We start from the raw sequence: 72,089 nt of genomic DNA on the forward strand, positions 1-72,089 counted from the left end.
ATTTTATAGTTGAAAATATTTTATTATGATTTAATTTATGTTTATTTTGTAGGGAAGTTGTTGCAATTTTGGGCTTTGAAAAGTAAGGAAAAGAAGGAAGAAAGGTGGCATTTTTGAGAAAAAAGAAATGAAAAGTTGGTATTTTTGAAGACCATTCAGCCAAGGCCCATTTCTCCTCCACCCATATGCAGCCTCTTTATTCAGCCATCCCCATCACACTCCAGCCATTCACCGTGACTCCAAGCTGCTCCAAACATCACGCCTGGCTCCTTCAATAAACCAACAGGTGCTGCCAGCAACAAGGCCCACGCCAGTAGCTGCCCCAGCCACCTGCCATAAGCCACCAAAGTCATGCATGCCACTTACTGAGCCCAACAAAAATGCTTTTGTACCTTTGTCCCTTTTGCCAAAAATACCACATTTTTACCCTACTTTCTACACATTTTATCCCAAAACATCATAATTACACCCTATAATTTACCATATTTTCCTTATTATTATTAAGTTAATTAATTTAATCAATTTAATTAATTTAAATTGAGTATTTTAATTTACTCATTTTGGCTATAAATAGGAAGTTTTGAAGACCATTTTGGGTGGCCATTTTTAGGGGAGGTTACTATAATTTCTACACATTCAAAACCTCTCAATTCTCTTCATCTTTTTCTTCTTTTTGGTTATTTTTCTATGTATTTTTAGAGGAATATTTGGGGGTTTCTCTTCCAAATTTTCCTATTTATGTTTGTAATTTTTAGTATCTATTTGCTATTCTAGTTATGAGTTTCTAATCTTTTTAAGATTATTAAGGTGATGATGAAACAATTTGTAACTAGATAGTATTTATTTTGTATGTTGATTTCCCATTTTGTGCAACAAAGTTTATGGAATTTTCTTCTTCAAATATCTTCTTTCATCTTAAATATCATGTATTTTGGATTGTTAGGACATATTTGCACTTTGTTCTTCATTAGTGCAAAAACATAATATTCTTTATGTAAGATGTGTTATTAAATTGTACACATTCATGCTTATAACAAAAATATTATGTTTTGCCATATAAATAATGTTGATTGATTTATTTGTTATTTTATTAGATTGATTTACACTAAATGCTTTGAAATTATAATTTTGAAAAGTGAAGAAAAATCACATCTTTTTAGAAATAAGTTGTGCTTAAAATTATAAATCTATTTAAAAAATAATAGTTTGATTTATCTAAACTATCACTAAAACTTGGGAATCAATGTACATATAAATATTATTGAACTTATATTATGTGGATTCTAACCCTTAATAATCTTATTTTACTATCTTGATTTCTAATATTAATTTATTTTTATATATTGTCTTAAATTTCTTTATTATTGTCTCTTATTAGATTTTATTGTCACAAATTCTCATCAATCTTTGGAACTAGACCATATATTTTCTAAAATAGTTCAAATAGACCCCTAAACCCGATTTTGATCAATATTTTTTGAACTAAAATCACAAATAATTCATCAAACTAACAACTCAGAAAAAAATACAGTCAGTCATTCTGCCTAAGAACTATATTGTTATATTCAATTTTTTTTTCATTAAAATTAGGATTATGAGTCTATTTGAACCATTTTACAAAACACGGGCTTTAGAAAATAATTTGTCAAAATACACGGTCAAAACAGGTAATAAGGCAAAATACATTATCTAAAAAGATATAAATACATATTAAAATATAAATATATTAATCTATAGATAATATTAAATAATATATAAACTAAATAATATTAAGTATATAATAAATGACGGTAGAGATTTTTTCTTCTTATATCTTACAACTTTCAAATAAAAGAGAGAGAAAAAATGATCCTTATCACTAAATGCCGCATTATATTTATGACTATATTTAATATCATATTGTTGAGAAGTAAGAAAAAGGTAATAAGTGATTGAGAGAAGAGAAAGAAGAGGAGAGAAGAGAAAGAAGAGAAGAGAAGAGTAGAAGATGAGCAACAACACAGAATCATACCCAATGAACGGTGGAGATGGAACTTACAGCTACACCAAAAACTCCTACTTACAGGTTTCTTTCTTTCTTTGTTTCTTTTTTTTAAAAAAAAAAATATACATTTTGTATTTGTATCATATATAATTTCATCCTTAAAGCAGAGTGGAACGCCTGAAACTATTTCATCACTAATTAATTGTTTTCAAATATGCTTAATTATTTATTTTCTTTGCAAATTTTCCCACAAGTTTATCGTTTTACTGTGTTGACAGGGGAATTCTTTCCGCATTATTTTATCTCCTTAGATTAAGATTTAATGTAATCTAAATTTGGTTTGATATACTTAAGTTTCCAATGATTAATATATGTCCTGTCAAATCTAACTATATTATATATTGAGCTGAAAATACATCCTCTAAATGGACAAAATCAGATGCCAAATTTATATAATGCTATTACTTCTTAATGAAAAATGAGATCATAAACTCAAATATGGCATAATCATGTGAATACACTATGATTCATATTAATTAGTAGTAGAATAGAATATATGTGTAACACAATTAATATGAAACATATAGTATTTTGTTGATAGATTCTTCTTCTTGTTTTTTTTTTTTTCTTTTAATAGAAAGCAGGTGTAAATGCTGCAAAAACTACTATCCATGATGCAATTGTAGATAAGCTCGACATAAAAGAATTGTTCTTTTCTGCATCGACAAACAACAGAACCATATTTCGCATAGCTGATTTGGGGTGTTCAGTTGGACCAAACACCATCTCTACTACGGAAGGCATACTAGAAGTTGTTCAACACAAGTACCAACAATCTCAGCAACACCTCCATTTCTCTTCTTCTAAAACGCTTGAATTTCAAGTATTCTTTAACGATCAAGTCACCAATGATTTCAACACCCTTTTCACCTCTCTACCCGCCGAAAGGCCCTACTTTGCAGCTGGTGTCCCGGGGTCCTTCCATGGCCGGCTGTTCCCCAACTCGTCTCTCCACCTTGTCCATTCTTCATATGGACTCCAATGGCTCTCCAAACTTCCGGAGGAGTTGCTTGATGAGAACTCTGCAGCATTTAACCGCGGGAGAATTCACTACTTAAATGCCTCAGATGAGGTTTGCAATGCTTATAAAGCTCAGTTTGCTAAGGACATGGCTAAGTTTTTGGATGCCAGAGCGAAGGAGCTTGTGGTTGGAGGTTTAATGGTGTTAACCGTGCCTTCTGTCCAAGATGGTGTCCCTTGTTCTCGATCGGTTATGTATGTATTGTTTCATCTTCTTGGCTCTTCTCTCATGGATTTGGCAAAAGAAGTAAGTCACCTACAAATATAAGAAGCACTTAAAAATCAATCTCATTACTTAAAATTCACTTATTTTGCTTATACTGTAGGGTCTTATCAGTGAAGATCAAGTGGACTCATTCAACATACCTGTATACGCTGTCTCTCCAAATGAGATGACAGAATTGATAGAAGGAAATGAGTGTTTTAGCATTGAGAGAATGGAGTTAACGAAGGCCAAGTCTAGTAATGACTATGGTCAAGGGTTTCAATTCACTGGACAGGCACTTAGCATGCACCTAAGAGCAGGAATGGAGATCCTTGTCGCCAAACATTTTGGAACTGCGATTATTGATGAACTCTTTGATAGAGTATATAAGAAAATTGAAGAGCTTTCAGATCAAATTCAACCATTAATCTACGAGGGAGGATCTCAACTCACTCTTGTGCTAAAACGCAAATAGAGGAATCTGAATCAACCTTGGCATTAATAAGAGAGTTTCTCAGATATATGTGTTTTTTTTATGTAATGTGGAATCTTTATCCAAAGATCATGTAATAATGCTTAGCCTTATAAAGGATGCTTTAAAAACTATAACAATTTCAAATGAGAAAAATGATCATCATATGGAAAAATGACGATGACAGTTGCTCAAGCAGTTCATTGGGTGGTAATGAAGAGATATATTTATGCTATGAATAGGATAGAGAAGAAAAGATATATATTAGCACTTTAATTAAAGAAGATTAGCCAAGTTCTACATAATCAAATCAAATGAATGGCACTTGAGAAAGGAAGATAATTCGAATGTTGTAATATATAAATTAATTAACTATTAGTCAAGAAGTGGTGATACATATTTATAATTCATTTTAATACATATTATGCATGTATTGTGAGAGAATGTCCCCCTTTTAACATAAATTAATAAAATAATAATAATAATTGTTATCCTCAAAATTTGAAAACGATGACGTGGCAATAGAAGTGACAAATGGCAAGGAATAGCTGGGTAATCTGGCTTAGGAGTGACCCGGTAGACCAGTCAAGTGTTATGACCGACCAGTCATGACCTTGGCCGACCAGTCATGTGCTTGTCCGCCCAGTCAATGCCCTTGGCCGACTAGTCATGTCCTTGGCCGACCAGACATGTGCTTGTCCGCCCACTCAGGTGCTTGTCCGACCAGTCATGTCCTTGGCCGACCAGTGAAGGTTTGGCCTGCCAGTGAGGAGTTTTGGCCCTTCAGTTCTCCTCCTGAGTGTGATGTTGTAACGACTCGAATTTGCTAATCGGGCTTAGGGCCTTGATTAGTGTGCTTGGAGGGCAATAAATGATTTAATATGCTTCAATATGTTAATGGGTGAATTAATGTGAATATATGATAGTGATGCATGTTTAGTGAGTTAAATGTGCATGTGGGCCCCGTCTGGATATTAGGGGCATGAATATGATGTATGTTATGTATATATGTGAAATGTCTGTGCGGCACGATCCGAGACAGTCCTGGGGAGCAGTTAGCCAGAGGGTCACAACGGGGTTGAGACTCGGACTCGGGATGAGTCGAGGGGTAATTTGGGTACTAGGTGTGTTATGAGATTATCGGGACATGAAAATAATTATTTGGAGATATATTTGAGGATAGAATGTCTAGGCGGGAATATTGGGGAAATTTACCATTTTGCCCTCAGGGACGTTTTGGTACCCCGAGCCTTGAGATAACCCTTTAGACTTAAGTCAAATAAAACAAAAAGGGAAAATATTTAGAAGCTATAGGAACCGACCTACTCTCTTTTCTTTCAGCTAAGGATAGTTTTATCTCTTCCTCCCTCATTCACTCTCTAAGATAAACACAAGGAAAACTAAGGGAATCAACTTGAAGGTCTAGGGGAATTCAGCTGTGATATTATAGGAGCTTGAAGCTTAAAGCTTGAGGATCAACTGCAGGGATTGAATTCAGCAAGGTAAGCTTTAATTATTGGGATTATGTTGAGAATTGTTACTGGTTTGCTAGAATATGCATGCTAGTTAAGTTTGACATGTTCTTGAGTATTTTAGTTGGGTTTTGGAGCATATTTTGATGGGGTTTTAGTGTTGATATTGAGCTGGTATGTATGTGTTAAATATCTGGGTTTGATAGGTGAGTTTTGGGTGAATTAGCTTGAGGAAAGGTGTGGAAAAATGGTGGAAAATCTGGGTTCGGTGGGGAGCGCCGCGGCCCGTGTGCGCGCGCGGCCATGGGAGGCCGAGAAGGTTCATGCGCACCGCGGTGCTTGGTGGGCGCGCTGCGGCCCGTGTGGGGGTCAGTGTGGTGCTAGTCTCTGTTTTGAGGCTAGCCGCGGCTCTTGAGGGTGGGGTCACGACCCTTAGTGCCAGTTTGCATTTTTAAGGGTGTTTAGGCTTGGGAATTCAATGGTTAAGGCTCGGGATGGATTTTATCACCCGGATTGATAGAATTCAAGGTTCCGGAGGTTAGGGTTGTGGCTTGAAGTTATTCATTGGATTAGAACTTGATGACTAGATATTGGTGATGTGTTGTGACTAGGGATTTCGGCGAGGCTCCAGTTAGAGGACTATGCTTGGGACATTGGTGCTCGGAGAGCTCGGGACTCAGGTAAGAAAACCCTTGTTCCCATAGAGCTTATGTGCAGGGCTGAGCCCAATGTGTTCGAGTGGATTGATATGCAGGGCTGAGCCCAATGTGTTTGAATGGATTGATGTGCAGGGCCGAGCCCAATATGTTAGAACTGCTGAGCGAGCTCTTTATCTGCTTATGCTAGAATTATGTACTTGTTGTTATATCATGTATGATATTATGTGAGTGATCGGCAAGAGCCGAGAACGGTGTAGACCGAGGACGGCGAGGGGCCGGGAACGGCGTCAGGCACGTTGAGTGCAAGGCCGAGAACGGCAAGGGGCCGGAAGCAGCGTTGAGCACGTGGGGTGCGAGTTGCCAGGGCGAGTCCCTAGAAGGATACCTGGGATATCCTCACGGCGTGGTCCGTGAATCCAGAGCTTGGTAAACGCCTGGGACGGCTAGGCCGTATGTGTTTAGCCAATTGGTGGCCTATTTATATGCCTGATATATGTGTTGCATATGTTATCTGTTTGTGGGTTTTCTTGCTGGGCTTCGGCTCACAGATGCTCTGTGGTGCAGGTAAGGGTAAAGAGAAGATCAACCGACCATAAGTATAGCAGGCATGGGGCGGCATGTACATGTTTGGCCAGCCTGGCTGCCACGACCAGAGGATTTTGAGAGATGCTTGTAAATAAACTCTGATTTTGTCGTCTAGTCGACTTGGTTTAATTAATATGTTGTAAACATTTCTAAACTGTATTTTGGGATCTCAAGTGTAAACCTTTTATGATTTTCTATGGAAACTACTATTTCTAAGGTTTTTCCTCTGTTTATAGCTTAATTGCATTGTTTGATCTAAAACCTCAATTAGTGAGATGAAAGCACATTTTTAAACTCACTTAGTAACGACTCTAAGGAAGTAGGGCGTTACAGATGTGGACCGACTAGACAGAACAGTGCTACGCAAAGGATCCCAGTAACTGTTTCAACAAGAATCGGTCATACCTGTGCGAGGATCTCTCAGATTATCCCACAAAAATAGTGTATTGTTGTATTTTGAATATTATTATTAATTGAATATAGTGAGAATAGCGAAATATTCCGATTATGGGGGACATCACTTGTACAATCCTGAGCCTATAAATACAAGGCTCATGGCAAACTCACTAGGTTGGGTAATTTTGTCTTCCCTAAATTTGTGTATCTATTTTTTTTTTTTTTAAATCTAATTATTTAAGAATTATTCCCTAAATAAAAAAACTTATTTTCTCTAATTTAAGAGAGAATGGAGTTAATGTAAAGTAATGACAATGGTCATCTAACTCAAGTCCATTGGATAGGCACGAGAATCAACGGACGTCGTAATTAGAAAAATATTTGGAACTGAAATTATTGATGTACTCTTTGATAGATTTATAAAAAAAAAAAAAGCTGAAATTTTTTTGGATCAACTTCAACCAATCAAAAAGGAGGGAAGATTTCAACTCATCGTTGTGCTAAAACGCAAATAGTGGAATCTGAATTAACCCTGCCATTAATAAGAGAGTTCCCCAGAGATACCAAGCATAATGCTTTGAATATTAATGCAATTTTGAACAAGGAAAATAACCATATTGTACAATGATGATAACAGTTGCTTAAGCAGTTCATTGGGTAGTAAGAAGTGGTGGCTTGGTGCACTCACTATAACAGGACAGAGAAGAAAAGATGTATGTTCAACACTTTGATTGAATAATGAATATACATAGTAAGAAGATGAGCCAAATTCTACATAATCAAATCAATGGCACATGAGAAGTAAGATCATTTGAATATGGTAAGAAAGAAAATCATTTAAAGAAAGAAAACTGACCAAAAAACACAAATCATTTAAAGAAAGCACTTGTAGCATTCTGATATATACTTACTCGTCAACATTGGACAATCAACACACACTTGACTTGATGATCTAATTATCACTCATCGGTACCATATATGTATACATAAAATGATAGAAGAAACACCCACTTATTGATTAAAAGGTTTTACTTAAGTTTACCCTGATATTTACACACTTCAGAGGAATTAACACAAGACAAATTTCGCCCATTCTCGGCGACTGATTGGGTTGTTCTTGTGGGCTCTGCACCCGCTTGCGCAGGTGCTTTGCAACGAACCGCCTATTGTTCCCCAGCCCCTTGATGAAGACGAGTTGGAGAAGATGGAAGAGGGCCTTGGGATTCTTCCCTGACGTGTTGCGTGCTTCTCGCAGGGGAGTCGATCCGGACGATTGGAGCTCCAGTCCTATCAAGGTCGAGATTCTCTTTTTCTTGGGCCCTGCGTGTAGTTTCATTGGTTTTTCGTAATTCGACGATCTCAGCTTCGAGCCTGGCCTGAGCTTCGGTCAGCGCCCTGATGGCTGCGTCGGATCTCTGCTGGCTGGCTTCCAGCAGGCGACACATCCTGTCGATTTGGTCGCCCACATCTGTTGGTGGGCGACGGTACCCGGCGCTCCGTTGTTCTTCGGCGACATGGCTTTTGTGTCCGAGTGAATCTTGATTGCAAGGAAAGGGTTCTTGATTTGACGATGTGGTTAAAGAGGGAACATGGGTTCCCACAGACGACGCCAATTTGTTGATGCAACAACTTTGCCTTTCTATATCTGGAGGTATTTGCCGACGAATACTAATTCTCCAATCCTTCTTCGATGATGATGATCACTTTGACAATTGTTGAACTATCGGGGGTACCTGGAAGAAAGACACTCCGATACCTAAGTCAGATTTCTGATCCCTTCATTTGAATAAGAGTTCAGTATTTATAAAACAAAAAATGCAAGGAGGTTAGTTGGTTAAACTGGTTCCTTGATTGGTGGAGGAAATAATTGAATTTCCCCCCAAAACGTATTTGATTCAGTTAAATGTACAGAGGTCAGAAGCGCAGATCGCCTCTGACCTGCGGCTTCTGTCTTTGGAGCCTCTGCCATATCAAAACGACCCATTTCAGCATACTTAAAATGGTGACAGTTTTTGGGCGGAACATTTTGGGCCCAACAATTTCTAAAATGGGATTGGTGATGTTAAATTGGTTTAGGAAATTGATTTTGGAATTATTTAAGTGTGTGTCTTTCAATTGTATGCATTTGGATCTGATTTGGGGTGTACTTAAAAAGTGAGAATTTGAGATGATAATGAAGAAAAAATTTAGTGGAAGGAGGAAAACAAAATAAAAACAATATTTTTAGCTTTATTAAATTATTGTAAAATATATAATATGGTTTAATTTTTAAATTTAATTATATTAATTTTTATAATTTAAAACATATTTTTAATTATTTTTTCTGATTTTAAATAATGTTGAAATTAATTTTTTAAAATTAATATAAAATTAATGGACTAATAATATCATGGCATCTGACATCCTAATCAGTCATAATAGTATTTAATATAGTTGACAGTAACAGATGCAACAAATTAGTAATATTTTGTATTTTTGCCGTTAAAAAAATTAGGTATATAAGTGTATAAAAAATAAACTCTTACCACATATTCAAACTTCAAACCCAATATATCTCTTTGTAGTCTAAAATGCTTCTTCCTTCAGCAATAAAATTAACATGGAGCCAAATAATACTTCTAAAGTTTCATAAACATGCTACTAATTCCTATGGTATTTGTCAGGTGTGGGAAAAAAACATTATCATAGTGTAATAAATTTCAAATCAAACAAATCGAGACTATAAAACCAATTTCATCGAAAGTTGACATCTTCTTTTTTTGTCATCTAAAGGCTCTAGCTTATTAAATATTCACATAGAAACCCACCATCTAAATTTTTTTCTTCTTGTATTGGAGAGCAGATCAAACACGCACAAATCAATATTGACATACATATAGAACAGATCTTACATATATATTCAGACTAGATTTTAATAATACCTTATGCATGGCTATGGTAGAAAAGAGTAAATCTGGAGTTGTAGTTGACTGAGCGTGTAGTTAGGAGGAGCGACAACTTGGAGTCGACCGTTGACACAAGATGGATGGTCTACTTCAGTTGAAAGTTGGAGGAGAGCAGAGAGAAAAAAAGAAAATGACTTGATTTTAGGTTTTTTGAAAAGAAATTTCCCAAATGGCAGAAAACGTCATTTTTTAGTTTTCTATTTTACAACATAAAATTTGAATACATATGAGAATTTAGTTTTCATAAATACTCAACCAATCAATTATTATCGTAGGCCGCACACATTTTAAAATTTTCAAATCATAAAATTAGATCCAAATATGATACCTATCAGACCTTTAGGTATATATATATTACTAGTTCAATGGTTTTGACCAATATATATTTTACATTCAAAAATTAGAAAATCTTTTACAATATTTCATGACATAGTTTCTCTAGATGAAAGTTGGCATTTGAAAGAGTAACCATGAAGTTTAATTTATGTTTGACGTTGTTTGAAGTTTAATTTATATATGTTTATGTGTATGAGCTTGATCATACATCGATATTTATTTATGTATTCAAGTTAACAAGAGTATCATTAATTTGGTATTAAAAAAAACAGTCCAACTCCAACTGCGGCAAATCTGGATTTTGATTGCACAATAGCGTGGAAGGGCTGACTCTCAACTTTTCTACTTTAGGAAGCCAAATAATTATATAAGAAGCCATATATATATTATATATATACCAGATACAAACAAAGTTAGTTTCATTTATAAAAATTTTTAATTATTTTTATTAAATTTATATTATTGTCATATAAATTTTAAATAAATAAACAATATTATATATAAAGCATTGACATAACATATTAAATAAAAAATTAAACCAAAACATTGTTTATGATTTTTTAAACATAATTGATAATTTTTTTTAATAAACATTAAGATTATTATATATTATTATAATAATATCTAATCTTGTATTATATAATTATTATAATAATGATACATAACATTTTTAAATTTGAATTTATATTAATATAATTATTATATATGTATTTTTATATTAAATATTATTATAATAATAATATTTTATAATATTTGAATTTATATTGATATAATTAATAAATATCTATTTTTAATTAGTTTTAAAGGTATATTTCATTAAATATTTAGAATATTTTATTAAAGTCAACAAAACAAACTGTTAAAACCAATAATTTTCGTTATTTAGATACTTTTTATATAGAACAGATATTTATGCTAGGCTTGCATGTGCTGCCATTGAATATAATTCTTTTAATAATTTTGTTTTACTTTTATAGCAATAATAATCAATATATATACATATCATTTGTCATTTTTCATTGTTAGTGATAATTACTTTTTCCTCATAATGTACATATATAAATATATATATATATAACTTTTCAACAATGTATACAACATCTAAACATGTTACAATTAAATTAAAATTGAAATACTTGCAAAATTGAGTGAGAAGGAAAAGAAAATTAATGGTTTCCAATAGAACTACCATTAACACTATTTTGTCTTTTAAAATTAGGAAGAATATAAAAGAAAAAGAAAAAAAAAAGTGATATTTAGGTTGAAAGATGAAAGGTTAAAAATATATAATTTAGATATATTAATATTATATGATAATTACAAGAGATAAACTCTATAAATTAAATTAAAACGTAGAAATGTAACTTTATATTAGATTTTAGAAAGGTATAGAAAATATTTAAAGGATAAGATATATATATATATATACTTTGTAAAAATTTAAATATTGATTCATTTTTTAATTATTATGGACTCGTTATATTTTATTAAACTTGGTTTTTTTTTGTTTTTAGAATGTTCTAATACAAAGTAATAGAAGTTAATTTTCTCAACATAAAAAAATTATTATAATGTATTGTTAATTGTGTCATAATAAATTATTAGCCATTAATTTTTATCTTATTATACAGAGTAAAACATAATTTTACAATGACTTATAAATATAGATAGATAAATAATGTGAATTAACTGTAATATAAATTAAAGAGAGAAATTCTAGCAAAAATAAATAGATAAATAAAAGAAGAAGAAGAAATTCTTAAAAAATATTATGAGATATATTTATATATATTTAGGAGATGTTGAGTGAGAAAATTTTGACATATCTTTCATTTATATTGAATGGATAAATAATAAAAAATATATATAAGTTATTATATGTATTATGATATATGTTTATTTGATATCTAAAAAGTTATTAATAGTTGTGTGTTTGCAGCTAAAAGACAAAAAATAAATAAATAAACAAAAGTTTCAATATATTATAAGGTTAAACAAAATGAAAAGAAAATAAATAAGATTGATTTATCATGATTAGAAGTTTTTTATTTGACAATTAAAATATCTAAATCTTACAAAGTTTTTTTTTTTTTAAATTAAATCTTAAAGATTTAATTGACTGTGGCATGTAGGTACAACACAACACAAAATATGTAATGTAGAGAAGATTTTCCTTTTATTTGTACTGCATTGTGTTTTTTTTTTTTATAGAAATTTAAATGTAAATCTCCCCAATCTTTCTTACTGTTTTACTCTCCTATTATGTCAATACTTTACGAATAACATTGTTCATATATATTATATTTTTAAAAATTTATAAATGATTAATAATAAAAATTTATGTGGCAAATAATAAAATAATAGAACGTGAAAAGCATTCCTCTATAAAATAATAGAACGCGAAAAGCATTCCTCTATAAAAGCAAATAACCTTTTATATCTTATTAAATTTCTCCGTTACGGTCTTCAAAAAGAGTTTTATCGGTTGGATTCTTTTGTATTATTGACCTGTGAATAGTTTTCGACGCGATTTTTTTTATGACCGTGTATATTGTAGTTATTTAAAGTATCCTGCAAATTTTCATAAAATTCCAAATAATTTACAGTGCCAAAAACTAGTTTAAAAATATGTTGTTGCATGCGTGACCAATTTTTTTTATGCGCGTAGAAAATAACATGTTTGAACCTAGTTATCGGTAAAGTAAATTATTTAGAATTTTATGAAAATTTGCAATATGCTCTAAATAATTACAATATACACGATCATAACAAAAATTGCATCGAAAACTGTTCACGGGTTGAAAATACAGAACAATCACAGTATAGAAGATAAGAGTCTATTATGTAGATATATATTAAAAGGGTTTCTGCATTTTTAGACCCTGTGTTTTGCCTCATTACCTGTTTGGACCCTGTATTCTAAAAAATTACTTTTTGGACCATATGCTTTTTAAAATAGTTCAAATAGACACCTAAACCCGATTTTGATCAATGTTTTTTGAACTAAAATCACAAATAATTCATCAAACTAATAACTCAGAAAAAAAATACAGTCATTCTGCCTAAGAACTGTATTGTTATATTCAATTTTTTGTTCATCAAAATTAGGTTTATGAGTCTATTTGAACCATTTTACAAAACACGGGCTTTAAAAAATAATTTGTCATAATACAAAGTCAAAACAGGTAATGAAGCAAAACATATGGTCTAAAAAAATATAAATACATATTAAAATATAAATATATTAATTTATAGAGAATATGAAATAATATATAAACTAAATAATATTAAGTATATAATAAAGGGAATATACTCATTTAGTACCCTATGTTTTTGCAAAATATCATTTTGGTACCCTCTGTTTTCAATAATGCTCAAATGGTGCCCTGTATTTTAAAATCGTACATATTTGGTACCCTAAACTCAGATTTGATAGATAAAAGTTTGTCAATATGATCAAACTATCATCAGTTATATATAATTATGTAATTAAATTTAAATTTGTAATTTACATAATTGACAGCAGTTTAATTAAATTGACAAAATTTTATCTATCAAATCTGAGTTTAAGGTATCAAATATGTATAATTTTAAAATAGAGAATACCATATAAGTATTATTGAAAACAGAATGTATCAAAATGATACTTTGCAAAAGTATAAGGTAATAAATGAGTATAATCCCTGTAATAAATGACGGTAGAGATTTTTTCAAAACCTTTACCGTAGACTCTTCTCATATCTTACAACTTTCAAATAAAGGAGAGAGAAGAAAATGATCCTTATCACTAAATGCCACATTATATTTTTATATTATTATAATGAGGAATTATGTATTATTGAGGGAAGACATTTTAAATATTTATTATAATGAGTTGTTATAACTTAGGAAGAAAGGTGATGATGAGTACTGTCGTATATACGTAAGGTGCTTTAAAAAAATGTTTATAAAACAGCCAGATATGACTATATTTCATATCATATTGTTGAGAAGTAAGAAAAAGGTAATAAGTGATTGAGAGAAGAGAAGAGAAGAGAAGAGTTGAAGATGAGCAACAACACAGAATCATACCCAATGAACGGTGGAGATGGAACTTACAGCTACACCAAAAACTCCTACTTACAGGTTTCTTTCTTTCTTTCTTTCTTTTTTTAAAAAAAAAAAATACATTTTGTATTTGTATCATATATAATTTCATCCTTAAAGCAGAGTGGAACGCCTGAAACTATTTCATCACTAATTAATTGTTTTCAAATATGCTTAATTATTTATTTTCTTTGCAAATTTTCCCACAAGTTTACCGTTTTACTGTGTTGACAGGGGAATTCTTTCCGTATTGTTTTATCTCCTTGGATTAAGATTTAATGTAATCTAAATTTGGTTTGATATACTTAAGTTTCCAATGATTAATATATCTCCTGTCAAATCTAACTATTGAGCTGAAAATACATCCTCTAAATGGACAAAATCAGATGCTATTACTTCTTAATGAAAAATGAGATCATAATTAATATGCATATGCTGTCTTGTTTGTATGAAACATATAGAATTTTGTTGATAGATTCTTCTTCTTGTTTTTTTTTTCTTTTAATAGAAAGCAGGTGTAAATGCTGCAAAAACTACTATCCATGATGCAATTGTAGATAAGCTTGACATAAAAGAATTGTTCTTTTCTGCATCAACAAACAACAGTACCATATTTCGCATAGCTGATTTGGGATGTTCAGTTGGACCGAACACCATCTCCACTACGGAAGGCATACTAGAAGTTGTTCAACACAAGTACCAACAATCTCAGCAAGACCTCCATTTCTCTTCTTCTAAAACGCTTGAATTTCAAGTATTCTTTAACGATCAAGTCACCAATGATTTCAACACCCTTTTCACCTCTCTACCCGCCGAAAGGCCCTACTTTGCAGCTGGTGTCCCGGGGTCCTTCCATGGCCGGCTGTTCCCCAACTCGTCTCTCCACCTTGTCCATTCTTCATATGCACTCCAATGGCTCTCCAAACTTCCGGAGGAGTTACTTGATGAGAACTCTGCAGCATTTAACCGCGGGAGAATTCACTACTTAAATGCCTCAGATGAGGTTTGCAATGCTTATAAAGCTCAGTTTGCTAAGGACATGGCTAAGTTTTTGGATGCCAGAGCGAAGGAGCTTGTGGTTGGAGGTTTAATGGTGTTAACCGTGCCTTCTGTCCAAGATGGTGTCCCTTGTTCTCGATCGGTTATGTATGTATTGTTTCATCTTCTTGGCTCTTCTCTCATGGATTTGGCAAAAGAAGTAAGTCACCTACAAATATAAGAAGCACTTAAAAATCAATCTCATTACTTAAAATTCACTTATTTTGCTTATACTGTAGGGTCTTATCAGTGAAGATCAAGTGGACTCATTCAACATACCTGTATACGCTGTCTCTCCAAATGAGATGACAGAATTGATAGAAGGAAATGAGTGTTTTAGCATTGAGAGAATGGAGTTAACGAAGCCCAAGTCTAGTAATGACTATGGTCAAGGGTTTCAAGTCACTGGACAGGCACTTAGTATGCACCTAAGAGCAGGAATGGAGATCCTTGTCGCCAAACATTTTGGAACTGCGATTATTGATGAACTCTTTGATAGAGTATATAAGAAAATTGAAGAACTTTCAGATCAAATTCAACCATTAATCATCGAGGGGGGATCTCAACTCACTCTTGTGCTAAAACGCAAATAGAGGAATCTGAATCAACCTTGGCATTAATAAGAGAGTTTCTCAGCAATGTGTGTGTGTTTTTTTTTATGTAATGTGGAATCTTTATCCAAAGATCATGTAATAATGCTTAGCCTTATAAAGGATGCTTTAAAAGCTATAACAATTTCAAATGAGAAAAAAGACTGTTGGGAATCTGCAGCCTCCAACTCCAAGAAACAAATTAATACACAAATAATGTTTATGGTATTTTTGCAATTAATTCATGCGTCCATGAAAAATGGCAAAATTGAAAAAACAGAAAAATTTAAGGCCCAGTCCAGCCCAATAACGATTTCACAAGCTGAACATACACTGAGTTATCAACTCAGACTTTCATAAATCAATAAAACCCTTTATCACAAGAACACGGGCACACATACACGAATAGCAAAGAAATTAGGGCTAGAGTTTAAGAGAAAACAAACAGAGAGTGTGAGCCGAAACACCAGAAAATTGATCTCGGAGTTCACCCCAGAACGATGGGCTACGTCTCCGTCAAGCTACCTCAGAGTGCTTGAGTATTCACTAATCACAACAGGTATTACACAGTATTTGCTTCAGATTTCGAATCATAATATTTGATTGATAATCTGATCTTTGTATCTCTCTGACTTTTCTTTCTTTTTCTCACTCTTTCTAACTCTGTTTCTGTTCTTTCTTTTGCATGTACAAAACAACTGAGCTCCTTGGAGCTTCTCTCTCTAGACTCTCTCACTAGCTCAGCACAGGAATGGAAGAATGAAGCTTCGTATCTGGTAGTCCCTCTCTAACCCGATCTTCCAAAATATATATAGATGTATATACTGAAGAGTTAGTTTAAGTTGCTGAGTTGTAATTGGTTAGGCTTTCTTGATTCTGTTTATTTTTGTAACTGAAAGCTGTTTGATGTTCGAGTCTTTCTTGATGAGTCTGTACTGATATTTGGCCTAAGGGCAAACTTGTAATTTCTGTTGTAATATGAACTGAGCTCATAAGGAGATTTACTTAACAAAGACGATGACAGTTGCTCAAGCAGTTCATTGAGTGGTAATGAAGAGATACATTTATACTATGAATAGGATAGAGAAGAAAAGATATATATTAGCACTTTAATTAAAGAAGATTAGCCAAATTCTACATAATCAAATCAAATGAATGGCACTTGAGAAAGGAAGATAATTCGAATAATGTAATATATAAATTAATTAACTATTAGCCTAGAAGTCGTGATACATATTTATAATTCATTTTAATACATAATGCATGTATTGTGAGAGAATGTCCCCTTTGAACATAATAATAATAATAATTGACTGTTGTTATTTAACATTTTAAGGTATCCAACACCACATGAATTGACACTTTATGGTTGATTAGCTTTACTCTGTAATACTGATATTAGATTGCATTAATAATGATATATCATCTTCTTGTGGTGTTTGACACTAATGGAAAGTGAGGCACCATATACAGTTGCCCTGATTAATGTGGGCAAACTCACTTGGCAAACTCACCTGATTAATGTTTGACAAATGTATCTATTTTTTTTTTCTTAATAATCTAATTATTTAAGAATTATTCCCTAAATAAAAAAAACGTATTTTCTCTGATTTAAGAGAGGATGGAGTTAATGTAAAGTAATGACAATGGTCATCTAACTCAAGTCCATTGGATAGGCACGAGAATCAACAGATGTCGTAATCAGCAAAAAATTTGGAACTGACGTTATTGATGTACTCTTTGATAGATTTATAAAATAAAAAACTGAAATTATTTTGGATCAACTTCAACCAATCAAAAAGGAGGGAAGATTTCAACTCATCGTTGTGCTAAAACGCAAATAGTGGAATCTAAATTAACCCTGCCATTAATAAGAGAGTTTCCCAGAGATACCAAGGATAATGCTTTGAAAATTAATGCAATTTCGAATAAGGAAAATAATCATATTGTACAATGATGATAACAGTTGCTTAAGCAGTTCATTGGGTAGCAAGCAGTGGTTGATTGGTGCACTTTACTACGAACGGGACAGAGAAGAAAAGATGTATGTTCAACACTTTGATTGAATAATGAATATACATAGTAAGAAGATGAGTCAAATTCTACATAATCATATCAATGGCACATGAGAAGTAAGAACATTTGAATATGGTAAGAAAGAAAATCATTTAAAGAAAGAAAACTGACAAAAAACACAAATCATTTAAAGAAAGCAATTGTAGCATTCTGATATATACATACTTGCCAACATTGGACAATCAACACACACTTGACTTGATGATCTAATTATCACTCATCGGTACCATATATGTATACATAAAATGATAGAAGAAACACCCACTTATTGATTAAAAGGTTTTACTTAAGTTTACCCTGATATTTACACACTTCAGAGGAATTAACACAAGACCAAATTTCTCATCCCAGTTGCAATCGAAGACCGAATTCCCTTTCCAGAGAAGAGAGTTGTAGAGACTTTCTCATGCTAGCATTATTCCTCTTGATTTGCACAAGCTTGTCATAAACACACCATGCGAAGCTAAGATAATGGTCTCGATTCATACCCTCATTATAACAACCAAAATAATCAGGATGATATGTGACATGGTACCAAGCTGAAGCTTTTGCATATACCTCATCAGCTTCAGAATCTAGACTACTTCCAGTTTCATTGAACCAGGTCCTAGCTTCCTTTCTCAAAGACCTTACAGCCATATTAATGGATTCTGCATCGCGTCTCTTTGTGAAAGACTTGGACATTTTCAGTATGCTCCCACTTAGTATTTCGGCCTCAGTTCTGATCCCATAATAGTCCAGCAGATTTCCCAATTTGTAATCATAATTGCTTTTGTAAAAGAAAGCATCATCAATGTATTCCTCAAATCCATCATACTCCAGGTCTGGATCATAAGACCTCCTAGCGACTTCTTTGGTGAAGAACTTCATAGAGCTATCATGCGGCGCAATGTCCCTCACCATTCGGAAAAGCTTTCCAATCACATTTTGAGATTCATATGTAGGTTTGTCAGGCTTCTCCATGAAATCTGGATATTCTTTGACATGCAAGTGACTTGGGATTACAGCTGGTACTCCAGTTTTCGGAAAGTCAACAGCAATTGAAAATAGCTTTGCAAGCTCTATGCATGACGGGCTCATTGCTTTGCCAGGCTCCCTATCTGCAAACGCAGTGTGAGCATTGGCAATTATTCCCAGGCTGTCATTGACTATATAGTTTGTGAAATATTCTATGATTTCCTGCATTAAAGAAACAAGGTAATATTCTCATAAGCACATCATATGTGTGGACATCCTGGAAGTGAAGAACCAAAGAACATCATGTGAGAAAGATCTTCAAATGAACTATATATGAAACAGGAAATTAAACAACAGTAACATTAAATTCGAAGACCCCATTTTAAAGCCACAACTTTTGTTGTTTTTTCTGTTAATTAGAAAAACAATGTACAATTATATGGGTAATAGGGTGGGAGAGTTAGAATTCAAGAATATTGGATTTTGAATATCTCAACAGAATTGGGAAGCAATAGGGTGCATCTTCAAGTAAATATAATGATAAATTGGGCAGAGAGAAAAACAAACAAACACATGGTCCTTGCATAATTGGGCAAAAAAATGTGTTACCTCAACAGTGACATCATGATCTAAGAGCTTGCTTGGCGCTGGTGTATAATCCATAGGTTCAATTTGCTTCTTAGGAACTAAATCAGGATCCCAGCAAACATAATAGATATCTCCATCAAGATCACTTCCCGAACATTCATTTGGGTGAGGTCTAGTGTTACATTTCAGTTGAACATTAGTAAATCAGTATCCAAAAAGAAAAAAGAAAATATTCACACACAAAATCGAAAACACAAATTCAAACAAACAAAAAAAAATAAACAACAACCAAAGAAACTGTAGAGAATGCAGACATTACTAAACCTACAAAATTTAAATCCACAACATGTTATTTACTGCAGAACTAAGGGTGTAAAATGAATCATACCTTGGTCCTTTTTGTGGAAAAACAACACAATCCACCATATGGTGCAAGGCTGGCACATCGACAGCTCTTAAAACACGAATGTCGCCAGGGTGCAAGCAAGGGTTTTTGGCAACAACCACCACTCCCTTGACAATAAAATTCTGGTTTGAATCAACACCATCAAACATAAATCTATCTTCAAAATATCGCCTATGCCTGGTTCCAGAAAATTGCACAAACACCTGCCCATAATTCAAGGTTGCAGTTTCATCAAGACATCCCATCATTGCTCTTCCATTTGGAATAAAGATCCTTGATTTAGTCCGCAATTCCAGCAACTTCGATGATCGGAATGTTTGCAGCATCATTGAAAGGAATGGCTCGGCATCAGGCTTATAATTGCACAGGAGCAACTCCTTCAGGATGTTAATAGTCTCACCTGAAGACATCAACTCCAGAGCCTCTTGTGCTTTCAATGGATTAGTCAACATAGCATCAAGCTGTTCTACAGCTTCCCTTTGTTTTTTCAGAAAAGCCTGATCCTCAACACCAAGGGTAGACAATAGAGATATCAGCTGACGGTTCAGAAAACAAGGTTGAAATTTGCTGTAGGCTAAAACATCTAGCTTTGTATGCTCACAATCAAACTTGCACATGCTTTTCCTCAATGATAATTTAAGTTGTGACCTTGGATCAACAGCCACAACGCCTTTATATCCACCATATCGAATCTGAAAAGCTGATGGAGTGAAGTCTTTGAAGCCACATTTTAAGGCTACTTTCTTAGCAAATTCTGAAGATATTTTTCCAATACCATCAGAGAAAACATACTTGACTCCATCCAGTGCAATCTTTTCTACATCAGGAATATTTTCAACCTCATAATCATAAACATTAAGAGTTTCCGTAGAAGATCCAAAAGATTGACCTAGTCTGGCAGCATACTTTGCCACATTTCTTATGCTGCAAAACTCTCCCATCCACTCTCTTATTTGACCAGCATCTAGATTATCTTCTGCAGCAAACATCCACAGAGAATTTTCACGTAATTGACTCGAAGAGAAAGCCAGGAATTCAAACTTCTTATCACCAATCTTAATTCCATTTTTAAGAACAGAGAGAATCCTGTCATAGATTTCAGTTTTTCTGTCCTCACTTCCAGTGGATGTGCGTGGAGATAAATCTGTTGAAAACAATTTATCCAACTCCTCATCGACAAATGAAACACGAAGAAAATTGTCAATATAATCTCTATAATGGCGTAACACGCGGTTAGAGACATTAACTTCTGGACCACAAAAAAATACTTTAGTCGGTGTAACTTGGACCCTCCTTACATACACCAACCCAGCATCTAAGGCTATTGTTGATGGTTTAGGATGCCTCCTTGACGCACGGTACTTCCTGTACTGCTCAGAAAGCCACAATGAAGGTTGAAAGGTGCATTCTCTTAAAGCATATAGTTTTTCAAGGGCATAATCTATACACTCAGCATCGACTCTTCTTGGATCAACCAACCGATAAAAACTAGCATCGAGTGTAGGTCCTGAAAGACATCCATTCTGAAGCAGTAGATTTACTTTGAATATAATCTCAAATGGTAAATGAACATCTGAAGGAGGACCAACAATAGGGACTAGATCCAAGTTGCAAGAAAAAGCGCAACCACGCTCCAAGATAAATTGCTCTTCACTTTCTTTATAGTACGCAAAGTTTTCTCGAAAATTTGGCAGATCAAGCCCGTTAGGCAGCTCCAAACACAGTGCAGAAGATTGGCCAATAGAAAATGATTGAGTAAAATCAGTAGCCCGAACCCATTGGTCATCAGGGGTGTCCATGAAATAGTTAAAGAGAGGGTCTTCAAATATATTTCCTGAAGAGCGCACGTCTTTCTTATAAACCCGAAGGCCGCCAAGCAACTAACAATGCATAATATTACATTAACGATCAATCTAACCAATAAGAAATATTAAGTGAATGATATGTACGAGTTAAGAAAATGATTACAACTGAAAGTATATATTGAACAAACCATGCATGAGATAAGGGACTAAATGTCATTCAGCATAATAAGTCAATTTAATAGTGAATGTAGTGCAATTCTTTCACTTGCAACTTCTTCCCAAACTAAAACAGTTAAACATGGACACAGAAAAACATGGACACAGAAAAAAGATGACAAAAGAAAAAAGTGTAGATGATGAATAGAAGGTTGGTGTAAATGGAGATTTAATGTAAATGGTGATTTAAAAGCACTAATACATCAAAAATAAACCAGTATGACTTAAACAAGTTAAATTTTCCCCACAACGACAATAGGAATACTTCTAATTACAACCAAGATTTGCAGTAGTAACATAAATGTAAATCTCCTTCTCAGTTATCAATTCTAAAGATCTATTCTGATTCAGTGATTGTCTATCTCACACTAAAAATGCATTATCATTCTCTGGAAACATTATACTAGACTTTGATATTTTTGTAAATCTGTACAGATTCCTAATCGTTAAAGAGTAACAAAAAACAGGATCTCCCAAACCCCATTAATGTAACTTATAACCCATCAAAGCATTTCCAAAATAAATAAAAAGAACAGACATCGTGCATATTAAGTACAATTAAAACAAAAGAACAGCTCGCCATTAAAAAAAAAAACAGGAACAGACAATAAATAAATATAACTCAGAAATACTGATGTTAAATCGCGACTAATCTTGTTCAAATGTTCATTCAAAACAAGAAGTTTCACAAGACTGACAAAAATTCAATGCAGAAGAATTCAAAATTATTTAACACCTGCATTAAACACAAATAGTTCTTAGCTGAGTACTAAAAGTATTAATGGAAGATATTGTTGAACTCCCAACAGTAAAAGAAACAGAGTAAAAGTAAAGCAATAAACCTGAATTAAAAGGAATTTGGCTGTTTGACCACGTGGACGATGCAGCTCAATTTGCCAAAGGTTCTCATAGGATAGCTGAAGCCTATATTCCACTAGACCATTTCTTAAATAAAAATGTAATTTTCGGAGGCCAGTCCCAAAATCCACAGACACATTTGCCACATTCCATAGAAAAGAAAATTTTTCCTTTGACAATGGACAGCCAAAATATAGTTTTATATTTTTCAAGCTGTGGAGGAATGTTCTTGGCTTCGGTACAGTGTCACGGTCCATTTCCGATGCCTTGAGATAGGAACTTCCATACCATAGTCGCTGACTAGCCTTAGCGACAATGAGCTCAGCATGTCTCATGGAGGTAAACTGCACAACTGCATAGGATCTTGAACCCCCATTCTTAGGCGGCCGAAGCTTAATAGCATACACAGTTCCTTCTCCTGTGTGTCCTTCCAGAAATTCCTTAACACTCCCAGCAGAAACATATGAAGGGAATCCAGACAAGTGTATTGTCTTACTCTTACCCATGTAAATCAATTGGATAATCTCCTATTGTCATCAGATAGTGATTAGCATATCAAAGTTTCAAAGTTTACATATTGTATTAGTGATATAAACATGTCACCTAGTAAAAATTGATTCATAATTTCAAAGACAAACACAATTGTCTCAATAGAACAAAACATGTGGGAAAAGCTGAGAAGTATGTGACTCATATTATTACCAATTATGCTGAAATGTCTACTCTAGGATTGTTCACTGAGTTTCAACATACAAGTGGAGTAATTTATATAGTAATATTCTTGTAACAATGACTTGAAACCAATCTTACTGTCAACAATTACTACATTTTTCTTACAACCCTATACTGTCATCTTTCACTCCTATTACAGATATATAGAGTCGTCAAATGCTTACAGAGAAAAAGACCAAACAGTTATATTAAATTTTCAAAAAAATATATTTGGGTGCCTTCAATTGTAGAGCTTATGAAAATAATAAGATACCTTTGGGAAGAAAAAAAGTTTAAAATGTACATAAACTCATTTAAAAGCCAGGTGAAAAGAAGAACCTGAAACACTTAGGCTTGTTTGGACATTGGATTTTCATTATAAAAAAATTCATAATGAAAAATAGAAGGGAAAGAATGGAGTAAAATATTTCCAGCGAAGTTGATAAGAGACTTTTTTTATATTTTCTTTTTTTTTTTTTGTAGATATTTACCATAAATTTTAAAAAATTATACTACATTTAAGTTTTATTTTTTCTAAAAAAAAGAATTCTTAATTTAACCCAAACATGAGAAAATGGAATCCCGTTGGATCATTTTTTTTTCCATCCAAGGTCAAAACAAGGCGTTAGATAACTACAAATACAATAACTACAAGTGATGTGTAACCATGTGTGTGAATTCTCTGTTCAGATCACTTCTCTTCCATAATTTCAATTAAGTATTTCATAAAAGAGGCAAAAGCAGAGAAATTTGGCAGTTAAATATCAAGTTGATTTGAGCTCTGTGTGAAAGAAAGACAGTTCCTCAACTGTTAATAAAGCTAGATAACAGTCAAACTCCATAAATCCAGAAATGAAAAAATTGGAGATGCAAAGACATGAAAACTTCATTCCCAGAAAGTTAACACCAACTAATGAGAAACCCACTTGCGAAAACCAACTTTCAGGCAACACACCATTTTAGCAATTATCAAACTCAAAAAACATATCCAGAAACAAGGCAATTAAAAAAAAAAAAAAAAAAACGGCAAAGAATGTAAGTACCCGAACAACCAAAACTTAAGTAAGCACCCAATAGTCCATTAGCGCATACAAGAAAGAAAGAAGAGTGATCAGAGAAAAACTTCCAAATAAAATGGTAAAAAGAAAAAAAGTTTGAAGAAGAACTAGTTCGAAGCACCGTACCTTAGGCTGAAAGAGAAGCGAAACCCAGTAGCGACTAAGAACGCCAGATGCCCAAAATGCAAAGAATCACTATTATCCTATTTGGAGTCAATCCCAAGTCAATTACCTACTCACTCTCTCACTTTTTCTCTGGACTGACTGACTCTAGCATTTCTTAAGGGAAGACGAAACGAAAGTGTGCTATTTAAACCTTAAAAATATTTGTGCTGACACAGGATAGTGACATGGTCATGATGATCATTGTTTTCCAAACAAAATAATTCAGTCCTCGGACACGTTTCGATTTACTATTGGTCATCACATATATTTATTTGTTTCCCTTCTCTTATTTTCTTCTCTATTCATTCACAAATATTAAAAATATTCATATCATAATAAATTTCAAATAAAAATATATGAATACCAATACCACCACATAAAGAAGGAATCATTGTGATTGAAATGTTTGAATATTTATATATATATATGGGATAATTTTATGATAGGGGTTCAAAAAGAGCCCTATTGTATGGTTCTTTTGTGTTATCAACTTGTGAATAGCTTTCGGTGAGATTTTTTTTATGATCATGTATATTGTAGTTATTTAGAGCATCTTATAAATTGTCAAAAAATTTTGAATAATTTACAGTGCCGAAAACAGATTATTGCACGCGTAACTAATTTTTTTATGCGCGTGGAAAATAACATGTTTGAACTTAGTTTTCGGCACTGTAAATTATTCAGAATTTTCTGAAAATTTACAGGATGCTCTAAATAACTACAATATACATGGTCATAAAAAAAATCGCGCAAAAAACTGTTTGAAGGTTGAGAATACAAAAAAAGCCCTACGGTAGGGCTCTTTTTGAAGGCCCTACCAAAGAAATTTCCTATATATATATATTAAAATCAATTTGTTAAAATTAATTAATTTAAATTTATTTAATGTATCAAAGTTAATATTTTATTTATCGTGAAATATTTTAATTGATCGTTAACATTCAGCCCGTTTGGTAAAATTTTTGTTTTTGAATTTTTTAAACACAAAAATAGAAATATTATTTTATTTTTGTTTCTTTATTTTTAAAAAATAAAAATATGTTTGGTAACTATTTTTGTTTTTCAAAACAAAAAATAATAAACGCGTTTGATAATTTTTATTTTTATTTTTTGTTTAACAATATGAGGTGTTGATTTGAAGAAGAGAAGAAAAAAAAAATTTGAAAACTGTTTAAAAAAAATTTGAAAGTGAAAAAATTCTATTTTCAAAATTTAATAAATTCTAATTAAAATTTAAAAAAATAATAAATAAAAATAGAATTACTAAACACATTTTATGTTTAATTGCCAAATTTTTAATTAATTAAATAAAAAACTATTTTTTAAGTGTTATCAAACACACCATTATTTGTTAACTAATTTAAAATATGCCAACTTAATTAAGATAATATCTTAACCATACAAAAAAATATCTCAAAGTTCAACGTTGATTTTTTTATTTTCAAATAATTCTATCTAAAAGTGTTAGTGAGAGTTTGAAAATTCGTATACTAGTTCTAATTTTTGTTCTTTTTCTTTTGTAGATCTAAAATTCTAAATTGTAATTATCAAGATTAATGGTTGAAGATATACGAGTCTAATTGGTTCGCGATTAGAAAATTGTAATTTTGAATAGTGAGATTCTGAAATGAAAATATGAATTTAGTGACTAAAAACATATTTTTGAAAATGTGATTGGTTCAATATTTGTAAATTATTTTTTAGTTTTAAAAAGCTGAATCTATGATTGGTATTAAATTTGAAAATATAAAAGAAACTGAATATGTGATTGGTTCAGTTGAATCTAAATATTATTTTAATTTTATATACATAGGTTGTATGATATTAAATTTTGATTTATCAATAAATTTAATTAAGTAAAATTTAATAATATTGATAAATTAAATTTGAATAATAATGCATTGATTAAATTCATAATAATATTGCATTGTCATTAGAATTTGGTTATAGGGTTTTTAGAAAAGAAATTTAGAAAGTGAGAAAACATGATTTTATTATTTTCAGTTTTCCTTCATAAAATTAGGATACAATTTTGAATTTTATTTTAAAAGACAGTGAACCAATCAAAAATTACGATGGACCCACATATTTTATTTTGCAAAAATATGACTTTTTAGCCCTTAATATGCAAAAATATGGTAATTAAACTTTTCTTAGTTTGTATGGACAAATTTAATTAAAAAAAAATCAGATGGAAGAAAAAAAATATAGCATAATAATGATTTTTTTACAAAAATATGAAAAAAAAATCCCAAATAAAATAATACTGGTAACCATATTTTTTAAAACTTTATTAAAAAACTGTAATTTTCACTTTAAGTAATTCAATTTTGATTTATCAGAAGAGTGTCAATGTGGCCCAATAATAGGCTTTTTCCCATGCTTGCGCAGAAGGTTCAATGAAATGAGGAGAGAATCTCTTCTCCTTGTTGTAGAAGGAGTGTGGGACCCACATAAAGTGTTGTTTGTTTGTATTTAAAAAAATGAAACTTGCTTGAGAAGGGGTTGGATGGAGCGATTCAATGTGATCCATCCCATGTGCACCCTTGAATGAGACACAAATATGCCAAGAAAACCACAAGTCACTATCCATTGTTGGTTTGTTGAAGAAATGGACCCAATTAATAGAAAAAGTTACCATGTGGAACAAGATGATAAGATCAAGACTTAAATTTTGATTTTTTTTCATCTTTTGATGGGATTCTAATTGACTATTACTCTATTTATTTTTTACCCTCTGATTGACAGCACATGTCTTCCATATTGGAGAATTTTAATTTATAGTAAAGTTGAATGTAATTCATGCTTTTCTTTACTTTGTATAAATTAGTGGTCACTAAGGGACCTTTCCTAAAAAAATGAATATGTATATATATATATATATATATGTGATGTATGTACAATGTATTAAAATAAAAGTAACAGACTGGAGTTTTATTAGAAAAGAAACATATTTCACAAAGCACTCATATTCTTCATAATTATACAATACAGCAAACGAATAGACATTCTGGTCATCATAGTCGACGACACTTATTTTAAATCACAATCACAACCCAATACTGATAAGAAAAATACATAGCTAAAGATAGAGGAGCTCAGCTCACTGGGAAAGTATCCAAAAGACTGGAGATGTCAATCTTCATAAGTTATATCTATTGCACTACTGAATTTTCTCTCCAGTGATGACAGATCCAAAGACCTCCTAATGCTCGCTTTATCCCTTTTAATCAGCACTAGTTTGTCAAAAACACACCAGGCAAAGCTCAGGAAATGGTCTCTAGTCATATCTTCCTCGTTGCTGGCGCCCCAAAAGGCATCGTGATAAGTGACAAAGTACCAAGCCGAAGCTTTCTTGGCATACAAGTCATCATCACTTTCAGGGTTGTAGAACCAGGCTCTAGCTTCTTTTATAAGAGCTCTCACAGCATAGTTAGCTGATTCCAAGTCCCTTTTCTTGTTAAAGTGCCTTGACTTTGTAAGAACATTGCCACTGAGTATTTCAGCTTCAGTTTCGATGTCGTAGTAATCCATCAAGCTTCCCAACTTGTAGTCATACTGAATCTTGTGAGTCAGTGCATCTGATACGTAATCCTCAAAACCATCTACCTCCATATCAGAGTCATAACACCTCATGGCTACTTCCTTAGTGAAGGATTTTATGGAGCTTGAGTGATTTTCTACATCCTTCACCTGTCGAAAGAGCTTCCCAATGACATGTTTTGATTCATAAGATGACTTGTCTGGCTTTTCCATGAAGTCTGGATATTCTTTGGCACGCAGACGGCTTGGAATTTTCGCAGGCACACCGGTTTTAGGGAAGTCCACAGCAATTGAGAATAGCTTTGCTAGCTCAATGCATTGGTTGCTTTTAGCTTTCTTTGGCTCTTTATCAGCAAAAACTGTATGTGCATTTGCAATGATTCCTAAGCTGTCATTGACAATGTAGTCTGTGAAATACTCCCGAACTTCCTGTAACACAATTACAATCACGTGGTATTGATTAAGTTAGAGACATTAACAGAGGTTTTTATTGGCAAAATAGAACATCTGAACTTAGTGCACTAATTGTAGTCTTAATGAATTTACTGAATTGAATAGAAAGTAACTATTATGTTCTCTTAATATGAATATGTTAATTATAAGCATTATAGTGATACCTTCATTGTAACATCATGATCCAAATGTATAGGTTGTGCTGAAGTATAATCCATGGCTTGGAACTGCTGAGGAGGAATAAGCTCATGGTCCCAACAAACAAAGTATATGTCTCCATCCAAATCACTCCCAGAGCATTCATCAGTGTGAGGTCTAAGTAGTTTAAAATCCATAATTAGTCAAAGTAGATAAATATAAACCAAACAGAAACATGTAAAAGAACAGCAGATTTACCTCTCTCCTTTCTGAGGGAAAACAACACAATCCACCATGTGATGCAATGCTGGCACATCCACCGCTTGAAGGACTCGAATATCACCTGGATGTAGGCAAGGATTCTTGGCAACAACAACCTTTTTGTCAACAATAAAGGTCGATTGGCCTGAATGGCAGTTGAAATAGACAAGGGAGGAATTGTCAAAGAGTTGCCTTGTAGAACACTGCACAAACACCTGACCATATTCTAGTGTCCCAGTTTCATCCAAACATCCCATCAAAGCTCTTCCATTTGGGATATGTATCCTTGTTTTGGTTCGGATTTCGAGCAACTTAGAAGCGCGAAAAGTGTGCAGCATCATTGAGAGAAAAGGCTCTTCATCTGGCTTATAACCGCACATGAGCATTTCCTTTAGAATGTTTGTGATTTCTCCAGGTGAAATCAGCTCCAACTCATCCTGAGCTCTTATAGGATCGGTCAAAATAGAATCAAGCCGTCTCACTGCCTCCGTTTGCTTCTGGTCAAAAACATGATCCTTTACTCCAAGAGTTGACAGAAGGGAAATCAACTGGCGATTCAGGAAACATGGCTGGTACTTGCTCCATGCCAAGACATCTAGTTTCTTGTTCTCTGACTTGTACTTGCACATGCTGGCTCTTAGTGACAATTTCATATGAGACTCAGGATCAACAGCTACAACACCCTTATTCCCACCTATACGAATTTGAAAGGCTGATGGAGTGAACCTGTTAAGACCACATTTTTTCGCCACTTGATCAGCAAATTCTTCAGATATTTTCCCAATCCCATCAGAGAAACAGTATCTATGTCCACCTGTTTCCACTTCAATATCAGGAATCAACTCAATTTCATGCCAACCAACACTCAATGTTTCCCTTGAAGAGCCAAAAGATTGGCCCAGCCTAGCAGCATATTTTGCCACATTTCGAATGCCAGAAAAGTCACCCATCCATCTCCTAATATTTTCAGCCGTAAGGCCTTCTCTTGAAGCAAACATCCAAACTGAGTTATCTCGCAACTGACTTGCTGAGAAGCCAAGAAACTCAAACCTCTTTTCACCAATAACTATACCATCATTCAAAACAGAAAGTATCCTATCATAAACTCTTGTTCGTGTTCCTTCTTTTCTAGACTTTTGGCGTGTACACAAATCTGTTGAGCTCATTCTACTGAAGTCCTCGTCAACGAAAGAGACACGAAGAAAGTTGTCAATATCCTTTGCATAATTGCGCAACACACGATTCGAGAGATTCAGTTCAGGACCACAGAAGTAGACTTTTGAAGGTGTTACTTGAACTCTGTGTACATACACAAGTCCACCATCTACAGCAATAGTAGGCATTTTAGGAACTTGCACCCCAGTCCTGTAGCTCATGTATTGGCTCTTGAGCCATCTCAGTGGATTGTAGCAGCAGTCTTTCAACTGATAAAGTTTGTCAAGTGCAGACTCTATGTATTCAATCTTTATTCTAGTGGGATCCACTAACCGATAAAACTTGTCATCAAGTGCCTCCCCAGGAAGACATCCATGCTGAACCAAGGAGTTTATCTTAAACAAAATCTTGTATGGCAAGTCGATAGGTGGAACCACAATGGGAACAAGGTCTGAACTAGAAGAGAAAGGTGAACCTTTCACCGTGGAGAATTGGCCCTCAACTTCTTTGTAGTAAACAAAGCCGTCACGAAAATTCGGAAGGCGATGCTTGCTTGGAATCTCCAAGCATAAAGCAGATGACTGGCCGATGCAGCCTGATGGGGTGAAATCAATATGCCTGATCCAACAGCTATCAGGAACATCCTTGTAGTAGTTCACAACAGAAGCATCTTTAATAAAAATCTTTGGGGCGCCAACCAACTAATAATAACAACATAAAACAAAAAGAGAAAGTGTTAGCCATTTCCTGCAAAAAAACGAGACACACAAGGTGCTGTCATTTGAAAAGAAAGAAAAAAAAAAGTAGGAGATTATAAGGTTTTGTTATGCAATCATGAGTTACCTAGTTTAAATCATTGTTATGATTTTGCTATGAAAAAATGTAGCTGATAGTTAATAGAGTACAGAAAGTATATGCATATATATACTTGTGGGGTTCCTCAAATTAGTTTAAAAAGATGAAAATGTTTATTAACTTCAAGAAGGCAATAATGAATATATGATAAGAATGAGCAAACAAGTTTCAAGGGAAAAAAAAACAGAAAATCCCTGAGGTTCTTGGTGTATCAAAACAAGTCCATATTCTAAGTTTTAGATAGTCTAAAAGAGCTTTAAAGAAACATCTTCAGCAATTAATTAAAAGAAAACACTACTAGTTATGCTTCACAGCTTGAGATTTCAACATATGATTGAATGAAGAGACTTGGTTTTCAGACACATGAATATGCAAAATTTGTATATTATTTTTTAAATGTTGTTATTTTTACAAATTTCCCATTTCATGTATGTGTCCATATTCATGATTCAGTCTAAAGCTACATAAATGAGATTGGACATACAGTTCAAAAAAATGAGAGTAGGAAAATCAAACCTGGAGGACAAGAAACTTGGTAGTTTTCCCCAATGGAAGATGCAGCTCCATCTGCCAAATATTCTCAAAGGAAAGCTCCAGTTTGTAATCAACACAACAGTAAGTGAAAAAGAAGTAGAGCTTTCGGAGACCGATTCCGAATTTCACACAAACATTCTTCCTTTTCCAAAGAGAAGAAAACTGATCCTCTGCAACCTGACATCCCAAGTGCAGTGTTATGTCACTGATGATGCCGTGTGGGAATTCTTTTGGCCTTGCAATGATATCAGTGTTCAGCTCCCGGGCTTTTAGATACGAATCTTTGTACCAAAGCTCTTGATCCTCAGCCATGGACAGTATGGTTTCAGCACTCTCAGTGTCCGTGAATTGAACCTTAGCATGTTCCCTTGACTTGATGCTGTACTGTCCAATCTCAACAGCATATACAGTTCCTTCTCCTGTGTATTTCTCCAGAAAACTCTTCACTTGTTTCCCATTTTCAACTGAAGGAAATCCATACAACTGAATTGACTTTCCCATCCTGCAAAAAAAACCCAGTTAAATTACAATGATTTCTTGTGAATCAAGAAATAACAACTCTGTTCTACCACACGCATATATAAACATTAGTAGAACCTTATAGTATATATGCATATTGATCAGAAGTAAATTGGTCCATTTGATTAATAAAATGGAAAAAAGAGAAAGAGTAATAACATTGAATTCTCTATAACCAAAACAGAACTCTAGAAAAAGAAGCCCATTCAAATCAAAACATGATAAATAGAACAAGTAATTGTTCAAAAAATATGAAAAATCAATGAGAAATTAGAGTAAGATATACAATAAACATTATAGAACAACATGAAATGTAATTAATTATTCGAAAGAAGAAGAATCTGACCTGAAGTAAAGCGATTAATTAGTAGTAGTAGGATTTCGTGTTTAATATATATGTTCTTATCTTATGGTGTTATGGCGCCGTGATCGAAGAACATACATATATGTCTGGTATTTATAGTGGCCAAGTGAGTGAAAACAGAGAGTAAAACAGACACTTCCTCCGTCAATGTCAAGTCTTCTCTTATTGCGCCAACAGACGCGTAGAAATAACGGTCAGTGGAATATAGTTGCTTACGTGGCGTGATATAATTGGAAGTGTCAAGTGCCTTTTGTCTTGCTCACCTTGTGTTGCAAGGGAGGTTGTCCGGTCTCCCAAATTTCAAACAGTGGATTAGCTACCCAGTTAAAAAAGGCATTCATCTTTCCAGCCAATCGCTGATTGCCACGTCATGTAGCATAGAATTTACTTGCAAAGTTACTTGTAGGGGCAAAGTGGTACACAAAATCATTGTGCGGACGCTCAAAATGTTTTTTTTGTTTTTTTAAAAAAAGCGAATTTACATAATCTTAAAATTATTATTTTTCTTTTTACAAAAAAGAAAAAAGTCTTAGGCTAATGACTAATTGGGTTCCATCATAATTTCAAGCTCCATAATTATATTTTTATGAATAAATTGGATGAATTTTACAAATGCATCACAAATATATATTAAAAAAAATTATGTACTCCATCTTGATGCTCATATATTAATAAGTTTTAAGTGTCCAATATTAAAAAAAACATTAGTAACGTTAATTACAACTACATACATCAAAATTAGTGTATTAAAAACACATTACAATTAAGAAAACATTTTCAAATACGAAGATGACTTCATAAGAGCTCTTGACTATGAGATTACTCTAGTTTATATTACCAAAACAAACATATATAGAATAGTTTATAATTTATTTATTTTTTTGCTCAGATCAGAGAATTCATTAATTTATAAATATATATATATAAACACAAAAATAATTAATTAGGTCCTTGCAAGGAACAATCTAGAATTTTGAGGAGAAGTAAGAATCTACAAATATAGCTAATATTATATGTTTTGTAACTTGAAAGGATATAATACCCCTTGTGGAAGAAGGGTGGACTATTATATAATTGACTAAATAAAATACTTTAAAATTCTTTTTTTTTTTTAATTTTATATTTGTCATTAGACACCACAAGGAAAAGAACTTGCTCAAGAAAAAATTGGTTAGGATGGACTAAAGGACTGAGTTACAAATCTACTACCAACCATACTATTAGGTCCACTTTTCCTTTTTCCACTACATGTGCTTTTTCTCTTCCTAATTATCTTTCTCAGCAAGTACTTCTAAAGAAGCACTTTCATGCAATAAATGGATGCCTAAAATCAAATAATTGAATTATTCTCTTATTATCCTTTTAATCTCTATAAATATATATTTATATAGAGGATAGTTCTCATATGCATATCATAAAAATGTATGTACCGTTGTATTCTATTCTTCTGTTTTCGGTTTGTAAAGTATTTTTGTTACAAATTTTTTTATGATATTATGTATATTATAATAATTTAAAGTACTTTACAAATTTTTAGAAAATTAAAAATAATTTATTTAAATATTTTTTTTTATCAAAATAGTTTGTTACATAATTTATTATATGCGTGATTGTTTTTTAGGTGACTCTTTTGAAAATTTAAATATGCACATAATAAAAATCATATATATGTATAGGATAATGTTATTCTAAAGTGATATGTTATTATGTTATATAATTTTGAATAGGATAATGTTAAATGCTTCTGCGGCTTACTTGGGAACCATTTAGTGCATATTTGAACACTAGTAGAGGGCTGATGTGTTGGAGCTATAGTACTCTTGATATGCATCGTTTGATATATATTTTTTGTTTTTTTTATTATTTTAAGTTGGTGATCTCCAACACTCTTCACTTTGGTTGTGTGAGTGAGAGTTCTTTGTTTATTGTCATTGTTCTTTCATTTTATTATATTGTTTTTTATCATCTTTTTCTTCTTCTCTATTTACTTGTATTTTTTGTTTAGAGTTGTAATCATTTCATTTCTTTTGTAACAAACACTTTTATTTTATTTGTATCTTTTTGTTTAGAGTTGTATTTCACCATTCTATTATTCTAATTCTTCTCTTATTTATTTGTATTTTTCATTCATAGAGTTATAACATTATTTAATCAATCTTAGTTTATTTATATTATTTTGTCTAGAGTTGTAATAGTTTTTACCATTTCCATTGATACAATATATATTTTCCTAACATTCAAAAGCTTATCCCTTTATTTGTTTCAATGGAAGGTGAGACTATCAAAATCATGAATCAAGACCTAGTGAGGTTGGATAGGTTTGATGGATCCAATTTCATTAGATGGCAAGACTAAGGTGAGATTTCTCTTGACCACTCTCAAGATCGCCTACATCCTAGAGTTCACCCTTGAACCTCTCCCAACGCCATCTGATAAGGACACTCCCGAGGTGGTGGAGAAATGAAGGAAGAGGGAGGAGGACAATCTCCTTTGTAGGGGTCATATCCTCAACTCCCTCTCTGATAGGCTCTATGACATCTACACTGAGACCAAGTCAACAAAGGAAATATGGGATGCACTTGAGACAAATTCAAGGCAGAAGAGGAAGGTACCAAATTTTTTTGATTTCTCAATATATAGATTTCAAGTTTTTTTGTAACGCCCTACTACCTAGGGACCGTTACGCTATGCATTTTAAACAATGCTAAACTCGCTAAATAAGTCATTTGGTCATAATCGTGTAACTAAATGTGATTAACAGTCTAGGGTTAAAATTTTTGGTTACCTGGTTCTCAAATCGGGTATTGAACCCTCTCTCCCTGCAACTCAATCTTGTTCTAACTAGGAGAGTCAGCAAGCTACCAGAAGCGAAGCTTCTGGCCCCCTTTTGCTCTGGGCACGTCGGAACCGCATGAGTTCACCAGGGTGGAGCACGGTCCGCCAAAATCAGCATAGGTTAGCAGCTATTGATGGAACTTCACTAACTTGAACAGCAACCTGAATTTGACCTCCTGCGGATTAAAGAAAAGGAGGAATGCAGCAAGAAAGAATGCAGTACTAGGACCGGACATAGTATCTAAATAACAAAAGGCCCAGAATTCGTTGTGAGGGAATGCTCTCTTGTTCACGAATGCCCCCCCGACCCTAATGAATCGAGTATGAAGGGGTCAGTCAGTCAAGCGGATGATCCAGATCAAGCAGTTGCGCTGTTGCCCCCGAGTCTTGGTTTGGGAAGTAGATTAGAGATGATCCCTTCTCTCCAGTAAGTGCAGTGAAGGACTCTCGCCTCACCCGCCCCTTTGAAGTCCATCTTGTTGTGATAGGAATGAACAAGAACAAATAAGTTCGTCAAGAATGCTTTCCTTCACGGAGATCTCAAAGAAGAGGTCGAGGCCAACCTCCCGGTTATGAAGACTCTATTCGTTAATAATACATTACCGAGAGAAATAGGTAAAATAAATTTTCATCCAAGATTCAATAGTTGGTCCATAATAAGGTCCCTCATAAGGCGCAGCTATGCATGTTTATATAGTCCACTGGAACGAACTCCATGTTTTTCTTGGTTGGACCAACCCAACCGGCGATTTCCGACAAGTCTTTCTTCATTTCTTCATTTCTTGGTTGTTTAATAAGGGTTCCATCATAATTTCAAGCTCCGTAATTATATTTTTATGAATAAATTGGATGAATTTTACAAATGCATCACAAATATATATTATATCTTGAATAGGTTATCAATATTGAATTGTACATTCATTACCATCATAGAACTGAATTAACTGCCATTAAAAAATTATAAAATCTTGATGCTCATATATTAATAAGTTTTAAGTGTCCAATATTATATAAAAAAACATTAGTAACATTAATTATAACTACATACATTAAAATTAGTGTATTAAAAACAAATTACAATTAAGATAACATTTTTAAATACGAAGATGACTTCATAAGAGCTCTTGACTATGAGATTACTCTAGTTAGTAGCTAGCAGTGTAGAATTACCAAAACAAACATATATAGAATAGTTTATAATTCATGTTTTTTTGTTTTATGATTATTATTTTTTGCTCAGATTAGAATTCATTAATTTATAAATATATATATATATAAACACAAAAATAATTAACTAGTTCCTTGCAAGGAACATTCTAGAATAACCTAGAATTTTGAGGAGAAGTAAGAATCTACAAATATAGCTAATATTATATGTATTGTAACTTGAAAGGATATAATACCCCTTGTGAAAGAAGGGTGTACTATTATATAATTGACTAAATAAAATACTTTGAAACTCTTTTCTTTTCTTTTTTTAATTTTTATATTTGTGATTAGATACCACATCAAAAAGAACTTGCTCAAGAAGAAATTGGTTAGGATGGACCAAAGGACTGAGTTATAAATCTAATCTACTAGGAACCATACTATTAGGTCCACTTTTCCTTTTTCCACCACATGTACTTTTTCTCTTAGCCATCACATCGAAAAGTACTTTTTCTCATTTTGTGTATACTCTCTTCCTAATTATCTTTCTCAGCAAGTACTTCTCAAGAAGCACTTTCATGCAATAAATTAAATGGATGCCTAAAATCAAATAATTGAATTATTCTCTTATTATCCTTTTAATCTATATATATATATTTATATAGAGGATAGTTCTCATATGTATACCATAAAAATGTATGTAAGTTGTTTCGGTACAATATTTTTTATGATATTATGTATATTGTAATTATTTAAAAAATTCTGTAAAATTTTAAAAATTTTAAAATAATTTATTTTATAAAAAATAAGATTTAAATAGTTTTTTTTTTGTCAAATTATTTAAATAGTTTATTACATTCGTGATTATTTTTTACGTGATTGTTTTTAAAATTTAAATATGTAAATAATAAAAATCATATATATGTATTGGATAATGTTATTCTAAAGTGATATGTTATTATGTTATATAATTCTGAATAGGATAATGTTAAATGCTTCTGCGGCTTACTTGGGAAGCATTTAGTGCATATTTGAACACTAGTAGAGGGCTGATGTTGGACCTCGTACTCTTGATATTATATATATTTGATAGAGAAAAAAAATATTTTCTTAACTTTGTTGAGAAGAATTTGCCGAAAGAGAACTTTGGCTGAGAAGTACTTGCTTTCATAGGCCCACTTTGGAGTATGGATTTTAGTATGAAATTATTTTCTAATGCTTGGAGTAGGGGTGCTGACACTGTGTTTTTTCTACTGAGTATATAGTGCTATATCTCTTTTACATGTCATATCTCTAAAATGTATGAACTTATTGAGATGTTACAATAGATCAAAGGTAAGATTAAAAAAATTTGCAAATAGATATAACACATCAAGGCAACACACTTAGCTTTATTTTTACATATTCAGCAACACTTATAATCACAACATAATTAAACCACACAGCAAACCAAGAAACATGTTCTATAGTAGTCATATATATATGACCCTTCTTTTTCTTACATTAATCACTGTCCCATTACTTGTACGTTCTACTTATATAATGTTAGAAGTTTTTGTTTGAGTAGAAAAACAAATGGGATTAGCCCACAAATTTTTGAGTGGTTTTATTTTTCTTTCTTAGCCTATATAAGGGAATCATGACCTAGTACTTTAAACCATAAAAATTATTTGCTTAAGGTATATAAATATATTAATTATATTTATATTATGGTTATAGTTAAAAGTTTTGTACTCTTAATGTGGTAGACTTCGGGCATATTTGGTTCGGCGAAATAATTGAGTTACTTGTCGTTCTTTTGTTGTATTCTGGCAGACAGATGTTGAAATTTCTTGGAGGCAGCGAATCTGTTTTAAGGAAACTGTATACTACACAGACCTCGATTTTTATTTTGTCTAGATTAATTATAATTGCTTTTTATATTATAGTTATTTATATTGTGTTATTTATAATTATAATATTTATGTATCTTTAATTTAGTAGATATAAATATTGTATTTATTATATTGTGTTTATTCAAGAATTATATCTAATTACGTTATATTTTTCCCGGATAGAATATTCACAATAGAGGAGCTAAGCACACTAATTATTTTCAAAGCCCTTATGGATGACTCAAACTTCACCCGTCAAATCAAATCCGCTGCTGAACTTGCTCACCAATGATGGTAGATTCAAAGACCTTCTGATGCTAGATTTACCCCTTTTGATCATAACAAGATTGTCAAAAGCACACCAAGGAAAGCTCAAGAGATGGTCTCAGTCATATTGTCCTCAGGCGCCGCACCCCAAAACATTGGATGATAAGTGACAAAGTACCAAGCTGAAGCTTTCTTGGCATACAAGTCACCATCTCCATTGTCTAAATCACTTTCAGGCTTTGTAGAACCAGGCTCTAGCTTCTTTTATAAGATCTTTCATAGAGTAGTTAGTTGATTCTGAGTCAATATTCTTGTTAAAGTGCCTAGACTTTGAAATGACATTCCTGCACTAAGTAATTCAGCTTCTGTTTTGATGCCATAATTATCCATTAAGCTTCCCAACTTGTAGTCATACTAAATTTTGAGAGCCAGGGCATCCGTTATGTGGAATATTCATTCTACAAATCTATCATAATTACACTTGGTCTTATTTGTATCTAGCTGACATGGTATTCTTACAGGCGGCTTCTGCATTAGAAGACAACTTTGGTTAGTTAAGTCATTTTTTCTTTTCGACTTAAAGTCGGTTAGGTGTATATATATAGTTAGATCTTTTCATTTGTAGCAATCATATTATTTTTTGCATTCAAGAAAGAAGATCAACTTGAGAGTTTGTACATGCATGCATTTAACATCATATTATAATATAATTATCATAAACATGCATATTGTCATTTAATGTCATAATTAAACAAGTATGGCCATCCTGGCCTACTATTCCTGCCATTAAACCATATCGGAGAATTCAGGGCATTACAACTATCCCCTCCTTACAGAAATTTCATCCTCGAAATTTACCTGAACAACTCGGGATACTGACTCTGCATATTTGACTCTAGCTCCCAGGTCGCTTCCTCGACCTTGTTGTTCCTCTACAATACCTTAACCAAAGGTATCGTCTTATTCCTGAGGACCTTATCTTTTCTGTCGAGTATCTGAACTGGCTGCTCCTCAAAGGAGAGATCTGGCTCAAGCTCCAGATCTTCATAACTCAAAATATGGCTCATATCAGATACATACCTCCGAAGAGCTGAAACATAAAATACATTATGCGCGATCGACAATGCCGGAGGCAAAGCCAATCTGTAAGCCACTTGACCAATCCTCTCCAGGATCTCAAATGGACCTACAAATCTAGGACTCAGCTTGCCTTTCTTCCCAAACCTTCTCACCCCTTTCCATGGCGAGACTCTGAGGAAAACATAGTCTCCTACCTGGAACTCCACGTTCCTGCGCTTGGGATCTGCATAGCTCTTCTGTCTACTCTGAGAAGCGAGCATCCGAGCTCTAATCTTCTCAATGGCTTCACTGGTTCTCTGAACTGCCTCAGGACCTAAGTATCTCCTTTCACCTGTCTCATCCCAATGAATGGGAGATCTACACTTCCTACCATACAGCATCTCATAAGGTGCAACTCCAATGGTAGACTGATAACTGTTATTGTAGGAGAGCTCTATCAAAGGCAGATACTTACTCCAAGATCCACCAAAGTCCAGCACACATGCTCTCAGCATGTCTTCCAAAATCTGGATCGTCCTCTCAAATTGCCCATCTGTCGGAGGATGATAAGTTGTACTGAACTTCAGCTGTGTCCCCATGGCCTTCTGCAAACTTCCCCAGAACTTGGAAGTAAAAGTGGGGTCCCGATCTGACACGATCGACCTAGGTGCTCCATGGAGACGCACGATCTCTCTTACATAAAGATCTGCATACTGGTCAACTGTATAGGTAGTCCTCACTGGTAAGAAGTGAGCTGACTTGGTGTACCGATCTATATCACCCAAATAGAATCATACTGACCAACAGTCCTGGGTAAGCCCACCACAAAATCCATTGTGATGTCTTCCCATTTCCACTCTGGGATATCCAGAGGTTGCAATAACCCTGCCGGCCTCTTATGCTCAGCCTTGACCTGTTGGCAAGTCAAGCACTTAGCCACATACTCCACTACATCCCTCTTCATCCCTGGCCACCAATACAACGATCTCACATCCTGATACATCTTCGTGGTGCCTGGATGCAAAGAGTAAGGTGTAGTATGAGATTCATCCAGAATCTCTCGCCTCAACACAGTGTCTAATGGAACACATATTTGACCTTTGTATCTCAACAAACCCATCTCAGACACTGTATAATCTCTGGATGCTCCAGCCAAAACATCCTCTCTAATCTTGATCAGCTGTGGATCACTCAACTGACCCTCCTTAATTCTTTCCAACAGTGTATACTGTAGCGTAGTATTGGCCAACTGGCCCACCAGCAACTCTATACCAGCTCTGATCATATCATCTGCTAACTATCTGGCTATCAGCCTCATACCATAAATCTGACCCGGACCTTTCCGGCTTAAAGCATCAACTACAACGTTGGCTTTTCCTGGATGATACAGAATCTCATAGTCATAATCTTTTACTAACTCCAGCCAACGCCTTTGCCTCATGTTCAGATCTTTCTGGGTGAAGAAGTATTTCAGGCTCTTGTGGTCTATATAGATCTCACATTTCTCTCCATAAAGATAATGCATCCATATCTTTAATGCAAAGACCACAGCTGTCAACTCTAAGTCATGAGTGGGATATCTCTTTTCATACTCCTTCAACTGACGAGAAGCATAAGCAATCACCTTCTCTGACTGCATCAGAACACAGCCCAAACCCTAATGAGAAGCATCACAGTAAATAACAAACTTCTCCTGAGCTGTTGGAAGGCTCAGAATTGGAGCTGTAATCAATCTCTGCTTCAGTTCCTGGAAGCTGTTCTCACACTTGTCTGACCACACAAACTTCTGATTCTTGCGTGTCAGCTCAGTTAACGAAGTAGCAATCTTAGAGAACCCTTCCACGAAGCGTCTATAATAACCTGCCAATCCAAGGAAACTTCTAACTTCAGAAGCATTCTTTGGCCTTGGCCAATCTCTGACTGCTTCAACCTTTGATGGATCAATCATAATCCCCTGCTTACTGACAATGTGTCCAAGAAAGGATACTTGAGATAACCAAAACTCACATTTCTTGAATTTAGCAAACAATATATGTTCCCTCAGCCTCTGTAGAACCAATCTCAGATGATACTCATGTTCTGACTTTGACTGAGAGTATACCAGAATGTCATCAATAAAGACAATCACAAACTAGTCCAGATAATCCTTGAACACTCTGTTCATCATATCCATAAAAGCAGCAGGGGCATTATTCAATCCAAATGACATAACTAGGAACTCATAATGCCCATACCTGGTACAAAAAGCAGTCTTCGGTATGTCTCCCTCCTTGACCCTCAACTGATGATAACCAGAACGAAGATCGATCTTTGAGAATACCGTCTTGCCTTGCAATTGATCGAACAGGTCATCTATCATTGGCAAAGGATACTTGTTCTTGATTGTCAGCTTATTCAGTTCTATGTAATCAATACACATCCTCAGAGAACCATCCTTCTTCTTTACAAACAGAACTGGCGCACCCCAAGGTGAGAAACTAGGTCTGATAAAACCTAAATCCAACAGTTCTTACAACTGTACTTTTAATTCTTTCAACTCAGTTGGGGCCATTCTGTAAGGTGCTTTTGATACTGGCTCCGTTTCTGGTGCCAGTTCTATAATGAACTTTATCTCTCTGTGAGGTGGCAACCCTGACAAATCTTCTGGAAACACGTCCAGAAATTCACAAACAAGTCTGGTATGTTCTGGTCTAACTGGCATGACCTGAGTGGTATCAACCGCACTGGCTAATAATCCAATGCAACCTCTTTGCAATAAATCCCTAGCCCTCAACACATAAATCATAGGAATACGAGGTCCATGCACAGTACCAACAAATACAAAAGGATCCTCACCTTCAGACTCAAAGGTGACCATCTTCCTTCTGCAATCAATAGTTGCCCCATACTTTGCTAACCAGTCCATCCCCAATATCATATCAAAGTCGGTCATAACCAACTCTATCAAATCCACTGATAAATCTCTGTCCTCCACTGTCACAGGCAAAGATCTAACCCATCTCCTGGATACCACTAACTCTCTAGTGGGTAACAAAGTACCAAACCCCACAGCATAAAAATCACAGGGTCTACACAGTCTATCAATAACACTACTAGCAACAAAAGAGTGTGTAGCTCCAGAATCAATCAACACATTATAAGGGGTTCCAGCACTAAGAAGCTGACCTGTAACAACTGAGGGAGACGCCTCAGCTTCTGCTTGTGTCAATGCGAACACTCGAGCTGGGGCCGAGCTGTCCGCTTTGCTAGGTTCCTCCTTTCTGACCTGAGGGCAATCTTTCTTAAAATGACCTACTACTCCACACAAGTAGAAGGCCTTTGCCCTACACTTTCCCAAATGACGCCTCTTGCACCTAGGGCATTCAGGACGAGTCTTCCAGGCTTCACTACCCCCTGGACGACCCATTGTAATACCACAGGGCCGCCTGTCAAGACCTGGAACTGGGAAGGTGTCAAGAACCTTCCTCTTCTGATCACTGGGGCCAACACCCCTACCAGAACCCACAAATGGAGGACCCGTCCTCCTGAAATCCTTTATGGCTGCACTATCACGCCAGATCTTGTTCTCTGCACTCTCAGTTGTGAGTGCCTTCTCAACCAACTGTGCATAGGTAGTAACCCCAGCCACAGTGGTGATACGTACATCACGGGTTAATCTGGGTTGTAGCCCTTGCAGAAACCTCTCTCTCCTGGTCCCATCAGTGGGCACCATCTCCATGGAATTTTTTTCCAAACGATCGAACTTCAAGGCATACTCAGTGACTGACAAACTTCCCTGAAGTAGTCTGATGAACTCCTCAGCTTTAGCTGCCCTGATAGCATCATTGTAGTATTTCTCATTAAATAGAGTTGGAAACTCCTCCCAACTCAGGGAATTAACATTCTTGGTCTGGGTAATCACCTCCCACCAAATCCGGGCATCCTCCCGAAACATATAGGTGGCATAGGCCATCCTCTCATTACCAGTTACCCTCATGAAGTCAAGGATAGTGGTAATCATACTCATCCATTGCTCTGCCTTGACAGGATCAGCGCTGCCCTCAAATACTGGAGGTTGTTGCTTCCTGAACCTTTCATAGATAGGCTCCCATTTATTACCAACCTCAGGCTGATACACTGGCCACTACAGGCACCTGTTGCTGTCTCAGGAGATGAAGCTCTTCTCCCTGTTTCAACATTGTTGCCTGCAAGTCATTAAACAACTGTTGCCAATTTGCAGGAGCTGGCTGTGGAATTTGAGACTGGTCATTTTCCTGACCCTGACTGTTATTATTATTCTGGCTCTGATCACTCTGGCCAGCTGAAGTATCGGTCTGCCCTGGATTCATTCTTATCTAACACCTTGCTGGAATAATGATCAATACGGCCAGTTAGGTAGTAATAACTAAACCTCTTGCCGCCTTACGGTCCAAGAACAAGCAGACAATTATCATATTCCACACTCATTCAATTACACAAGCAGATACATGTTTATAGCATTCAGCACTTAGCATGTATCGCATAATAATTCATAAACAACCATACTAATGAGTATGTTCCAGCAATTTCAGTACTAATTAGCACACAGTTGCTGAGGATATCATATTTCAGGGCACAGGTTTAAAAAGGTGTCTCATGCATACAGGTAAAGCATATATACCATATTTAAGCAGTTATACATATAACTACATAAATAGGTACCAAACCATGAGTCGAGCTTAACTTCAGTGATGTGTGTACATGCCCAACCAGTCTACAGGAACCTTAACCTTGGCATGCACTGATACCAAGTTGTAACGCCCTGGATACCCCAGAACAGTTACGGTGAACCGGAAATTTGATCCGCTACCTGAGTCCTTTAGTTAAAAACGTGTTCTTAGTGTTATTAACAGGCTAAGGTGGAAATCAATAAAAAGGAAAGGATATATTTTATTAAGTATATAAATTGTTCATGAGCTCATCAAAAACATTTACAAGTTGTTGGTAACACAAAATGGTCACTACTGTTTCAAATTTACAAACCTGCCGACCTAAGCGGCAAAAATAGGGTAAACCCCCCTAGTTCCTCTAAGAACTCCTTGGCCGTTGTGGTCAAGCGGCCGCATATGTACACATCACCACCTAAGCTCTCCACTCAAGGCTGGGTGAGCTTTTCTTTCCCTTTACTTGCACCACATAGCACCCATGAGCCAAAGCCCAGCAAGAAAACACAATATTGCATATAAACATTATCAAATGATTATCATTATAATCACACAGAGCTTATAGCTCTTAAACAGATGAGTGAATATCACTTGAGGTTCTAGAAAACCATACCGAGTGACTGACAAACAAGTCACTAACTTAACCAAAAGAGTAGCTGCTGGGTAAGCCACTAGCCTTAAACAGATGAGAGACTGATGGGTAAGTCTCTAACTTAACAGATGAGTGACTGATGGGTAAGTCACACAAGCGCTTATAGTATTCATCGAACTTGAGGTCGGTCCAGCATTAATGCTCTTTGAGTCATCCAATGCAGTTATCGATTAGATCCAATCTTTATTGGCTTGCGTTGAACACGCTAAGGCCGTCCTGACTTATGAGTCAGCACTGTGTGACCAGTGCCCAGTACCACTGTCGAACCTGACTAATGAGTCACAGCTTCACAGTTTATACTGACACCTTTGCCAATTCTGACTAATGAGCCAGTACCATACACAAGTAAGCAAGATTTGCTAAGCATTCAATAATCAATCCATGTCCACATTTACACAATCAACATGCTTCATGAACAACCATCCATATTACATATGGGGTGCAGTTTTCTTACACTGTTTTCTTACATCTGGTTCGAGCGAGAATTAATGTAAGAACGACCCTTGAGAACGACCTGTCTTTTTGTCCCTTAGCGATTACCTGGTCATAACCAATTATGGGATTCCATAAATAAAATGAATAAAAAAGGGTTCCCAAACCAAAACCTAGCCTCCGAGACATCGAATACTACTAAACCGGGTAGTAGGATCGATCCCGAGGCCTAAGGCTTGAATCCCCGAGCCAAAAACCCATTTCTGGCCAAAATGCCACTAAGGGCCGCGACCCTCCTTGGCCATGCCGCGGCCCACCCCTCAAATAGAGGCGGCCTCCATCAGCACCTCTCAAGAGCCGCGACCCTCCTTGGCCATGCTGTGGCTGTAACGACCTCCATTCTTAACATACATATATATAGTGTAAAAACAAAGTTTAACCTGAATATAACAATACTTAAATTCTGAATTTACAAAAACTTTATTAAACAATACATAACTAATGTTCATAACCTCAAACCATACAATACTCACAACTAAATAAAAACTTTATCTTACATACAAATCTTAATAATTTTATAAATAATTTTCGTGGCGTTACTACACCTTAACGTAGAGATGAAAATGTATCCAACCGATAAATTGAAAAGCTTTATGTAAATTACAAAGTCCATGAAATACTTTTAAAACTTTAAGTAAATGATAAAGTTCACAAAATACTTTTAATGAAATATAATAAAACCAAGTTTCTTGTTTATTTATAAAATAGCATAGCAGAACTCCACTCCCTTCAGGTCAGCCCCATATGTACAGTCATGTTGGCTCCACGTATACTCATCAACAATTTATATTTGGGGCCTTTTACCTACAATACAAAACATTAACTGATGAGCTAAGGCTCAGTAAGCAGAATAACTACCTCATATGCATTAATATAAACGTGCAACATGCTATGTATTTTCTTTCTTTCTGTCACTTTCCTTTATTTTGGGCCCTAGAGGATACTGCTGCCGGCATTACATAGGGAATCACATTCCCACCTGAACATAAACATGATAATAGGGAATTTCTCCCTCATAAACATTCATTATATAGGGACGTACATCTCCCTCCTTACTTATTTGGGACTTAGGTCTCCCAAGCAGCACCTCTACTTTAACGCTTTCAATAACTTGTTTGTGAACATTAAGCGTGCTTATGCATAATAAATATAACATTCTTGAAAATAATTTATGCATAAGAACATGGCAGGATAACATATAAAGCATATAAATGCACATAAGACACATAAAAGACTTGTATTGTAGATGAGGATTCTACTTACCTTGCGTCTTGATAAAACAACCGAAATTGTTAGCTTCCTGGTAAAAACACAAACTATTAACTTACATAAAATCTACATGATGAAATGTTAGCATATAATTGTTATTATTCTATTTTTCTTATTTTATTGCTTATTTTATGTCCAGGCGTATGGTCATACTATATTTGTCCATGGGATGGTCCTGGTTTAAAAGTCGTGGTCATGGTCATAGTCATACGGAAAAGTCCAGGTCATAATACTTGTCCATAATAATAGGAAATAAGGTTATAAGAGTCCATAATAATAGTCCAAAGTATGACCATAGCCTATATAAGTTTAGTATTATGAAGATACATATAAAATAGTTTATATTTCAATTTTTAGCATTGTAAAATATGACGACATGGTAAAGAAATCTATATATAAATTTTGGTATTATAACGACATAGTAAAATAATCTATATATAAATTTCGGCATTATAATGGCATGATAAAATAATCTACATATAAATTTTGACATTATAACGACATAGTAAATTAATCTATATATAAATTTTTAAACATAGTAGCATAATCTATATATAAATTTTGGCATTATAACGGCATGATAAAATAATCTATATATAAATTTTGACATTATAAAAGCATAGTAAAATAATCTATATATAAATAATAGTTAAATAACTGAACTGAAAGGCTCGGGAAGGAGCTTACCCAAAAAAGTCTTCGTAGGCTAGCGTTACAGACAGAACTTTGCCTAGATTTTAGAGATTTAAAACTTTAAAAGAGTGTAAAGAAGAGTTTTAGGCAGAGTGAGAGAAAGAAAGATTTTTCGTAATTCAAAATGAATTATGAAATGCTCTATTTATAGGAAAACATTGGGTTACTATGCTGCATAGTAAAATAATAAAATATTAAAAATATCAAGCATAGTAAAATAATAAAATATTCAAAATATCGAGCATAGTAATTTGCTTAAGTCATTACTATATCACTACTGCATCAACATGTGGGACCCATGGGGTGGACCCCGTTGTGGGACCCATGTGGACCCTACTGTGGGACCCTTGCGGACCCCACTGTGGAACCCACTATGAATAGTACCCGGTGAATAGTAAAAATGAAAATTTCCCAATCTTCTTATATTACTTAGTTTAACATTTTTGACTCACAAACTTTTCTGAAAATATTTCTCTAACACCTATAAATTAATTATTCTCACCTGTTGGTTACTCCAACAACTTAGAATTATTAAAATCTCATATTAGAAAACAACTATACCCCCAACGGTCATGATCACTATTCACCAACGGTCATAAACGGCTAGTTTTTGTCCTATAAATACTTGTTCCTTCAACCATTTATTTGCACAACTTCTTCACCTCTTAACCTTCTATAAAAATTCATTATCAAAATCATGAATTTCTCTTTATTTTTCATAACTTTAGTGATTGTTTGCTTGTATTTAGCATCATTCTATGGGTATTATACTAATGAAATGCCCATGAAAGTTATAGTTGCATATTCATTAGTTATTCTTCCACTTTACTTAATAGCTCTAGCCTTCGGTTAGCATTGTAATGCACTTAAAAGTATGAATAAAAACATCTTCTCTTATCTTTCATAATTGTTATAATTTGTAAAAAGAAATGGGAGTTACAGTGGCCCAACCCCCAGTTCAGCCAAAACTCTGGTTTTTCTTCCCCTGCGATTTTCCTTGGAACCAACCTTTCAAACCAAGCTCAAGCACCTCTCAAATATCCAATACAACCCCTAAACTTGATCTATATCACACCCTTAGCAAAACCCAAGTTAAACCCCAACCAAAACTTCCATAAATTCCAACAATCCACCACAAAATCATAAGCTGAAACTAGCAACTAAAACAGAGCATACATGGAAACTAGTGGCTAAAAACTTACCTCAAACTCAGGTTGTGGTGCTCTTCAATGGTGGAACACTCTTCCAAACTCCCAAGGCCTACTTCCCAAGCTAGAATCCTCAACAAGAGCTCAAAAATCACCAAGGAGATGGAGGAATGAGAAGGTACGGATAAGCTTCACTAACTTGCTCTGTTTTCTCCTCAATGCTACAGCCTAAATCAGTTTATATCTATCCTAGGGGTAAAAAGACCATTATACCCCTAGGTCAATTAAGGGTTTCTAAAGGCTCCCAAGGGAAAATTTGTCATTTCCAACCCATCTTGTTAATCATAATTAATGCTCCCCAATTCCCGCTATTCTCGATAATCACAAACACCAATAATTTATATCTCGTTACCCTTTAATTCCCGGTAACGCTCTAATCATTAAAATCACCCCGAGACTCATCCCGAGCCTCGAACTTAAACCTGTTATGACTAGACCGCTAATTAATATACCATGGTCGTCTCATGTCGAATGGCTCGAACAAACCCACATTATAATGTGGTCTCAACAACATATCATTGACATGCATACAAATATACAATTATACCCTCAACGGGCCAAATTACCATCACACCCCTGTAATTTAAAATATGGACCCACATGCATGCATTTAACATCATATTATAATATAATTCTCGTAAACATGCATATTGTCATTTAATGGCATAATTAAACAAGTATGGCCCTCCTGGCCTACTATTCCCTCCATTAAACCATATCGTAGAATTCGGGGCATTACATGCAGAGTCAGTATCCCAAGTTGTTCAAGTAAATTTCGATGACGAAATTTCTGTAAGGATGGGATAGTTGTAATGTCCCAAATTCCCTAATGTGGCTTAATGCTTGGATTAGGGGGTCAGGAGGGTCATAATTGATTTATTATGCAATTAGGTGATTAAATGCATGATTATATGATGATAATTGCATGCATGTGGGTCCACTTATCACTAGAAGGGCATTTTCATAACTTTAATCTGTTAAGAGCATATTTGTATATTTATGTGCATGTTTATGATTTATGGATGAGACCACATTATAATGTGGATATGTTCGAGCTATTCGGCATGAGATGATCCTAGGATGCAAATTAGTGGTTTTGTCATAACAGGGTCAATTATTGGATAATTTGATAATGAGAATGATTATTTGATGATATATTGGAAGTTAGTGAGATCAGGAGGAAATTATGGGAATTTTGACTATTTTATCCTCGGGGTCATTTTTGGGAACCCGGGCATTAGGAATTTAATTGAGGTTACTTAAGCTTGAAGCAACCTGTCAGAAGGAAAATACGTTCAAACACCTTTTTCTCTTTCTCCCGTTATCCCTTTTTACTATTCGTCGCATTTTCGAAGGAAACTTGAGTTTTAGGACTCGGATTCAAGCTAGGATCGAGTTATAGCAATTCTAGAGAAGATTATAAGCTTTTTAATTGGAGGATTTAGCAGGAAACGACTTAATCAGAGGTCATCCAAGCTTTAAGTTTTGAGTTTTCAAGTTTTTAAGTTTTGAATTGGATTTTATGTGTTGATGAGTTTTTGAGTTGTTTAAGCTTTGGGTTTTAATGGTTTTGGATAATTGGAATGTTTGGGAACTTTGATTTTTGTATTTGGATATGTTTGGATAGGTTTTTGGAAGGTTTTTAAATGAAGAAAACGAGGTTTTTGGTTGGGTTCGTGGTCGGGTCGCAGCCCTGTTCTTGGGCGCCGCGGCCCAGGCTTGACAAAGAAGGTGAAGTTGGCTGATGGGCAGTTAGGGCCGCGGCACAAGGTGGCGCATCGCGGCGCTAGGCATAGGCAGAGATGGGTTCGACCTCTGTTTAGAGGCGGGCCACAGCGTAGGTCTCGTGTGGGGCCGCGGCGCTTAAGGGCATATTTTGCCTGAATTGTGTTTTAATCATGGGAACTCAAACCTAAGGCCTCGGGATCGTTCCTACTACCCATTTGAGTAGGATTCGACGTCCCATAGGCTAGTTCTTGGTGTGGGAACCTTTTTTTACTCATTTTATTGATGGGATTTCATATTTGGTTATGACTAGGTGACCGCTAAGGGACTTAAGGACCGATCATTCTCAAGGGTCGTTCTTTTATTATTTCATGCTCGAACCAGAGGTTAGAAAACTGCACCCAGTATGTGACATGAATGGTTATTGATGAAGCATGTTGAGTGCTCTATATATTGACATTGATTGCATAGTAAATGCATAACAACTTTGCTTATCTGTGTATGGTACTGACTGATTAGTCAGAGAACGACAATTGTGTTTAGTATTGATCCTGAAGCTATGACTTATCAGTCAAGTTCAGCGGTAATATGAGCATTGATCGTATGGTATTGGCTTAAGAGTCAAGAACGACATTAATGTGTTTAACACAGGCCGAAATGATTAGATCTAATCACCATGAGCATGAAATGCTTGACCAACCCTAAGTTCGATGAAATCTAAAAGTGCTTGTCTAGTCTAAAGGCTAGTTACATAGAGCCAAAGCCAAAAGGCTCAGGTAACTGAATGTCACATGGCTTAGGGTGCAGAGCCCTAGAGATAGACTTATTAGTCATCTAATTAGAGATAGACTTATTAGTCATCTATCTAGATATAGACTTATTAGTCATCGAATCAGAGATAGACTTATTAGTCATCTATCTAAAGATAGACTTATTAGTCATCTATTCAGAGTATCACTTAATAGTCACTTATTTGATTAGGGTGCAGAGCCCAAAGTATGACTCACTATCTGATTAAGGTTGCAAGCCCCAGAATGATTACCAGAATTATTATTTGATATTACATACTTGCAGTAATAAGTTTTCTTGCTGAGTCTTGGCTCACGGGTGCTATGTGGTGCAGGTTAAGGAAAGGAAAAGCTCACCCAGCCTTGAGTGGAGAGCTTAAGTGGCGATGTGTACATATGCGGCCGATTGACCACCACGACCAAGGTGTTTCTTAGAGGAACTAGGGGTTAACCCTATTTTTTCCACTTAGGTTGGCGGGTTGTAACTTTGATACTGTAATGACAATTTTGGATTGTAAATAGCTTTGTAAACACTTTTATGGGCCCATGTACAGTTTAATGTTTTAAATAAAATATATCAATTCCTTTTGATCAAGATTTTTCACCTTAGCATATTAATAACACCTAGATGCACGTTTATAATCAAATGACTCATTTAGCGAGTTAAGCACTGTTTAAAGTTCACAATAACGGTCTTGGAGTAACTAGGGAGTTACAATAGAAGTCCTAGTTGAGCCATAGACTTGAAAACACATATGAAAAATGGTTTAGAAGGCTGTCAAACTTGAAAAATCTGAAAATATTTGGTTATACAACATATGCTCACAAAAAGAGAGACAAACTTTAATCTAGATCAGTTAAATGTATCTTTTTAGGATACCCTTTAGATGTCAAAGGCTATAGACTATGTACTTGCGATAGTAATGGGCATAAGAACATTATTTCTCGTGATGTTGAGTTTAATGAAAGTGAATTTCCTTACCTTAAATCCGAGAAGGGTATAGTTGATTGTGATGCATGAAAGCAGGTCAATAAAGACAACCTTATTGAGTTTGAAATCGACTTATAAGGAAACATTTCCAATGCACCAGATCAGGAAGATTTAGACACAGAAATACATGAAGATGATACTGCTCAAACTTAAGAAACTAACAAGAGATGGTTGACTAACTCACACGTGACAAAGGAAAGAGAGTCATTAAACCCCTAAGCAGATATGTTGAAGATGATATTATGGCTTATGCTCTTACTATGGCCCAAGAACTTGATGAGCAAGGACCACTCACCTATAAAGAAGTTGTAGCAAGCAATCAGTCCAAGGAATGGAAGTCAGCCATGCAAGAGGAGATAAGCTCACACAGAAATGGAACTTGGATTTTAGTTCCAAAACCAGAAAATAAGAGAGTAATTGACTACAAATGTGTTTTTAAGATAAAAAGTCTTACAAATGAAGAGCCAATAAATTTTAAGGCAAGAGTAGTGGCAAAAAAGTTCAGGCAGATTGAAGAGGTGGACTACACTGATGTTTTAAGGCAAGAGTAGTGGCAAAAAAGATTTAGGGAAAGCTAAGAAGATTCTTGAAATTGAACTATTTATAAATAAACGGAAAGGAAAACTGATTCTGAGGCAAACAAACTACATAGAAAATGTACTTCAAAGATTTAACATGAATGATGCAAAGAGTGCTTCAATTCCACTTGCGGCACATTTTAAATTCTCTACTGAAAGTTGTCCGAAAACCGAGAAAGATAGAAAAGAAATGAAAAATGTACCATATGCAATGGTACTAGGTTGTTTAATGTATATTATGATGAGTACATCAATATCACGTATTTCTCTGCTTTTCCACATGTTTTATTATATTGAGACTTGTGGCTTCCTTTACAAAGCTACATGAAATTTTGCAAATTTTGCGTTTCTCTTTGAATTCATAATTTTTACCAAATTGCATGTCCATATCACTAATATAATACATTGAACTTTTGTCAGAAATGTGAAACTTCCAATATAATTTGAGAGTATATTTAGAATAAGTCTTTGGAAATTGATAATTGAGAAAGAGATCTACATTTATGTTACTACAACAAATCTTGGCTGTAATAGGAAGTATTCCTTTTATTATTGTGGGAAAAATTAGTTGGTTTAAGTCTTTCTCAATCAATTTTGACACATTAGAGCTTTTAAATCTCTATTTACGTACACAGCCTTCTATTCATCATCTATACTTTTCTCTTTTGTCTTCTTTTTCCAATGCCCATGTTTTAAGTTGAATTGTCCAAGTCCAGTCTATTTAACTGTATTAGTTAGGGAAAAAGTTGCAAGTGCAAGAATTGCAATACATTCACCATTAAATTTAGGGGATTTTTCAAAAATATGGCTTTTATACTATCAATGTGCAAAAATATGAGAGTTATACTTTTCTTAATTTGTATGGGAAATTTATTAAAGTAAAAGTTAAAGTATGGAAAACATAATTAGTAGCTAACTAAAATATGTAAATGTCATTTTTTTTTTTATCATAGTTATGTTTTTTTTAATTTTGAAAGTAATTTTATTTTTATTTTTATTTTTTTTTCATTATTTTTTCTTTTTTTTCCTTACTTGTTTTTTCTTCCATTTTTTTATTTTTCTTTTTTTTTCTACCAATTTTTTCCTTCATCTTTTTTTCTTTCTATTTTTTCATTCTTCTTCTTCTTTTTTTCATTTTTATTTATTTTATCTATTTTTTTCTTTCATTTGTATTGTTTTTTTTTCATATTATTTCAGTTTTTTTTTCATTCTATTTTTTCTTCATTTTTGTATTTATTATTTTCTCTTTCCATTTTTTTTCTTTTTTCACACATATGAGCTTTTTTTTCTTTTTTTCTACCAATTTTTTCATTCATATTTTTTTCTTTTCATTTTTCCATTATTTTTCTTCTTCTTCTTTTCATTCTTATTTATTCATCTATTTTTTTCATTCATCATTTCTTTTGTTTTTTTTTCATATTTTTTTTTCATTTTTGTACTTATTCTTTTCTCATTAAATTTCTTTTTTTTTTCATTTTTTTCACACATATATTTAACATTACATAATTATTCTACTATTTTTTTATTTATTATATTTTATTATTGTAATTTTTTTATAGTTTTTTCCACTATATGTAAAAAAAATTCAAATCAATTTTTTCAGCATTTTTTTTTACTTTAACACTTATAGGAATACCAAAATTTGGAAAGAAAACTAATAAAAATATGAAAACTTGAATGAGTAACTGGTTACCTTCACATTCTTTGTGTGTATATTTATAAGGGTAACTGGTTACTTTCACGTTCTGGTGTGTGTATATTTATGGTTTCTTTATGGTAACTAGTTACTAATGTTGCTAAAATCTTAGTTACTTTTTCTTCCTTTTTTAATGAAGTGTTCTTCTATTTTTTCCTTGAAATTTGATGTTTCTTTTCATATTTAAAATGAGTAACTCGTCACCCCTCTTAGGTAACTGGTTACCCCTCTTATGGCAGAAAGTTACTCATCTCAGGATAACTAGTTACCTCTCCTGGTGCATGTTATTTAACCTAGCTCTAGGATTTTTTTAAGATCAATCAAGTAACTGGTTACCCTACCAAGGATTTGAAAAAAAACGTACAATCTTAAAAAAACATGTTTATAATAAATAACTAATAATTTTAAAAATAATTCATATTAAAAAAAATTGCAAAACAACCAAAGAAAAATTTAATATAAAATTAGTAATATAAAAACAATATAAAAAAACAAATAACCTAAAAAAATAATTATCAAATTACAAACATACCCTTCCAAATTTGATTAAGAGTAAAACTATGGCATAAACCAACTTTTATACAAAAATATGGGAAAAAAATCCCATAAAAGTGAAAATTCTTAAAAAAAAAAGCCATAGATTAACTTTTTTTTAAAAAAAAGCCATATTTTTACACACTCTATTAAAAATCCCATATAAAGTGTAATTTCCTCTTAAATTTACACATTTATGTATCTATAATATAAAATAATTACAAAAATCACCTACAAAATTTTATTTACAAAAATACATTGCCAAGTCATAAAAAAAACCAGATTCTAAAAGTAATATACCTGAATTTGAAATTTTCCCGAAATTCCAGCTTTCCCATTTTTCTAAGTTTAAAAAAGAAATATTTTAGTTACTTAAAATGTTAATAAGTTACAAATTAGTTACTTTTTTCACCATTTTTTATACTTATTTTTAAATTTTTTTTTGTTTTTTTTCATGGTACAGCCCCTCTCTCTCTCCACTATACTCTTTTTTTATTATTATTATTAATTTCTTATATTCTCTCTTATCTTTAATTTCAAAAAAAAAAATCGGCCACATCGCTATTCGGTTGAGCTCAAAAGTAGTATCATCTTGACTTACTCTTCAAGGTGATCATTTTGATATGTGGGAAACATATTTTTTGGCTGTTGCCGGAGAATATGACCAGGATAAAAAGCAACCTTATAGTTTCTTTTTTATATTGTGTTGACCAAAAAGTAACTAAATTTTAAACTTGATCAAAATTTAATATACTAAAATTTGTATTCTTATTTTACATTTAAAAGATACTATATTGTATTCTAAACAACTTAAATTTATTTAAAAATATTCCAAGTAACTTTTTTAAAAATAGATCCTTTAGAATATTATTTGGTAACTTTTAAATATAATATAAAAAAATTACAATATAGTATACTAAAAGTAACTTTTAATAATAAGTTATATATTAATTTGTTATATTTTATTGTAACTCGTTAGTTTCTAAAAAATGACTGATCGGCAACGTAAAAATATCTTAAGTTATAAGACACCATAATATAACTTCAAAATGACTAATCGATATATTAAGATATAAAAGTTTAAAAAAATAAGTATTGGAGGTAACCAAAATGTATATAAAATAATATTCTATAAAAATAATTTTTTTCATGAAAAAAGTAACTAATTGGTAACTTATTAACATTTTAAACAATCAAAATGTTATTTTTTTAAACCTATAAAAATAAAAACGAGATTTCAAGAAAATTTCAAATTCAGGTATATTACTTTTAGAATCTAGTATTTTTGATGGCGTGACAATGTATTTTTATAAATAAAATTTTATTGGTAATTTTTGTAATTAAATTATAAAAAACCGCACGAATGTAAATTTCTCTAATATTTTCTAATCATTAGACTGATAGTTAATGTATTATTGCATTGATAGTTAATGACTAGAAAGCCCATTAAGGACCAAGGTAGAATCAGATAGCCCAATAAGTCGAAGGTGAACTAGAGAGCCCAAGTTCACAATGTTGTCACCAAGCCCATGCAAGCTTTTAATAACTTCATCACTTCAAATCATAAAAAAATGGCTTTTTAATAGCAAAACCCCCTAAACTAAAGGTTAATAGGAAACAGCCACTCAACTCATTTAATTCTAGTATAACCCCTTACAGTCAAATTAACATATTATATGTTATAAAAATAGTAAATTATATAAATTTTTGTTTGTAAAAAAATTATATATTTGATGATTCAAATAATACACATATTTTTTTAACTAAAATCTCTAAGATTATATTTATTTGAAAAATATATATAATAAATAAATAAGTCATAAATAATACTATATATTAAACATATATTATTTATATAATTGAAAAATAAAATTTATGTGTTTAATTTTTTTTATTTTAGTATTTAAATACATGTGAATTTTGTACCATTAAAATTTCATTAAAAATATCAAGATATAGAATAGTAGATGAACTTTTCTATCCAAAAAAAAAATTTATTTGTTTAAATGCATGTGAACTATTATAACTTATAAATTAATTTAATTTGGCAAAAATCTCTAAAATAGTATTAACATTTATATAATTGATAAAACTCTACATATATCTAAATATAAAAAATAAAATTTACATGTTTAAATTTTAAACATATATTTTGTTTTTCAATTATATAAATATTTATAAGTTTGATATATAACATATTAATATATATAGCATCAGTTATGACTTATTATATATATTTTTTCAAATAAATATGATTTTAGAGATTTTAGTTCAAAAAATATGTGTATTGTTTGAATTATCAAATGTATAAATTTTACACACACAAAAATAAATATAATATATCATTTTTATAACATATACTTTAGGGGTTCTGCTAGAATTAAATGAGTTAAGGGGTTATTTGTAACGCCTTAATTTAACATAATATTACCGAAAATACAACGTTGAATCGTAAACATAAATATTTCTCTTTTATTTAAGAAAATACTATAAAGCAAAAGTGTTACACCCAAATTTCGAGAATGGAAATTTTTATCTCGAAAGTCGGGCTCGTAATGTGTAAGCTCGAAATAAGCAAATTCGTTATATAGTCAGCATTAATGAGAGGATCAAGAACGGTCTCACTGAGTACTAAAGCGACGATGACATAATTGGTGAGCTCGGAGCTATGTGATCTTGAAGGTGTTCTGAGGTTACAAGTTGAGGTCGAAGCTACAATGACAGGGGTTCAACACTTGTATAAATCTCTTAGTTCAATTTCTGCCATCAGACAAGACAACACGAGCTCAGGCATTATGAGTTCGGGAAGAGATGATCTTGATAGAGTCTCTTGCTAAGACTAAGGTAAACCAAGTTGGCAAGCTCGTGGTGGACGACCGATCTCAGAAGTATTCTATTATTCGAGGTTAACAGACACATGTGAATGTAGTTGCTGTTTGAATATCCCTATATATGTGGGATTGGCTATAATCTGTTATTAAATCCTGAATATCATGGGATTTATACGCGTATTATATAATTATATGCATTTAATTATATTTAATTTGAGATTTGAATAATAACTCCCCGAAATGTGAGGGGAGATATTCGGTAGACCAATCTATAAATATATTGGAATTTGTTACACCCAAAATTCGAGCCTTAAGAATTGTGATCTCGAAAGCTGGATTCGTAAGGAATGGACTTGTATTGTCTGGAACGTGTCCGCAACCTAGGCACCGAGCCTGCAAAGCAGAGACAACTTCGAAGATGGTAGCCTCGAAACCATTATAAGTTTGAAAGATAGATATCAAAGCACGTCCGTTCTCAGATGGTCTCGGATCAGGGGCTCCGAGCCTGACATAAGTATGAGCTCGAAGTAGCGTGATCTCTGGGAGATGTCACAGCTCGGAAGTCAGTAAGAGACCCAGGTGGGAACAGCACTGACAATGTAGATTTATAACTTGGGATATTCCAGTGAGTCATTTTGGAGAGACGCGGTCTGCATTGATTGTTGTAAATCCCCTATAATAAAGAGATATTTATTATGCAGTTATACACCCCCTGATCTTCAGGGGACGTTTCCTTGTATATAGGATCACAGGCTTTTAACGCCATTAAATTTATTTGCATATAAAGAATAATTTCCCGAAATATGTGGGATAGTATTCTGAAACCTCCTCTATAAATAGAGAGGTCATGCACCATTGTAAAGGACCCGAATTTTTGTGATCTTGAGATAAAACTCTGGAGAATTCATTCTTAAAGAATTTCCAAAGATCATCTTAAGTTTTAATAACAAAGGCTCGTGGACTAGGCAGAGTTAACTGCTGAACCACGTAAAAAATCTCATTTGTGTGATCATATTTTTCTTGGCCATAACCAATTATTGTTTTCGTGCTCTTATTTCACTGTTGACGAAAAACGGCGTCAACAGAATTATTCATTTGTAGAAAACGGAAAAATTGTATTGAGGAAGACTCTGTTAAATTGCTTCCAAGAAGCTTTGAGAGAATTCCATAGTTGAAGAACATCGACTCGTGGACTAGGAAGATTTTAACTGCTGAACCACGTAAAAATCGTGCCTTTTATTGTTTGCCTCCTCTGGTATTTTGTTTAATTGCTCTTCATTTCTAAATTGACGAAAAACGACGTCAACAAAAGGAATCCCATTTTTTACAAACTAAATAAGGTATTTAACAAAATTAACTAAGCAATATTCGAATGCAAAGAAATAAAAATACTTAAAAGAAAATACTTTCATAAATAAAATCATAGGCCCTTGATCATTCCAGCGGCTGCATGGTCCTCACGAATACATCACTAAGCTCTTTAGGTCTCACTCCCATCGCCCGATTCTATCCTCAATTATCCGTATAATAACATCATAAGGAGTGAGATTTTAAGCCCAGTAAGGAAAATGCATACAAACAATCATATAATCATAGTCATAACAAATCAGATCATAATTTCATAACAACACTAATTTACACTAACCATATAAGATCATAAAACATTCTAAGTCATAAACAAACTCTAACTCATAAACATATTCTATTGGTCATACATAGGTCATAATAACAAATCAAGAAAAAGAAAGAATAAGTGCTTATAAAGGTTGGCATTCAAGCCTCGGACATCACTTAGGTCTGTCATATAAGTTGTCGGCAACCGAGCCTACCAGACATCACTTAGGTCCGTCATAAATTCTAAACACTTACAAGGTCTAGCAACACTTATCTCCTTGTACCTGAAATGTTAGGGTCATACAAATCACTTAAGCATGTCATAACTAAAACTATCTAATTTTCCTTACCTTGAGTGTGGAATAAGAAAAGAAAAAAGAGATTGCTTGTACTAATAGATCTAGAACTCGCCCAAAACCTTATATATAACATAAAAGATTTAAGATTGGAGACTTAAAATAAAATCTAAACTTCCAAAAAAAAAACTCTAAACCTCATAAAAGTCATACCATTACCCTAGAACCAAAAGATCAATACTGCCAAAATCCCATGTAATATCCGTCTTTGCATTTTTTGGATGTCTTGGTAATTTGGCTTGTGAGGGCATATTGGTAATTTATGATTGATGCTTATGCGAATTATTTTTCTTTTAAATTTCATTATAATATATGATTTGTTTTATGATTATGAAATGCTTATGTATGACGGAGGCAAAACATGTTCCTTCAAGTATCGAAGGCTTAAGTGCCAAAGATATTAGAAATTAGGGGTCAAAGAAGAAATAAGAGTTTAACTAATATATATTTTCAATCCCTAATATTATTAATATGTTGATAAATTTATTATTTCTTCTTCTAACAGTATTACTCTATTTTCAAGTGTTTTAATTCTTTATTCTATTACTAAATTTCTATTAATTTTATTAACTTGACTGACTTCTCCTATATTAGTTCGATATAAATTATTAATACATTTAATGCACATTTCTTCAAAGCAGTAACTACATTTTGCTCTTTTACTATAGCTGGGGTAGAATTTACAATTACTACAAGTTGTTCCTAAGCTTCCCTTATTTGTTTCCCAGTTATGTATACATTCTTGAATATCCATAAATTCATTTAATATCTCATATTCTGGATTTATGTTAACAGGGTATTCTTCATCATCTGAACTATTATTTTATTCTTCTATAATTTAGTCTAGGTCTATTTCTTCTATACTATAAATACTTTCTATGACAGACATATCGTCTTCAACATTAAGGAAATACATATTAAATTGTTCTACTAACATTACTTCTCTACTAAAATTATTATTTTTCTTTCAGCAATTAGTAGAGATGTGTCCTATCTCTCCACAAGAAAAACACTTGTTATTTTATTTCGATAATCTCGTTTATCATTATATCTTTTTACATGTCTACATTTTTTAAGAAACTGTCTTTTAGCGTTACTTTGTCTTAATTGATAGTAGTTTTTTATTCCCTTTATTTTTTTTATTATGTCTTGGTTTATACGCTCTATCTTTTATTCCATATTGTTGTGGAGTAAATATATTACTACAAAAACTAAAATTATCTTATTTTAATTATTTCTGTATTTGGATAAAAGTACATTTATCTACTAAATATTTTATGATAAAATTTCCTCTAATACTTAAACTACCCATGACCGTATTTCTAGTGTGTGCCATGTTATTATTCCATGAATTTACTATTTTTGTTCCTAAAGCACCAAGTAATTTTATTAATATTTTATCTCCTAATTCACTACTACTAGTGTTTCCTGAAATACTTCCTAATTTTACAAAATCATTAATATAAACTTTAATATATTTCCAATTCCTAATATATATTTCTTCTAGTCTCTTGATAGCATCTTGTTGAAGGAATAAAAATATTCGTTAGGTTTGTTATGTATATACATTATAGGTTTGTTAGGCTCCATGTAGGGAAACAACTTAAGTACTGTCTTACACTACTTATTCCACCAAATGAGCAAGCACACCACAATAATAATTAATGATCTCTTTTGCTACGTATTGCACATGATAAGTCTTCTAATTATATATATATTTCAGCATTTATAGGAGAATGGAGGTGGGGGCATGTGGGGGCACATGCCCCCACTCAATATTTAGATTTTTTTTTTTTTAAATAAGGTTTGAACCCACCCCAAACATACACACATAAATTATAGTGATGTCAAATAAATAATTTTGTCTACTTTGTATATAAGTGAAAAAAAAACATTATATACATGTACAATACATATATATAAGTAGAATTTAGTTTTTGGTGTAAAAACAAAAACTTTGATAAATTAATATTATTATATGTTGGTATAAAGTTGAACTATTGGATAGTTCAAAATAAAAAAAAATATCACCTAATTTTGTTGTTTCTTCTTATTTAGTGCTTATTCTTTTTCAATAATTATTTATATTTATCTAATTTTTAATGACTTATTTTTTTTAGGAAATAATTATACTCATATTTAAATTTATATATATATATTTTTTAGAAATTTTGAATTATTTACGATGTCGAAATCACAGTTCAAATATTTTTTTGAACTCGTGTATAAAAAAACATACACGTGTGCAACATAAATGTTTGAACCTTGTTTTCGGTACCTTAAATTATTGAGAATTTCCCGAAAATTGGTGTGAGGCATGTTATGACTAAAATGTACACAATCATATTAAGATAATTAATATTCTAATTATCTACATACTAAAAATATAAATAGTACACTGATAACCCTTTTAGGGGGAATTTGTCGTAAATTTTTTTTTGCCCCCATTGTACTTTGTGGTTGGCTCCACCGCTGTTTGCATTTGTATTTTTCATACCTCTTGATTATCATGTGCAATACGTAGTGTCCACCGAGGCCTAATTATATATAGTCCTCAAGTCTTTATTAGCAGGAATCTCTATATTTTTGTTTAAGGTAACAACATATTTGAAATAATATATTTGATATTTTTTCGTTCTAAATTAATTAATGTTGGTATATTTGATATTTTCATCTATTAATGTATCTCTAAGCAGTGGTGGAGCCAGCCACAAATTACAATGGGGGCAAAAAAAAAATTTGATGTTATAAAAAATATTGAGAAATTCCCCTATAAAAAGGATTATTGGTGTACCATGTAGATAATTAGAATCTTAATTGTTTTTATATGATTGTATATATTGTAGACACAACATACATCACACAAATTTTTTAGAAATTATGAATAATATAAGGTACCGAAAACATGTTTCAAACATTTATATTAACACATGTATTTTTTTTTTATACACGAGTGCAACAAAATATTTGAACCGTAATTTCGACACCATAAATAATTCAAAATTTCCAAAAAAAGAATATATTAAATAGGAGTATAATTATTTCCTAAAAAAATAAGTCATTAGAGATTAAATGTAAATAAATATTAAAAATGAAGAAGCACTAAATAAGAAGAAACAACAAAATTAGGAGATATTTTTTTTTATTATTTTGAATTGTCTCATAATTCAACTTTATATCAATATATAATAATATTGATTGATCAAAGTTTTTCTTTGTATACCAAAAACCAAAATACTTATATATATATGTATTGTACATATATATAATATATTTTTTAACTTATATGCAAAGTAGACAAAATTATTTATTTGACCCCACAATAATTTATGTGTATGTTTCATAATGGGTTCAAATTCCACTTTAAAAAAAATTGTAAGAGTTGAGTGGGGGCACATGCCCCCACCTCCCTCCATCCATGGTTATATTTTGAGAGAAAAAGAGAGAGAGTCCATGGCGCATTTCATAAATATATATATGTGTTTATATAGAGATAGAGAGGAGATAAGCGAAATTAAAATCACAAATCAACTAAATAAACGTTCATAATAGATCATTTGGAACACATCCTTGAAACAAACTTAAAAATTCAAGTTACATCCATACAAAAATTACAAACAAGCAAACTTAAAATCTAGTTACTACTACTCAATATTACTACAAATAATACTACACACTATACTTCACATTAGCCACGAAGAAACCTTTAAAGGCTGCCACTGCAAAGCCAACCACCATGAGCCATGGACCGATGCCTCCGTTCTCTCCACCGGCTCCATTCACCACAATCTCAGCTGGAACATTCTCGTTTACGCCCGCTCCATTCACCCCAACCTCAGCTGGAACTAGCTCCGGGGCGTTGGATGATTTGGCTACCGCATTCGGAGGCTCACGATACTCAGCACTCTGACTTGGGAAGTGGGTTTTTCTTGGCATGGCCACTTGATTTGGAGTCATTTTTGGTCTCTGAACATTTTTTTTTGTTTGTTTGAAAGAAGATGGCAGAAAAGAGAGTAACGGGAGTTTAAGCATGTATATATATATGGTTGAGTGGGGGCACATGCCCCCACCACCCTCCGTCCATGGTTGAGAATTAAGAGTTGAGTGGGGGCACATGCCCCCACCTCCCTCCATCCATGGTAACATTTTGAGAGAAAAAGAGAGAGAGTCCATGGTGCATTTCAGAAATAAATATATATGTATTTATATAGAGATAAAGAGGAGATAAGCGAAATTAAAATCACAAATCAACTAAATAAACGTTCATAATAGATCATTTAGAACACACCCTTGAAACAAACTTAAAAATTCAAGTTACATCCAAACAAAAATTACAAACAAGCAAACTTAAAATCTAGTTACTACAACTCAATATTACTACTAATAATACTACACCCTATACTTCACCTTAGCCACAAAGAAACCTTTAATGGCTGCCACTGCAAAGCCAACCACCATGAGCCATGGACTGATGCCTCCGTTCGCTCCAGCGGCTCCATTCACCACAATCTCAGCTGGAACATTCTCGTTTTCGCCCGCTCCATTCACCCCAACCTCAGCTGGAACTAGCTCCGGGGAATTGGATGATTTGGCTACTGCATTCAGAGGCTCACAATACTCAGCACTCTGACTAGCGAAGTTAGTTTTTCTTAGCATGGCCACTTAATTTGGAGCCATTTTTGGTCTCTGAACTTTTTTTTTTTTTTTTTTGAAAGAAGATGGCAAAAATGAGAGTAATGGGTTTGTGCATGTATATATATATGGTTGAGTGGGGGCACATGCCCCCACCTCCCTCCATCCATGGTTGAGAGTTTAGAGTTGAGTGGGGGCACATGCCCCCACCTTCCTCCATCCATAGTTATATTTTGAGAGAAAAAGAGAGAGAGTCCATGGTGCATTTCAGAAATATATATATGTATTTATATAGAGATAGAGAGGAGATAAGCGAAATTAAAATCACAAATCAACTAAATAAATGTTCATAATAGATCATTTAGAACACATCCTTGAAACAAACTTGAAAATTCAAATTAAATCCAAACAAAAATTACAAACAAGCAAACTTAAAATATAGTTACTACTACTCAATATTACTACTAATAATACTACACACTATACTTCACCTTAGCCACGAAGAAACCTTCAATAGCTGCCACTGCAAAGCCAATCACCATGAGCCATGGACCGATGCCTCCGTTCTCTCCATCGGCTCCATTCACCACAATCTCAGCTGGAACATTCTCGTTTACGCCCGCTCCATTCACCCCAACCTCAGCTGGAACTAGCTCCGGGGCGTTGGATGATTTGGCTACCGCATTCGGAGGCTCACGATACTCAGCACTCTGACTTGGGAAGTGGGTTTTTCTTGGCATGGCCACTTGATTTGGAGTCATTTTTGGTCTCTGAACATTTTTTTTTGTTTGTTTGAAAGAAGATGGCAGAAAAGAGAGTAACGGGAGTTTAAGCATGTATATATATATGGTTGAGTGGGGGCACATGCCCCCACCACCCTCCGTCCATGGTTGAGAATTAAGAGTTGAGTGGGGGCACATGCCCCTATCTCCCTCCATCCATGGTTATATTTTTAGAGAAAAAGAGAGAGAGTCCATGGTGCATTTCAGAAATATATATATATGTATTTATATAGAGATAGAGAGGAGATAAGCGAAATTAAAATCACAAATCAACTAAATAAACATTCATAATAGATCATTTAGAACACATCCTTTAAACAAACATAAAAATTCAAGTTACATCCAAACAAAAATTACAAACAAGCAAACTTAAAATCTATTTACTACTACTCAATATTACTACTAATAATACTATACACTATACTTCACCTTAGCCACGAATAAACCTTCAATGGCTGCTACTGCAAAGCCAACCACCTTGAGCCATGTACCGATGCCTCCGTTCTCTCCACTGGCTCCATTCACCACAATCTCAGCTGGAACATTCTCGTTTTCGCCCGCTCCATTCACCCCAACCTCAGCTGGAACTAGCTCCGGGGCATTGGATGATTTGGCTACCGCACTCAGAGGCTCACAATACTCAGCACTCTGACTAGCGAAGTTAGTTTTTCTTAGCATGGCCACTTAATTTGGAGCCATTTTTGGTCTCTAAACTTCTTTTTTTTGTTTGTTTGAAAGAAGATGGAAAAAATAAGAGTAACGGGTTTGTGCATGTATATATATATGGTGGAGTGGGGGCACATGCCCCCACCTCCCTCCATCCATGGTAGAGAGTTTAGAGTTGAGTGGGGGCACATGCCCCCACCTCCCTCCATCCATAGTTATATTTTGAGAGAAAAAGAGAGAGAGTCCATGGTGCATTTCAGAAATATTATATATATATATATGTATATATATAGAGATAGAGAGGAGATTAGCGAAATTAAAATCACAAATCAACTAAATAAACGTTCATAATAAATCATTTAGAACATATCCTTGAAACAAACTTAAAAATTCAAGTCACATCCAAACAAAAATTACAAACAAGCTAACTTAAAATCTAGTTACTACTACTCAATATTACTACTAATAATACTACACACTATACTTCACCTTAGCCACGAAGAAACCTTTAATGGCTACCACTGCAAAGCCAACCACCATGAGCCATGGACTGATGCCTCCGTTCTCTCCACCGGCTCCATTCACCACAATCTCTGCTGGAACATTCTCGTTTTTGCCCGCTCCATTCACCCCAACCTCAGCTGGAACTAGCTCCGGGGCGTTGGATGATTTGGCTACCGCATTCAGAGGCTCACAATACTCAGCACTTTGACTTAGGAAGTTAGTTTTTCTTGGCTTGGCCACTTAATTTGGAGCCAGTTTTGGTCTCTGATTTTTTTTTTTTTTTTTTTTGGAAGAAGAGGGCAAAAATGAAAGTAACGGGTTTGTGCATGTATATATATATGGTTGAGTGGGGGCACATGCCCCCACCTCCCTCCATCCATGCTTGAGAGTTGAGAGTTGAGTGGGGGCACATGCCCCCACCTCCCTCCATCCATGGTTACATTTTGAGAGAAAAAGAGAGAGAGTCCATGGTGCATTTCAGAAATATATATATATGTATTTATATAGAGATAGAGAGGAGATAAGCGAAATTAAAATCACAAATCAACTAAATAAACGTTTATAATAGATCATTTAGAACACATCCTTGAAACAAACTTGAAAATTCAAATTACATCCAAACAAAAATTACAAACAAGCAAACTTAAAATCTAGTTACTACTACTCAATATTACCACTAATAATACTACACACTATACTTCACCTTAGCCACGAAGAAACCTTCAATGGCTGCCACTGCAAATCCAACAACCATGAGCCATGGACCGATGCCTTCGTTCACTCCACCGGCTCCATTCACCACAATCTCAGCTGGAATATTCCCGTTTTCGCCCGCTCCATTCACCCCAATCTCAGCTGGAACTAGCTGTGGGGCGTTGGATGATTTGGCTACCGCATTCGGAGGCTCACGATACTCAGCACTCTGACTTGGGAAGTTAGTTTTTCTTGGCATGGCCACTTAATTTGGAGCCATTTTTTGTCTCTGAACTTTTTTTTTTGTTTGTTTGAAAGAAGATGGCAAAAATGAGAGTAACGGGTTTGTGCATGTATATATATATAGTTGAGTGGGGGCAAATGCCCCCATCTCCCTCCATCCATGGTTGAGAGTTGAGAGTTGAGTGGGGGCACATGCCCCCACCTCCCTCCATCCATAGTTATATTTTGAGAGAAAAAGAAAGAGAGTCCATGGTACATTTCAGAAATATTATATATATATATGTATATATATAGAGATAGAGAGGAGATAAGCGAAATTAAAATCACAAATCAACTAAATAAACGTTCATAATAGATCATTTAGAACACATCCTTGAAACAAACTTGAAAATTCAAATTACATCCAAACAAAAATTACAAACAAGCAAACTTAAAATCTAGTTACTACTACTCAATATTACTACTAATAATACTACACACTATACTTCTCCTTAGCCATGAAGAAACCTTCAATGGCTGCCACTGCAAATCCAACAAACATGAGCCATGGACCGATGCCTCCGTTCTCTCCACCGACTCCATTCACCACAATCTCAGCTGGAACATTCTTGTTTTCACCTGCTCCATTCACTCCAATCTCAGCTGGAACTAGCTGTGGGGCGTTGGATGATTTGGCTACCGCATTCGGAAGCTCACGATACTCAGGACTTTGACTTGGGAAGTTGGTTTTTCTTGGCATGACCACTTGATTTGGAGCTATTTTTGGTCTCTGAACTTTTTTTTTGTTTGTTTGTTTGAAAGAAGATAGTATAAATGAGAGTAATGGGGTTTTGTGCACATATATATATATATATATGGTTGAGTGGGGGCACATGCCCCCACCTCCCTCCATCCATGGTTGAGAGTTGAGAGTTGAGTGGGGGCACATGCCACCACCTCCCTCCATCCATGGTTATATTTTGAGAGAAAAAGAGAGAGAGTCCATGGTGCATTTCAGAAATATATATATTTATATAGAGATAGAGGGGAGATAAGCGAAATTAAAATCACAAATCAATTAAATAAACGTTCATAATAGATCATTTAGAACACATCCTTGAAACAAACTTAAAAATTCAAGTTAAATCCAAACAAAAATTACAAACAAGCAAACTTAAAATCTAGTTACTACTACTCAATATTACTACTAATAATAATACACACTATAATTCACCTTAGCCACGAAGAAACCTTCAATGACTGCCACTGCAAAGCCAACCACCATGAGCCATGGACCGATGCCTCTGTTCTCTCCACCGGCTCCATTCACCACAATCTTAGCTGGAACATTCTCGTTTTCGCCCGCTCCATTCACCCCAACCTCAGCTGGAACTAGTTCCGGGGCGTTGGATGATTTGGCTACCGCATTCGGAGGCTTACGATACTCAGCACTCTTACTTGGGAAGTTGGTTTTTCTTGGCATGGCCACTTGATTTGGAGCCATTTTTGGTCTCTGAACATTTTTTTTTTTTTTTAAAGAAGATGGCAGAAATGAGAGTAATGGGGGTTTGTGCATGTATATATATATGGTTGAGTGGGGGCACATGCCCCCACCTCCCTCCATCCATGGTTATATTTTGAGAGAAAAAGAGAGAGAGTCCATGGTGCATTTCAGAAATATATATATGTATTTATATAGAGATAGAGAGGAGATAAGTGAAATTAAAATCACAAATCAACTAAATAAACGTTCATAATAGATCATTTAGAACACATCCTTGAAACAAACTTAAAAATTCAAGTTATATTCAAACAAAAATTACAAACAAGCAAACTTAAAATCTAGTTACTACTACTCAATATTACTACTAATAATACTACACAATATACTTCACCTTAGCCACGAAGAAACCTTCAATGGCTGCCACTGCAAAGCCAACAACCATGAGCCATGGACCGATGCCTCTGTTCTCTCCACCGGCTCCATTCACCACATTCTCAGCTGGAATATTCTTGTTTTCGCCCGCTCCATTCTCCCCAACCTCAGCTGGAACTAGCTCCGGGGCGTTGGATGATTTGGCTACCGCATTCGGAGGCTCACGATACTCAGCACTCTGACTTGGGAAGTTTGTTTTTCTTGGCATGGCCACTTGAATTGGAGCCATTTTTGGTCTCTGAACTTTTTTTTTTGTTTGTTTGAAAGAAGATGACAGAAATGAGAGTAACGGGGGTTTGTGCATGTATATATATATGGTTGAGAGTTGAGTTGGGGCACATGCCCCCACTTCCCTCCATCCATGGTTATATTTTGAGAGAAAAAGAGAGAGAGTCAATGGCGCATTTTAGAAATATATATATATATATATATGTATTTATATAGAGATAGAGAGGAGATAAGCGAAATTAAAATCACAAATCAACTAAATAAACGTTCATAATAGATCATTTTGAACACATCCTTGAAACAAACTTAAAAATTCAAGTTACATCCAAACAAAAATTACAAACAAGCAAACTTAAAATCTAGTTACTACTACTCAATATTACTACTAATAATACTACACATTATACTTCACCTTAGCCACGAAGAATCCTCCAATGGCTGCCACTGCAAAGCCAACCACCATGAGCCATGGACCGATTCCTCCGTTCTCTCCACCGGCTCCATTCACCACAATCTCAGCTGGAACATTCTCGTTTTCGCCCGCTCCATTCACCCCAGCCTCAGCTGGAGCTAGCTCCGGGGCGTTGGATGATTTGGCTTCCGCATTCGGAGGCTCACGATACTCAGCACTCTGACTTGGGAAGTTGGTTTTCTTGGCATGGCCACTTGATTTGGAGCCATTTTTGGTTTCTGAACTTTTTTTTTTTTTTTTTTGTTTGAAAGAAGATGGCAGAAATGAGAGTAACGGGGGTTTGTGCATGTATATATATATAGATAGGAGGGTATTTTGGGCATTTTGTTTATTTTATTTTATATTTGTTTGTTTAAAAGAATATGGCAGAAATGAGAGTAACGAGAGTTTGTTCATATATATAAATATATAGATATATACTAGTTAAAAGGTACATGCTTAGCTTAAGGCATGTACCCATTGAATTAAAAATAATTAGTAATATATTTATTAAATTATATTTAGAAATTGACAAATATGTGTTTAACTTTTTTGTCGAAAAAAATGTCTTTTTAAATTTTAAAATATAATTCAAATTAATAAATTTTAAAATATTTGGTAAGGATTAGACTACTTTATTACTTTTTTTATTTTTTATTTTTGATCGTTTAGTTAATACAAAAATGTTGTTTGCTATAACTCAATTATTTTGAATATATATATATTTTAAATCTAATGCAATGTTTATAGAGTTATTTTTATAAATTAATAAATATGTGTGTAGATTTTTTTGAAAAATAAAAGATTGATATTTATTTTGTATTATTGTGAATATAGCTTAAATCAAAAGTTTTAATGGGTGTTTGCTAGATATTATACCACTTTATATAATTTAATTTTGCAAATATATATTTAGTAACAAGATGAAGAATAAATAATATTTTGAAAACAACCCAGGGACTTTATGTATATAAATTTCTGGAGGATAATATCAAAGTATAATGCAAATAATGATTTCTATATAACATAGTTGATTATAAGTTATAAGATTTTGGGGTCAAGTACGTATATATATATATATATATATATCATTTATAATATTGTTCTCACGATTTACATATATATATAAATATTTCTAGGATCCAAATTGGATTGCCATACGAAAATGGTTCAATCTACACATATGATTTAAAAAAAAAAGTTAACATATAATTTATTTTATGCAGTAGAAACATTTTATATTTAAATGATGTATTATTTAGAAAAAACATGTATATAAAAAGGTTTTTTTAAAAAAAATTAATATACAATTAATTTTGTCAAATTTCTTAAGATCGTGTGCAATTTTTATACAATTATTACAGTTTTTACACTTTTTTTTTTAATTTTGGAAAAAAAATTGTATACAAAAATGATATTATAACTATTTGGGAAAAAAAATATCCATCCAAAAAAAAGATTTTTGTCGGGATATATATATATATATATATTTGTACTCAACAAGATAATAATAAGTGAAATATAGATAATAATAAGTGAAATATTTATTGAAGATATGAGATTCTTCTAGTTTATATGTTTAGTGAATTTTAGCTTATTATTTTTTTTAGCAAAAATGAATCAAAGTTTAAATATTTTCTTACAATTTAAAATTCATGATATTATAGATGAGAGATATATTTTGAGAAGCCAAAATCGTTATCTTTATTGCACTAAATTTAAAATAAAATCTCATCGTTCATCTTAATAATAAGTGAATTTAGAAACTCATAACTAAATAACTAAACATAAATAAGTACATTACTCTCTCTATTTTTTCCACTCTACATTGCATGAGGTGAGCTCTACATTTTTACTCGTGTTTTTACACAATTCATTATTGTTTACCAAGTTTTTCAGAAACTAGAATTATGAAAGATTAGAGAGCGTAAATGAAAGGATTTACTAAAAGTAAACAAGGTTTTTACGTGGTTGAGGCATTAATGAGCCTTAGTCCACGAGGCAGTTGTATAAGAGCTTAAAGAACTTTGGACAATGGAGTTTTCTGCAAGTTTGACCAGAGTAACTGCTTACAATAAAAAATCTCGGATCCCCTCCCGAGTGCACCACTATTCGTATTTATAGGCACATGAGTGCACTGGACTTGGGCCGGGCTAGTCGGGCCCAATAAGG

General features: G+C 33.6%; 4 protein-coding genes across 4 annotated transcripts; 2 read left to right on the plus strand and 2 right to left on the minus strand.

Annotated features, from left to right (window-relative positions):
* Nucleotides 1-1,903: 1,903 nt before the first annotated feature.
* LOC133821682 (loganic acid O-methyltransferase-like) lies at nucleotides 1,904-3,939 on the plus strand. Its single transcript, XM_062253843.1, has 3 exons — nucleotides 1,904-2,065; nucleotides 2,622-3,311; nucleotides 3,391-3,939. The coding sequence occupies exons 1-3, from the start codon at nucleotides 1,988-1,990 to the stop codon at nucleotides 3,742-3,744; spliced, it is 1,122 nt and encodes a 373-aa protein (XP_062109827.1). The 5' UTR covers nucleotides 1,904-1,987; the 3' UTR covers nucleotides 3,745-3,939.
* Nucleotides 3,940-14,088: 10,149 nt separating this feature from the next.
* On the plus strand, nucleotides 14,089-16,004 carry LOC133821683 (loganic acid O-methyltransferase-like). Its single transcript, XM_062253844.1, has 3 exons — nucleotides 14,089-14,259; nucleotides 14,729-15,418; nucleotides 15,498-16,004. Exons 1-3 carry the CDS (start codon nucleotides 14,182-14,184, stop codon nucleotides 15,849-15,851), a joined length of 1,122 nt encoding a protein of 373 aa, XP_062109828.1. The 5' UTR covers nucleotides 14,089-14,181; the 3' UTR covers nucleotides 15,852-16,004.
* A 2,027-nt stretch (nucleotides 16,005-18,031) lies between these two features.
* On the minus strand, nucleotides 18,032-24,805 carry LOC133824472 (RNA-dependent RNA polymerase 1-like). The gene is made up of 5 exons (XM_062257357.1): nucleotides 24,650-24,805; nucleotides 22,739-23,281; nucleotides 19,858-21,755; nucleotides 19,491-19,641; nucleotides 18,032-19,103 (listed from the first exon to the last, which is right to left on the minus strand). The coding sequence occupies exons 2-5, from the start codon at nucleotides 23,258-23,260 to the stop codon at nucleotides 18,267-18,269; spliced, it is 3,408 nt and encodes a 1,135-aa protein (XP_062113341.1). The 5' UTR covers nucleotides 23,261-23,281; nucleotides 24,650-24,805; the 3' UTR covers nucleotides 18,032-18,266.
* Nucleotides 24,806-27,595: 2,790 nt separating this feature from the next.
* Nucleotides 27,596-32,625, minus strand: LOC133824473 (probable RNA-dependent RNA polymerase 1). The gene is made up of 5 exons (XM_062257358.1): nucleotides 32,493-32,625; nucleotides 31,610-32,129; nucleotides 29,081-30,939; nucleotides 28,849-28,999; nucleotides 27,596-28,660 (listed from the first exon to the last, which is right to left on the minus strand). Exons 2-5 carry the CDS (start codon nucleotides 32,126-32,128, stop codon nucleotides 27,824-27,826), a joined length of 3,366 nt encoding a protein of 1,121 aa, XP_062113342.1. The 5' UTR covers nucleotide 32,129; nucleotides 32,493-32,625; the 3' UTR covers nucleotides 27,596-27,823.
* Between the last annotated feature and the right edge of the window lie 39,464 nt (nucleotides 32,626-72,089).

The sequence above is a fragment of the Humulus lupulus genome, chromosome 3 (assembly GCF_963169125.1).
Source record: "Humulus lupulus chromosome 3, drHumLupu1.1, whole genome shotgun sequence".
Lineage (NCBI taxonomy): Eukaryota > Viridiplantae > Streptophyta > Magnoliopsida > Rosales > Cannabaceae > Humulus > Humulus lupulus.

Excerpts from the sequence above, each read along its gene's own strand:
- LOC133824472 (XM_062257357.1), bottom strand. The coding sequence starts at position 23,260 with ATGGGTAAGAGTAAGACAATACACTTGTCTGGATTCCCTTCATATGTT. Across the intron at positions 19,642-19,857 it reads TTTCCACAAAAAGGACCAAG|ACCTCACCCAAATGAATGTT; the intron begins GTATGATTCATT and ends ATGTAACACTAG. Across the intron at positions 19,104-19,490 it reads ATCATGATGTCACTGTTGAG|GAAATCATAGAATATTTCAC; the intron begins GTAACACATTTT and ends TCTTTAATGCAG.
- LOC133821682 (XM_062253843.1), top strand. The coding sequence starts at position 1,988 with ATGAGCAACAACACAGAATCATACCCAATGAACGGTGGAGATGGAACT. Across the intron at positions 2,066-2,621 it reads CCAAAAACTCCTACTTACAG|AAAGCAGGTGTAAATGCTGC; the intron begins GTTTCTTTCTTT and ends TTCTTTTAATAG. Across the intron at positions 3,312-3,390 it reads TCATGGATTTGGCAAAAGAA|GGTCTTATCAGTGAAGATCA; the intron begins GTAAGTCACCTA and ends CTTATACTGTAG.
- LOC133824473 (XM_062257358.1), bottom strand. The coding sequence starts at position 32,128 with ATGGGAAAGTCAATTCAGTTGTATGGATTTCCTTCAGTTGAAAATGGG. Across the intron at positions 30,940-31,609 it reads CCAAGTTTCTTGTCCTCCAG|TTGGTTGGCGCCCCAAAGAT; the intron begins GTTTGATTTTCC and ends TGTTATTATTAG. Across the intron at positions 29,000-29,080 it reads TTCCCTCAGAAAGGAGAGAG|ACCTCACACTGATGAATGCT; the intron begins GTAAATCTGCTG and ends TAAACTACTTAG.
- LOC133821683 (XM_062253844.1), top strand. The coding sequence starts at position 14,182 with ATGAGCAACAACACAGAATCATACCCAATGAACGGTGGAGATGGAACT. Across the intron at positions 14,260-14,728 it reads CCAAAAACTCCTACTTACAG|AAAGCAGGTGTAAATGCTGC; the intron begins GTTTCTTTCTTT and ends TTCTTTTAATAG. Across the intron at positions 15,419-15,497 it reads TCATGGATTTGGCAAAAGAA|GGTCTTATCAGTGAAGATCA; the intron begins GTAAGTCACCTA and ends CTTATACTGTAG.